The 70919-nt window shown below is 44.6% G+C and overlaps 7 protein-coding genes across 8 annotated transcripts in view; 6 read left to right on the plus strand and 1 right to left on the minus strand.

The window, feature by feature from the left end:
- Nucleotides 1-9071: 9071 nt before the first annotated feature.
- LOC130114112 (protein Wnt-8a-like) lies at nucleotides 9072-16584 on the plus strand. 2 transcript variants are annotated; one of them, XM_056281888.1, is made up of 6 exons: nucleotides 9072-9094; nucleotides 14624-14657; nucleotides 14836-14974; nucleotides 15175-15300; nucleotides 15732-15874; nucleotides 16018-16584. In XM_056281888.1, the coding sequence occupies exons 2-6, from the start codon at nucleotides 14643-14645 to the stop codon at nucleotides 16582-16584; spliced, it is 990 nt and encodes a 329-aa protein (XP_056137863.1). In that variant the 5' UTR covers nucleotides 9072-9094; nucleotides 14624-14642. The 2 variants fall into 2 exon arrangements, with proteins under 2 accessions (XP_056137863.1, XP_056137854.1); XM_056281879.1 differs by lacking the exon at nucleotides 9072-9094 and adding an exon at nucleotides 14448-14518.
- Nucleotides 9660-11776, plus strand: tmsb2 (thymosin beta 2). The gene is made up of 3 exons (XM_056281901.1): nucleotides 9660-9788; nucleotides 10877-10980; nucleotides 11331-11776. The coding sequence occupies exons 2-3, from the start codon at nucleotides 10881-10883 to the stop codon at nucleotides 11366-11368; spliced, it is 138 nt and encodes a 45-aa protein (XP_056137876.1). The 5' UTR covers nucleotides 9660-9788; nucleotides 10877-10880; the 3' UTR covers nucleotides 11369-11776.
- A 683-nt stretch (nucleotides 16585-17267) lies between the features above and the next one.
- LOC130120984 (protein Wnt-8a-like) lies at nucleotides 17268-19075 on the plus strand. Its single transcript, XM_056289814.1, has 6 exons — nucleotides 17268-17332; nucleotides 17454-17487; nucleotides 17648-17777; nucleotides 17972-18097; nucleotides 18189-18331; nucleotides 18518-19075. Exons 1-6 carry the CDS (start codon nucleotides 17268-17270, stop codon nucleotides 19073-19075), a joined length of 1056 nt encoding a protein of 351 aa, XP_056145789.1.
- An 8199-nt stretch (nucleotides 19076-27274) lies between these two features.
- Nucleotides 27275-27893, minus strand: syce3 (synaptonemal complex central element protein 3). Its single transcript, XM_056276445.1, has 2 exons — nucleotides 27800-27893; nucleotides 27275-27429 (listed from the first exon to the last, which is right to left on the minus strand). The coding sequence occupies exons 1-2, from the start codon at nucleotides 27891-27893 to the stop codon at nucleotides 27275-27277; spliced, it is 249 nt and encodes an 82-aa protein (XP_056132420.1).
- Nucleotides 27894-29560: 1667 nt separating this feature from the next.
- foxi3b (forkhead box I3b) lies at nucleotides 29561-31132 on the plus strand. The gene is made up of 2 exons (XM_056293583.1): nucleotides 29561-30333; nucleotides 30564-31132. The coding sequence occupies exons 1-2, from the start codon at nucleotides 29733-29735 to the stop codon at nucleotides 31130-31132; spliced, it is 1170 nt and encodes a 389-aa protein (XP_056149558.1). The 5' UTR covers nucleotides 29561-29732.
- Nucleotides 31133-47558: 16426 nt separating this feature from the next.
- On the plus strand, nucleotides 47559-48887 carry LOC130109523 (uncharacterized). The gene has a single exon (XM_056276456.1). It carries the CDS (start codon nucleotides 47559-47561, stop codon nucleotides 48885-48887), a length of 1329 nt encoding a protein of 442 aa, XP_056132431.1.
- Nucleotides 48888-68476: 19589 nt separating this feature from the next.
- Nucleotides 68477-70919, plus strand: part of gabrp (gamma-aminobutyric acid type A receptor subunit pi) — a 6447-nt gene continuing 4004 nt past the window's right edge. Inside the window, exons 1-4 of the mRNA XM_056276468.1 lie at nucleotides 68477-68529; nucleotides 68816-68928; nucleotides 69137-69204; nucleotides 69318-69535. Coding sequence (XP_056132443.1) covers nucleotides 68477-68529; nucleotides 68816-68928; nucleotides 69137-69204; nucleotides 69318-69535 — 452 coding nt within the window. The remainder of the gene's footprint in view (nucleotides 68530-68815; nucleotides 68929-69136; nucleotides 69205-69317; nucleotides 69536-70919) is intronic.

The raw sequence follows: 70919 nt of genomic DNA on the forward strand, positions 1-70919 counted from the left end.
AATACACATAACATCAACACATAAAGCTGTCATGGTGGCACAGCGGTTAGCATGGTCGCCTTACAGAAGGAAGGTCCTGGGTTCGAGGCTTGGGGTAGTCCAACCTTGGAGGTCATCCCGGGGCGTCCTCTGTGTGGAGTTTGCATGTTCTCCCCGTGTCTGCGTGGGTTTCCTCCGGGTGCTCTGGTTTCCTCCCACAGTCCAAAGACATTCAGGTCAGGTGAATCGGCCGTACTAAATTGTCCCTAGGTGTGAATATGTGTGTGTGTGTGTGTGTGTGTGTGTGTGTGTGGGCCCTGCGATGGCCTGGCGGCCTGTCCAGGGTGTCTCCCCGCCTGCTACCCAATGACTGCTGGGATAGGCTCCAGCATCCCGCGACCCCGATCGGGATAAGTGGCTTGGATAACGGATGGGTGGATGGATCAACACATAAAGCAACAGGTTTGTTGGAGGAATACCATGGCACCAAATCCCTCATGGCCACACATTAAAACTAAAAGCCAAGACAAATGCTGAGCACATTGCACACGTTACATTTATTTATTCATGACAGCACAAGTGGCCTCGCTCAAGCGCCACTGCTGAGATGACTGAAGTTTCCAGAACACCCCCGCCCCCTTTTCCACCTAAGTGACTCATGTCCTGTTGATTCAGGTTCCTAAATCACACCATAGTGAGCTAATCAACCTGTATTTTCTTTCACATTTAATAATGAGGGGGGGACCTATACACAGAAAAGTGCAAAGTTCATACCTTTCTTCTCATATGAGTAAGATTATGGTGGTGGTAAAGTAAACCTTCATGAGATTTGAGTACATTCTGGAGGTCTTTGTTCAAATAAGTTAGAACTCCTTTGCTTGAAAACTGAAAAGTGGTGCCTTGCTGTCATTCTCTATCCGCTTGTACACATATTCTTTTTACTAATTAATCCAGAGGTTGTCCAAAGTTTTAATGGTATGGACCCTTAAACAGACCACCCTTTCTCCTGAGTATATGAGGAGCATTTTGACGTTATTTAGTATGGATTTGTGTAAACATTTTCAATGTATGTCGAAAAGTAGTACTGATGAAAGTGAGACCTATGGTTCCATTGTTACACGTGGACAATTTCCAATTAGAATAATTTCCAACACATTGAATCATAGCTGAAATGAGGATCCTTGTTTGTGGAGGGGTTACGTGAATCTGACTTTTACATAATATTTATGAAACATGAATGTAATTTATTTTTACTTACATTTGTGGATATGGTATTTTCTCCTATGCGCTCATTGTCCTCTTTTTAAATGTGACGTAATGAGATTGAAACGTAAAGAATGGCGTAGTGCTGCCATCTGCTGGCCATTTATCGACATCACGATTTTCAAACTACATTATGTCAGAGTCATGTTACATATTGGTCTTCTGAGAAAGTTTAAAGCTGCTGTAGGCAACTTTCTTTTAACACCATTTTGTCATATTTGGTGAAATTCCCACTATATACCGACATGTATCCATCAAGTAAATGCATTGGAAAGAAATCCAGTCTGTCTGGCTGCTCCTGGATAGTGATTCACATAAAATCCATTCAGTTCTAACAAAACGACCAATCACCATTAAGGGGCGTCCCTCAATCAATGGCAATCATGTAATGTGCACACGCAGGGCAGCTTGGTACTTTGGAAATAGCTATCTTTACATTTTACTGTCTCCACAGCATAACAACAGATCTTGGACAATTTTTATGTGCATAGATTATCAACAACAATGTGAATTTCACCATTTACGATGGGCAACCTTATGCTCGTGCGTGAAACAGGTTTGGAGGGAGGGGTTACGGGAGGGAAGGAGGAAGCAGAGTGTGTCTGTGTTGGGGGGGTCGTATTGTGTTAAAATTGCTCACCTCTCCAAAGTTATCTACGGCAGCTTTAATGATGTGATATGATTCACCAGCCATAGTTTGTCAAACTAGTCAGACAGTTCAGACAGGTCATTCAGCTGCTCGATATAACCTTTGAGAATGAGTCGTTTCCAATCATCAGGTACTGTAACATTTCAAATCAAAAGGTTAACAAACTGAATGTAGAAACAGAAGGTCAACACAATGGAAGTGTTTGTTTTAGGGATTGAATCTTTTAGCAATACAAATAGTAGTAGTTCTAGCTTGTATGGCGCCCTGAGCGACCCCCCCCCCCCGCTAAAAAAAGCACCATTTTGCACTAACTGCAATTTTATTCAGAAAGTTGGAACAAAACAAAGAAATAATCACAAACTTTAAAATTTTATAAATATAAAAAATAAGACTAATAAATATTGAAAAGAAGTAAAGACCAATAGAAACAAGCTGTAGTACACAGAAATAAAAAAGAGAATTGTATTACACTATTACCCTATTCTTAACAAAAACACAATTTCAGCTAAATTGCAGAAATCCTATATCACACAAATACACAATATAATAACGCACATATAAAGAGATCCGGATTATTACACTATTGCACTTCACACAAGAAACACACAAACTAAATTGCACAACTGCCAAATAAACCCTGCATTTCTTATCTTTCTTGATGCAACGTCATTAAATGCATCACAAGAAATCCGCCCAGCAGTTGCATTGTTACTACTGACGACAGCAAGGGCACTAAGGTGTTCCTGTGGACCTCAGGCAGGACTTGGTGATCTTTCAAAAGCTACGGTCACTGGAAGAGTATGACAAACACTGAGGACAGTCCACAAATTTGCATAAATTTCTGCGAGCTCCCTTTTCATGTGTAAATATCAGCAGCTCCAACAGGGTCACGGTCACGAACAGGACCAGTGGATGCACTCCTGCTGCTCTAGACGAAAAACACTTACGCCGCCACTCTATTTGCAGTGTACCAGCAACAACACACAAAGGCCAATATGCCACACCACACAATGCAATTGATTGGCTGGTCATACAACGCGGATATGGTTGTTATTTTTAGGAAGAAATGGTCTCCTAAACGCAAACTATCGCTGTTTTGTGCTTTATTTTGCATTACAGCGTTATGTATTCCATTACCAAATTGTATGACTGCGATGTCTTGAGTTGATGCAGTTGGAGGACAGTAGGGGGAGCTAGAGGACAAGATAGGATGTAAGCGACTGTACGAGGGGAGAAGGAGTGTGACGTGGGTCGTTCAAGTAAAGAAGCGTATGCTAACAGACGTGTGTCTTCGAGTGGTCCCTTAGCAACACAACAATGACTTAATTTGACTTGTAGCTGGGTGGTTTCAGTGCAACATCGGCGCGCAGCAGCGGAGCCACGCCGCCGCCATTTTAGACTGAAGGGTTTTTTCCCCCAAACAAATCTTTATTAACACAACAGATTTAGTATAAGAGGACAGTATACAGAACGAACATAATTAACAAAGGAGCCAGGGGTACGTTACATTCCATTACACAAAGATATTAAAAGACATACATAAATTAAAAGTTTTGACAGCCTTTTTGTTTGTAGAAAAATAAACAAGTTTTATATATTTTTCAATTTCTTTCAAGAAAACAACAAAAAATAGGTTTTTTTGTGGATTTAACTTTTGTGAATAAAATATTTGCCAATATTATTAACAGATTTCTTCCATAATAAATCAAAGTCTTTGACACGATGATCTGCAAATGTCATGTCAGAATTTCTTGGTGTGAGAACAGCGCCAAAATAGGTGTAACACTGTTTCTGGATGTTCATCACAAAGAAAGAGCAGTTCGTGTTTACGACTCTATTACATTTCTGCATGTAGTGATTGGCGGGATAATATTTATGAATGATTTTAAAGGACACCTCTTTAATCTTATTTGTGATCAGGTACTTATGTGGAAGCATCCAGACCTTCTTCCAGTGTATGTCATTTCCAAACCGGTTCCAGTATGCCGTGACATGTGGGATAGAGACAACACCTCTTTGAATTAGGGCACGTATGGCTCTATTGTTATTTTGGGGGCGCAATTTTAGACTGAAGGTACCGTATTATCAAAGCACTCAAATGGCGCCGGTAAGACGTCCCGCCTATAAAGTGACGTACAAAAGTAAAACAAAATACTTTCTATTCTATTTTAATATATTTAATGCCTCTACCGAAATGGCATGTGTTGGACAATGAAAACAAACACGCTAACTAATTACTTATTTATTTAATTATGAACGTGTCAAATCAGAAAATTGTGACATTCATTCGGAATTTAATTTATTACACAACAAAAACTTTCAAATCGTGGGTTCAGATTTATAAATTCTGAGTGTAGTGGCGTCCGGGTGGCGTAGCGGTCTGTTCCGTTGCCTACCAACACGGAGATCGGTGGTTCGAATCCCCGTCCTACCGCCGGCTTGGTCAGGCGTCCTTACAGACACAATTGGCCGTGTCTGCGGGAGGGAAGCCGGATGTGGTCTGGTCGCTGCACTAGCGCCTCCTCTGGTCGGTAGGGTGCCTGTTCAGGTGGGAGGGGGAACTGGGGGTAATAGTGATCCGCCCATGCGTTACGTCCCCCTGGTGAAACTACTCACTGTCAGGTGAAAAGAAGCGGCTGTATCGGAGGAGGCGTGTGGTAGTCTGCAGCCTTGTCTGCAGCAGAGGGGGTGGAGCAGCGACCGGGACAGCTCGGAAGAGTGGGGTAATTGGCCAACTACAACTGGGGAGAAAAAGGGGGGGGGTCTGAGTGTGTAGCGGACTCTATGGACATAATTTGCCATAATAGGTTCTGGTCGCTTTAAGAAAAAGTGTTTCCGGGTTGATGGGCTGAGATATGGCGATGATTGGTTGGAGCAGTGCCATGTTGCTTGGGCTGTTGATTTTGCAAAGGGAAATAAAGACACACGCGTTCACGTAGTCAATGAGAGAAATTGTCCGTCTCTACTTTCCTGCAATTTCTACATTGGTGACCCCGACGTTTGTCTGCTGGACGTTTCCAGAGACAACTCTTTCTGAACATGACGACTAATGCAGGTTCTCTCAAGCTGCCGGCGTTCTGGGAGTCGTCAGCCTCGGCTTGGTTCGCCCAGACAGAAGCGCAGTTCGCATTGCGGGAAATCACCCCGGACGCCACAAAATAATCTTATGTGGTGTCGGCTCTCGGCAGTTCAACCGCAACCAGACTGGTGAGCCTCCTCAAAACTCCTCCACAGCAGGATAAATACGAGACACTCAAGGCTCTCCTGTTGAAATCATTCCCACTGGCTGGAGGCGGCGTGTCCCTCTCCCACCCTGGCAAAAAGCCGTCTCAAAGACTAGTGGTGGCCAAGTTCATCTGGCACGGGCTAAAAAAAGACGTGAGAGACTGGGCTCACACCTGCGTGGAGTGTCAGCTCTCTAAAGTGCACCGCCACACCAGAGCCCCCCTGGCACAGTTCCCGGTGACTGAAAGGAGGTTCGACCACGTAAACTTGGACCTAGTGGGCCCCCTGACCCCCTCCCACGGTTTTACTTACCTCCTGACCATGGTGGACAGGACCACTTGATGGCCAGAAGCTGTCTCACTGTCATTGGCGACGTCCACCGATGTGGCCCAGGCGTTCATCGGGGCCTGGGTCACCCAGTTTGGCACCCCATCTGACCTCTCCTTGGACCGGGAATCACAGTTTGTGCCTGAGCTCTGGAACACAGTCACCGAGAGTATAGGGGTGAAGCTCCACTGCACCATCACGTACCACCCGCAGGCCAACGGGTTGTGCGAGCGGTTTCATCGCTCTATGAAGGCCGCTGTTTGAGCCAGCCTCAAGGATAGCAGCTGGGTCAACAGGCTCCCATGGGTCATGCTGGGCATCAAGACCTCCCTTAAGGAGGACCTCCAGTCCTCGTCTGCTGAACTGGTTTACGGACAGCCGCTATGGGTCCCAGGGGATTTCCTCCCCTATGCCACGGTTCCCTGGTCTGCAGCCCATCAATGGACCACGCTCCTGGATAACGCCAGAGCTTTCGCGCCGGTCTTCACTTTGCAACACGGCCTCCCCTGCAGCCTCCCTACAATAGGCCATTCCACGTCCTGGAGACCGGGAACAAGCACTTTGTCATGGACGTTGGCAACAAGCCAGAGCGTATTTCAGTGGATCACCGCAAACCAGCTCACCTGGACTTGAACTGACCTGTTGGACTTGCCCAGCCCCCACAGCGGGGGCGCCCTCCTACTACCCTGCCCCCACCCCCTAACAAGGCCCCTATGGTCCCTCCACTCTACCCCCACACCACCACAGGGTCCCTAAGGCCTCTCCTTTGAGCCCCCCAGCCTCCGCACCTGTTCGGCGAAGCCTTTGCGGCTGGGCCATCCGCCCCCCTCCACACTGACTTTTTTTTATTGTGGTGAATTCTGGGGGAAACGTATGTAGGAGACTCTATGGACATAATTCGCCATAATAGGTTCTGGTTGACAGGGTGAGCTATGGCAATGATTGGTTGGAGCAGTGTCATGTTGCTTGGGCTGTTGGCTTTGCAAGGGAAAACAAAAGACACACACGTTCGTGTAGTCAATGAGAGAAATTGTACGTCTCTACTTTCCTGCATTTTCTACAAGTGTTACAAATGGAAAGACATGATATGATATGACATGACAAATCAACTTTATGACTCGCTTCCCAGAGGAGCAAAAAGTGAGCAAAATGGACATAAATGGAAGCAAGAAAAATCCAGCACTCTTGGGATTTTGAGAAACCAGGCAATCTCAAACTTCTTCATGTCAAGGACCTCTAAAATAGATGCACGCTAGACCACAGATCTGTGTTTGAGAGGACTTTTGTCTGAAAGAACCCCCTCTATGAAGATACATTCCCTGGAAGTTCATGTAATAAAAGTGAAATTAATCTATTTGTCCTTTTGCTGGGAACCCCCAGCAGACCTCTCAAGGACCCCGGTGGTCTGTCTGATTCCAGTTTGGAAACCATTCTTCTACACAACTCGATAGCCACATTACCAAGTGGATAAAATTAGGGATGTCACAAGAATCAGTACATAGATACCAAATGAATACCAGCCTTTTTAAAATGATCCTAATACCAGCGTTTTTAGTTGTCGGTACTATCAACATATCAGTCTTGATGCACGCCCAATAATCCAGATAAGAAAATCGAAGAAGGTAGAATCAGTTCATCTGGATGCAATGTTTATTGACAGATACGTTTCATCGCTCATCTAAGTGACCTCTTCAGTCTAAACTGACTGCAGGTATGCTCACCCTTATAAAAAAAAATACAGTTGCATAACGACCAAAACCAACGACCAGTTTCATGTGCAAATATGGGTGTGACCATTAGAGTTACAATGGCCATGTGTACTATTCACAGAGGATTTGAGAATGTTTGCAATCACAGCATTGTATGGTGGCGACAGATGTACTCTTAGCCCCCCCCCCCCAGGACCATCCCTGAACCGGGGGGGGTCTATTAAATTAGTTATTTAAATATATCTAAATTAGGCCCTCTAATTTGAAATGAGTATTTTTTGGCTTTCTACAGGCCAATATTTAATTTGTAACGTTAATACTAATGCAGCCTATATGCTTAAAACACACAAAGTTTCTGTTCAATTGTTAAGTTTATAGAAAATGTTTTTAAATAAACGTTTGTGTCCTGAATGGAATTTCTGGTTTTGCCATGGTATCAAATCAGGTATTGTGAGTAGTGGAACTTCCGTGGTAATTCTAGTATGGTGATGGTATGATGTCACTAGTATATATACTGTAAGTGTCATACAATTTAAAGATGACTTATTTTGAGAAACGTTCTGTTGCACTTCTGATTTGGCTGTGAGATGCGCCGATTTTGGGTGCGTAATATGTGGTGAATTCTGATCCGTATAAAGAGTCTAACCAACAAAATGAAAGAAGAACAAGAACAAGAAGATAACGAGTCTAACCATGAGTGACTTTTTGCACTTCTCCCTGTCACACGCCACTCCCTTGAACTGGAGCGCATTGGCGTTTTTAGTCCAAAATAGCGGCAGCCCTACCGCAGCGCCATCTAGCGGCGGTTATCAAAAACGCAACGCAGTTTCGTCTGCCTCTATACTCAGTCCGGAGGGTGGATATTTGGGATCGGTTGGTGCTAGAGTGGCTTGTCCGCAGGGACGCTTTCGCTGCGATTGGTTGTTTCGCTGTCAGGCAACTGATGACGCTCTGGGCACTCAGTTAAACTGAGTGGTTAAGGTTAGGCGTTAGGAAGAGGATTAGCCAATCAGAAGCATGCAAACGCTTTCGTCACACGGAGCAGCGCGTCCCTCTCCTCGTTCCGGCTGATGCGCTGAAGCACTAACCATTTGGATTCACCGCCAGTGTGTGCCGTTAAAGTCACATGTGTGACATCAAATGACTAGTCTTCCGCTCGTTTCATGAGCAACTTCAAACTCAGTGGGGCGGTTGTGCCTGCTCCAGAATTACGTTTGTCCTAAATTGACAGCAATAATGTCGCGCCAAATATTTCTCAGCTGTCTCCCCTGCGCAAACACTCCATAAGGAAAACGAATACAACAAGGTGAGTGGCTTACACACTCCCCCTTCCTAATAAAGTGAGGTCTCTAGCGTTATGTACAAAAAAGGTAAAGGAGCCGTTTTGCTATTTGACCACTCGGTGTCACTGCAAACTCGTCAGAAAGCTCTGCTGAGGAATTGACAATACAGATATGATCATGATCTCACGGTGACGTCCCTCTAATCTCCTAAATATGTGTTCCAGTAATAAGATACCGCACATGAATACACTTGCGCATATCAACCCACATCCTCTTTCTTGCTTCGCGACCATAACAGGTCGAGTCGATGTCAGGTTGACTCATCGTTCCTGTGCTTTCCTGAGATGGGTATTCTGAAATAGCTATGAGTGTGCTTACGCCCCCCGTGCCTGGCATTGACAGGCTGTAACAGTACCCTAGGGGAGATTAACAGCATTTGACCAAAGGGTTTCGTGATGTCAGCAAGGGACTGCGGACCTGCAGCAAGAACCTATTAGACAGCTTGATGTAATCAAACACCATTTGATCAGTTGCTAAATCAAGGATATACCAACCCCTAGCCTAAGAGTATACGAATAAAGAAAATATGTAAATAAGAGGCCTAGAGGCCATGAATCAAAGCAGAGCAAAAATCACGTAAAATATAGTTGTAACAGTTGGCAAAGAGTATGTGAGAGCTATTGTATACCACAATCACAATGAATGAGATATATTGTGTTGCAGTGCACGGTTTACCATGGAACTGTTAGTGTTAGATAAATGAATTCTCATGAGGCTGCTTTATTTACTTCATAAATTTTACATATAATTATGAGTCAGTTTATAGCGTTATTCGGGTAGCAAAGTGCAATTTCATAAAATTCATGTTTATATATCATGATTGCATCAAGAGCGAGAACACACAAAATTGTGTCACCACCGTTTTACACAATATGTCCTTGACCTACTCACTCAGCAAAAATACTCAACAGCACACATTTTACGGACTACATAATTTGTCACAACCCAGCTCTGATGAGGTAAGCAGCATGTCTGTTTGCTATTGGCAAGGCTGAGGTATCTCTCCTCCAATCTTTCCCCTTGGGAACATGAATAATGACAACGGGAAGGAAAGCTGACCAAGCTCTCTCTCCCACTCCCTCTCTTTCTTTAATCCCTCTACTGTCTTCTCCTCCCCCTCCCCTTCTCTCCTCCCTCTCTCTTATACCAACACCCTGGTGCAGACGCTGGCGTGCACACACCGGCAGACTCTGACAGCTTCCGTATCTCTCTTCCTTCTCCATCACTCCGTCTCTCAATTCCTCCCTAATCTCTTTGCAGGTGGATTTTGGCCCACTGCTGTGTGGAACGCTGGTAAGAAACGACAATCTCTTGTTATTATGTTATATTTTGTTGTGTCTTCTGTTTCTCCCTCTCCGAATCCATTTCTCTGGGAGTCAAACAAAGGATTGGGGTGTGGCTGGGTGGATGGAAGCTAACTACTGATGTCCACTGGAAAATGATGCGAATGAGGCATGATGATAAAGCTAAAAAGCAGTGTTAAGAGAACAATACTGTCATCTTTTGGGTGTGCTGCCGAATGGTAAAAGAGGGTGTACTCAGAATCGCTTTAGTCAATGACATGACCAAACAGGGCTGGATAAAGACATCTTTTCTAGCCCAGGGTTACAGGGAAAAGGCTCGCCATGCCACATTTCTGGCTAAGGCTTGAGCGTTAGGATTCTGTGCATTAGCCCAGCATATCTATTTCTGTGTCACACTATTTCCATTTGGCAGAGCTCAAATTCATTCTCCTGAGACTAATTTTACACTAGCTTGGTCTGAAAATGACTTGCTTCAGGCTAGTGTGCTATAGTCAGATTTCCATACCCTTCTCTGACACAGCACTGGTTGACAAAAGCAGGTCTGACAGGGCTGGACTGTACAAGATGGATTAGGCAGACCTGGGGCTCGGTCAGGAAGCAGACTGCAGTGAATTCTGTGGAGCATTGCTCAGACCCAGCACGCTGCAGGGGCTGATGCAGAGAAAGAGATTGCGGAGGGAGAGAACAAAGACCCCAGCCCCAGTAAGGAGAGCAGAGAGAAAGGAAAATCTGATAGCCGGGTGGTGCGGTACGAATTGCAGGCAGCATATATATTTGTTAGGGGTATGTGGATGGGGGCATTTCAGAATGCAGCTCGAGCGAGGTTGAACATGTGTGGATGCGATTGTGCATGCGCTGCACAACCCACAGCCACTCCCTTTATGAGCATGCAGTATGCATAGGTTATATAACACAGCCATCAACAGTGTTTGACAGCTCTGATTTCAAAATGCCATGCTTGCTTCTTTATATTTTATATCATCTCTAATATAGGCCTGCCTGTGGGGCTAAAATGGCTTGAGTGAGAAAGTGAAACCCATGTGTCAAGGTACCAATCCCTCTTTTTATCTCCCACAGCAAAATGTCTGACAAGCCCGACATGACTGAGATTGCCCGCTTTGACAAGACAAAGCTCAAGAAGACGGAGACAAAAGAAAAAAATCCTCTGCCCACTAAAGAGAGTGAGTGACCCTCACCATGTGTGCATGTGTACATGCATCTTTAAGCCTGTGCATTCATGCCATAGTGAGGAAAGAGTTCCTCCTTCCTCAGCAGTTGTGCACAACCTCTGCACCTCTCTCATTCTTGTACTCCAGCCAAACATTCCCCACATCAGCAGCTAGAGCTGTCAATAGGTCCCAGCAGTGCAAAATTAAATCTCTGCAACATATCACCACATGAGCAACACCCCTTTACCAAACCTCCATACGGCACATTCAAACGTAGCCTTACCATGAAACAACAACATATTTATTCACATGTACACCCTGGAACACATGACCCTGACATGCTTTCCTTTCTTCTTTTCCAGCCATTGAGCAGGAGAGGAAAGGCGACATCACACCTTGACTTCTGAGCACAAAGAGACGGGAGGCCAAGATGCCGCCACAAAAAGCACTTTGTTTTAATTATCACAGTATTCGAATCCCTCATTTTGTCTTCTGATAAGGGTGCTATAGGGCTCCTTCTGGTGCTGTTAAAGTATATGGCATCCTCACGGGAGCTCTCTATCATCGGGGTGGAAAACTTAAGCCTGGGTGCCTATCTGGAACTGCTAGCCTTTAGCCACCATGTCTCCTATATTGCCAAAGTGGGGAATGGGGGTAGTGATGAAGCATAGAGAGACAGGAAGGCTTTCAGGCTAGGAGAGGGTGGAGTTGCCCAGATACAAAGGGATCAGCAATCAGATGCTAATCATGGGGGATGTTTTCATATCAACTTTTTACTTTTATTTATCAAATAAATATGAATAAGTGGAACCAATCAATGTTGTATTGTGCTGTCTATGTTAAAGAGTGCAGTTAATGTCAATGTTCTGGTTCATACTGCCTGATGCTGAAGCACTGAATGGTCACGCACAGCCTTGAGACAAAGCATCCCGTAAATAAGTTTGTATGTAACAGTTGCACATTACATAAAAGTTCATAACATCCTGGAGCAGTCTTCAAAACAGAATTACACCGGTAAATGTGATTTAAGTAGACCCAAATCAAGCCAAAACGTCTATTTAGGATCTTGATATGGACCGCTCTGTTAGTTACCTGAATCAGAATATTCCAGTTAGTAAATTCATACCAGGATTTGACTTGATGTGGCGCTCACTGTGACACACACACCCCAAAATATAATGTGCAGATGCATTTAGTGTTCTCTGTATATTACATTTATATATGTGCAATAATAATAATAAAAGGAGTGCAGGTATGATATAATCTCATGTATGTCCATAAAAGGTTGCATGCATTTTGCAATAAAAAGACAATTGTGTGCAGGAGCTAGTATGTGACAAACACAACAATATGTATAAGAATACAACCCACACAGAGGTAATCTGTTTTACTAAAGGAAATAAATAGAATATGGGAGAAATATGAGAAATAGAAGATTTACTTCGATAATACGTGTATAAAAGTTTCAATTTGCATATGCTTGGCGTCAGATTTTTAAAGATCTTTATGGTTATGATTTTAAAGATAAGCACCGGAAATGTGACTCAAACCTGAGGAATGGGTCTGTGAGAGCGTGAGTCAAAACTTTTAAAAAGTTGTGCACGCGAGCCCCAACGACACAGCAAGCCTGGTTTGTTATGGCAACGTGTGCCTTGCTTATAGGCCGCTGCAGTGGGCGGCACACAGACTCGCTCCCCGGCGTCTGACGTCCTGCCAGCAGGCCTCAGCCTGTCAGACCCCCCCCCCCTCTTCAGCGTTCACAGCTCCACTGATCTCATCCTGCACACCCTCCTCCCCCAAAATCCCCATTCACGCGTTAATGTGTCCGAAATGTCTGCCGGAGCCCTTTAATTAACGCGAATTTCACTGTGCTGTTGTAAGCAAAGTGACGAATAGCCCGCTTGCGCTTCCTCGCGAAGCTCTGAGACACGATCGGAGGATGGTGTCGTTAAAAGTTGGCAGCAGCAGTGATCATCCTCATCATCGCAGTCTTCATCACCATAATCATCTACCAATCCTAGCGCAAAATAAAACATCTGCACTTACATGTGAGGCCATCTCTTTATTCATAATAGACGTGAGCTGATGGGATTTCTCCACGACGGTCTCGACGTTGATGGGACCCCTAACACCCATGTCAAATGACGCCCAGTGTAAGACACTATTGTTATTTACCCATGCAGTAGGTCAAGGAGGCTCTGAGTGTCTGAGATTGTCGTTAACTTGCTCGTTACAGGCTCTTTTTTTGGGAGGGGGGGGGGGGGTTTCAGGCACGCTGTAGTTGAATGTGCTCCATATCCAATTAGCCGGGATTATCCTCACCTGCTCCCCGCCTCTATTGTTAAGCGATGGTCGCCCGATGGCCCGTTTATTGTCTTTAGCACTGAGTGATTCATTGTTTTCAGGGATTTTGAGTACTTTACGGGATTTGACGTATGTAAACGATTTGTTTTTGCATGCACTTTTCACCTCAACCCTCACGTCGCATCAGAGCCTATGAATATGAAGTGACAGAAACTAGCATCGTTGATGAGACATGCAATGCAATCATAATTGTGCAAATTCAAAAACGTAATCCACTAAAGGCAAAGAGCCCAATCACTGGATGATATGAAAATCAAATACTCTATTTTTTTTTTCTTCAGATTTCGCACTGAACAGCCTTACCTATGAATCGACGAGAGGGAAGCTCGATTGCAAGAAAACCCTCCCAACTTGTCGGCAATAAAAGTTTTGGCATTTTATTTCTTATTTGTTTTGCATCACCCTCGTAAACCGCAGACTGTTTTCACACCAGGTCGTTCCCAGGGAAACATCTATTATCCTATTATCACGCCGATGCCAAAGTCGCCCATGTGTGAGGCTGTATTTACATAACACTCACTATCCGCACGCTGCTTGGCGACTTTATTGCTTTGTAGTCGCCATTTATCCCCTTTGGACACCGGTGTCATTTCCCAAAGGAGCAGGTTCCCATGATGCAACACATGCAGCTGCACGTTGACACAGCTCAGCATTATTTGCAAAGATGTGAGATGAAAATAAAATAAAAAAGTGTCTTAAGACTTCATAATAATAATCGCCATCATCCTCGTCATCCTCATGGACATAAGGCAGATAAATCAAACCAGTTGTTGTGGGTTTGTTTCGTTTCGTGGGAAACTCATACGGGGACCTGGGCCTGGGAACGCCAGGTGAATGGGGGGGGGGGCTGTTTAACCGTCTGCGTCATCTCTTTGAAGTGCAGCTATGCACCGACGTCTCCTATCCGTCTATAGGACACGGCAATCAATGGCCTTGTCGGGGCATTTTCACAGTGAAACGTGACTTACGAGACAAATCTGTCAATCAAAGGTGCATGGGGGGGTGGGGGGTATAAATATCACGAGTCGTGCCAGAGGGGTTCAGTTGCACGTTCTTCTCTTCCCCTGAAACATTACGGTATACCTTTGGTACTCCAGAGGTCAGCTAGAGCTGCTATGGGACCCTGGCATCTCCTCACCATCCTGAAGCTGTCGGTGTGCTGTCAGTCTCTGTTTGCATCGGCTTGGTACGTCGTTCGGCCCTTGTCAGCGTCGTTTTGGGAACGACGTGTGCTTTTTTTGTGATTTAGAAAACTTTCCCTCAATGCGTGTCTGTTGTCTCTTTTCTGTAGGTCAGTGAACAATTTCCTCATGACTGGGCCCAAGGTAACTTATTCATTTATTTATTCTGGGTAGCCGTTGCACTTCGGGCATGAGAATATGAAAAAAAAGTTATTATCATAGTAACTAAAAAAGATAATATTGAGATATTTAGATGGATGCTTTTTTTACTTGTTTGTTGCCCTGGTTGTTAATAACAGCGTCCTTTACTTTCTCTTCGAAGGCCTTCCTGACCTATGCCAGCAGCGTGCAAGCGGGCGCGCAGAGTGGCATGAAAGAATGTAAACACCAGTTTGCATGGGACAGATGGAACTGCCCCGAGAGCGCCCTGCAACTATCAACACACAAAGGCCTTCGCAGTGGTAACAACATGACTCTCACTTACTTGTTCGGTCCCGATGCATGACTTACTTGTTTTAGGACGTATACCACTGTGTCCATTACACAGTCATTACGCACTCATTACGCAAGGCAATTGCGCGCGGCCTTTACGCGACTACGGTGCCAAGTCTGTCGAGAAAGTTTGACGAACTCTTTTTGTTTCTTTTGTGTCCCGATTCAGCCACAAAGGAGACGTCCTTTGTCCACGCCATCAGCGCTGCGGGAGTGATGTACACCTTGACCAAGAACTGTAGTATGGGGGACTTCGACAACTGTGGCTGTGACGACTCCAGAATAGGACAGATGGGTAGAGTTGGTTCTGAGTAGCCAAGAATACCAAAACACAGATACAAAGAGAGATAATCAATAAAAACGCTTTGGCCAGAGAGTTGAGTCAGTTTGTCTGGACACAACGTTTAGTGGGAGGCGTCCCCAACCTATAAACAGCGCAGTTGCTGCTTGTAAGGTTGGGGATGCCTGCAGTCAGCTGAGACTGACGAAGTCACTCAGATGAGCGATGACACATTTATCCCAATAAACGTTGTGTCCAGATGAACTGACTCAACTTCCTGGGATTTCCCTACCTGGATTATTGAGCATGCATGACGATAAAATGGTTTGGGTTTGTGTGAAAAGACTTCACGCACCAGCATTACGCACGTATCACTCAATCAATGCAAATAATCGAGAAAAAAGATGTATAGGGCTCACGTTAACTCTGACGTTTTGAATCACCAGGTGGCAGGGGCTGGGTGTGGGGCGGCTGCAGTGATAACGTGGCATTTGGGGAGAAGATATCCAAACAGTTTGTGGACGCGCTGGAGAATGGCCACGACTCTCGCGCAGCTGTCAACCTGCACAATAACGAGGCGGGCAGATTGGTAAAATAACCCATTTACTACTCGTTGATACTTTAATAGTGCACGATAAACAAATTCAAATGCAAGAGGGATAGCGAGGTAATCCATGGAGGTTGATTTCAATTACATTTCCAAACCCCAAAAATCTCACCCCCCTTTGGCAGGCTATCAAAGCTACGATGAGGAAGGCGTGCAAGTGCCACGGGGTGTCCGGAAGCTGCAGCATCCAAACGTGCTGGATGCAACTGTCCGACTTCAGGGAGGTTGGGAATTACCTGAAAATAAAACACAAGCAGGCCAAGAAACTGGAGATGGACAAGAAACGAATGAGGGCCGGCAACAGCGCGGACAACCGAGGTGCCATCGCGTACGCCTTCGGCAGCATCGCCCGGACGGAGCTCATCTACCTGGAGGACTCTCCAGACTACTGCACCAAGAACCAGAGCCTCGGACTTCACGGTACCGAAGGACGCGAGTGTCTCCAGGGGGACAAGACTGTCCCCCCGTGGGAGAGGCGGAGTTGCCGCAGGCTTTGCCACGAATGCGGCTTGAGGGTGGAGGAGAAACGCACCGTGGTCGTCAGCAGCTGCAACTGCAAATTTCACTGGTGCTGCACGGTGAAATGCGAGAGATGCGCACAGGTCGTCACAAAGCATTACTGCGCTGGCAGCGGAAGAGGGCGGAAGCAGCAGAGCAAAACCAAGCGGAGGCACCGCGTGCGCCAGCAATGACTGCGGTTGGCGACCGCCAACACGAGACATTAGGCCTGGCCATTAGTTATCATTTCAGCATCCCGGATGTTTTGTTTTTGTCGCCAAATCCGGAACAGTGTTCGGCTGGCATCGGCTAATGCCCTTTAAATGCACTTTATTCCATCTGATTTGATAAATATTCTGTTGTTGCTTTCCTTCCCCAGAGCTCGCTCCCTCCTCCTTATCGCTCGTCTGTGGCCTGCCTGCCTGGAAAGTACCCCCTTTTATCCCCTGTTAAATGTATTACTGCCTTGGAAATGTCAAAATAAATATTTTTTTTATGATATGCGCGTGTCTCGGTTTGATTTGGATGGGAACTCCGGAAGTCTGATGGCGCTGCTTGTATATTGGCTGCGCCGGTGTCACGACCCCCCCTGCCTCCGCAGGAGACCGGGATCAAGTCGTTATCCGTATCAATGGTGCCGTGTAGCCTAAGGTTAGAAAATAAACCGCGGCATAATGACACTCTTTTGAAGTGCGCATAGGCGTTTCCTAAAAGCATCAACCAATCAGCTTCGCGGGCCCCGCGGACAAAAAAGACTTTTCATTTGTTCCGTCGTTCAAACAAGAGAAAGTTGCAAAGCACTGGGGGCAACAACCTCCTCTTGCCGGGGCAACAACCTCCTCTTGCCGGGTAGCACAGCACACTGCATATTGTAAGGATGGACCACCCCTTGTTTTGGCTGCTGATGCTTTTTCACCACAGAAGCTGCCTGGGAGATGCCTGGTAAGAATTTATCTGCCTACGTGGTATTAAACACGTGTCAGATTTTGCATATGATTTATCTTAGTCTTTGTGTGTGCGTGTGCGTGTGTGTGTGTGCGTGCGCGCGCTCTCTCCTTCCCAGGGTCTTGAATAACTTTCTCATGACAGGACCCAAGGTAAGGACAATTTCCTGACTTTCTCAGTGGCTGTTGAATGGTCCCTCGATAGGGCGGACGTGTTTAATGATGTCTATTAATTGAAAGGGAGGGAGGAGAGCAGTTTTCTTCGGTGTCATTCGTGGCAACAACAGACTTTCCCTCCCTCTCCCTCTCTCAGGCCTATCTGACCTATGCAAGCAGCGTCCAGGTGGGCGCACAAAGCGGGATAGACGAGTGTAAGCGTCAGTTCGCGTGGGACAGGTGGAACTGTCCCGACAGCGCCATCCAGCTGAAAGGACTGCGAAGCGGTACTTCATGTTGCTAATCATTGTATACTTTCCACGAAACTTTGCTACATTCCTTTTCGGTTGTTCACTTGCCTTCTGTTTAAGTTTTGGTAAGTTGTTGACCTCGGGGATTCTGCACCTATGTGCAGCAGCTGGTTCATGGTTATTACTGCATTACATCAGTTTTGTTCTTTATTTCATTTATGTCCCCTCAGCCACTAGAGAGACGTCTTTTGTCCACGCCATCAGTGCAGCAGGTGTCATGTACGCCCTGACGAGGAACTGCAGTCTCGGGGAACTTGCGAGCTGCGGCTGCGATGTCTCCAAGAAGGGCAAAACCGGTGAGGCCCCGTCCACATTACATTTGGCAAAGACCACACTGGTGAACGTGATCCGCCTCGCACGCTGACTTCGGTGCTGATTTGTGCTCAGGGGGAGCCGGCTGGTTATGGGGTGGCTGCAGCGACAACGTGGAGTTCGGAGAGATGATCTCCAAACAGTATGTGGATGCGCTGGAGACTGGCCAGGACTCTCGGGCTGCTGTCAACCTGCACAACAACGAGGCTGGGCGGCTGGTGGGTAACACAGCGAGACTGTGCACTCACTACACACACAACCGCGCTCACGATGCATGCTTCGTGCGTGGTGTGCAAGTTGCATGACTTAAGCGTTCGTTTAAAACGTGTTTGTTTCTTTGCAATTCAACCTGTTCACGCCCCCCAAAGACAACTAACTACACGTTTTGCTCCGGTCGTCAACAGGCTGTGAAGGCGACGATGAAACGCATCTGCAGATGCCACGGCATGTCCGAGAGCTGCAGCGTCCAAACCTGCTGGACACAGATCTCCGACTTCAGGGACATTGGCGCGTACTTAAAAACCAAGCACGGCCAGGCGCGCAAGCTGGAGATGGACAAAAAGCGCGTGAGAGCTGGCAACAGCGCGGACAACCGCGGCGCCATAGTGGACGCTTTCAGCAACATCGACCAGGCGGAGCTCCTCTATCTGGATGACTCGCCAGACTACTGCAAAAAGAATGCCAGCCTGGGGCTTCATGGCACCGAGGGGCGGGAGTGCCTGCAGCATGGGGACGGCTTAACCCAGTGGGAGAGACGCAGCTGCCGCAGGCTGTGCCAGGAGTGCGGGCTGAGAGTGGAGGAGAGGCGCACGGAGGTGGTCAGTAGCTGCAACTGCAAATTCCACTGGTGCTGCAAGGTGCAGTGCGAGGACTGCTCTCGCGTCATAGCCAGTCAGGTGTGCGCACGGAGAGAGGGTGCCCACGGATTTGGCTACCGGAGGCGATTTCGAGGACCCAAATAGACCCAAGACGCGATCGAGAGGCAAATGGCATGGAAGAAAAAGAGTTCAATCAGTAGACTACATCAGATCCTGGATTTGCACTTTTTAAATATCTTTGTAAAAAATGTAAAGTAACGTGCTTGTTTTATAAGATAATGACTTGCTGGCACACACCTTCAAGAGTCTCTTGAATCCACTTCTCTGTTTCATCCAAAATTGCGATGGCCTGCTATCTGGATAGGCCATAACACCAGCGCGTTTTTTCCATCGGAGTAAGAGTGGAGGGGTGAATACACTAAAGAGAGAGGGGGGGGCATGGGTAACATGTTGGGGTTCGCACCTCGCCGACGTGTTGATCCGAACATGATTTAGTCACACTTTGATGTCAACGCGCGAGGCTTTGAAAGACACATTAAGGAAGCGTCCCTGCCGCTAAATGAGGTACTTGGCATGGTAATCCATGGCGGTGGTCGTGTAGCCCACTCACCCGACCACACCAAAATGCATCACAATAAATCAAAGCAGCCTGCAACAGAATAGCAGCAGTCTGCAGGGCTCTCTCTCTCTCTCTCTCTCTCTCTCTCTCTCTCTCTCTCTCTCTCTCTCTCTGAGGTCATCTGACAATCGGAACGCACGCAAAGTTTGCGTTTTTTTTAATTTTACGTTTTTGCAAATTATCCCTCTTGCGCCTTGCGCGGAAATCTATTTCTATGATCTTCTAATTTGCATGTAGTAGGTGTAGAGGAGAGGGGCTTTTAGAAGAACGCCCACCTACCCAGTCTCACTGTCTACATTTGAGAAATTCATTCACTCTCCTCCTCCCTCTCCTTACCCCCCGCATCTCCCCCCAAAAAAATCCCCCTCCCAGCTGGACATCTTATAAATCTGCCACTGCCTCAGATAAATGAGCAATGGCTTGGATGTTGCTTTCACGGGGGGGGGGGGGGGGGGTCAGTGTGCCCGGGGGGGTCTGGCTGTCTGAAAGCGGGTCGTTTGGTTCTCCCTTGTCTTGGCATAGACCCCTTATACAGCGAGTCAAGGGAGACGTTACAATGTAAATAGTCCCCCCCGGACTCGTTACAACGGCAGTACGTCAACATCCGTTACCTTTGTTACGTCATAGAGAACCGCCGCCACATTACTTTTGATGATGTGCGGAGGCATTTTAGCCCCTTCAAAGTGGGCAGTCCAAGAAAATGGGGGAACATCTGCTTTGAGATAAATGTCGATTTTTCCGGACAAATTGACATGCTTGAAGATCAGACTGGCAAATAACCTTTTGTAAAGCTGTTCAATTATGACCACAAACGCCAATAAAATTGATACTTTAGCCAAAATGGATCATGACATTTTCACAGTGCAAACATAAGGGCTCTCCTCTCCATTTGTCTGGCTGCCTTTGTGTGTGTGTGTGCTGCCCTGCTGTGTGTTAATGCAGGTTGGCCTCAGTGGTCGCCCTGACTGGCCAGCCCTCCTCCACTGGGTCTATTTACCAGTGCCATACTGGTCCTACATGATGTTGAGTTGCTGTGAGACGGATGAAACACATATGCTCCCTTCAAATAACACAACTCAGTTATTTTAACATCCCACTCTCAAGACATCTCCAGTAAGGAGGAGTCTTTTCAGAATTAAATTATTTTAACTTTTTTTTCCAGATGCACTAAGGTGAAACTGGAATCTTCAAATGGGCTAAGCTGAAACCTTCTTGACAAATGCCCAACACCGGTTTAAATCACAGCACAGACTTGCTGTCTCATCCACAGTTGCATTGCATGGGGTTTTGTTCTGAAACAGCAGGAAGGCCAGGGGCAGGGATCCCCGTCAGGGACCCCCGGGGTTCAGCCAGACAGAAGGCCTCAGTATGGCAGTGAAGGGGGTGACTGTGTGATGGATCAGCCCTTTCTCCCTCACTGGGGTGTGAGACTACCAGCAGAGGCTGGGTTACCCCCACGGGCTCTTTAACACATGTATGCGGGCTTGTCACAGCACAAACATGGAGGAGCAACTTACAATTTTGAATATGAAAACAATACAAAACTTAACCTGTTCAAAATAACACACAAAAAACACGTTATTTCCTTCATCAACCTTCTCAAAAAAAAACTCTGGTAAGGCATGGCCACACAAAATGTTTTGCATGTGCAAACACAATTGGCTGACAACACAGGCTTCGATAACGTGTGGTTCATTTGGGTCATAACTGTTTACTTCCTTTAGTGGGAGGGGAGAACACTGCATATGAGGCGAATATAATCTCTCTACACAATCTCGATACACAGTTCCAGGACTGGGATTTCTCAGAGATATGTTACGGGAAGCTATTTGGGGAAAGAACTAATCTCCATGTTAGCAGATAGGCCTAATCTGCAAATTACAAGCACTTATACAGCATGTCTCACATCCTCTGTTAGCCAAGAGGACCCCCACTGCTTCACCGAGACCACCCTTATCTAAGGAGCAGAGGCAATTCTAACCCGTGTTTTTTATGACGGGACCAAATATGGTGTGGGGCCATGTTGTTTTTTAGTTTTCTACACACAAAAAGTTAGAGACGTCAAGAAGACTAATCATTAATTTTTGGGTGATATGGAGAATGAACAACCGTACTTTTGGACACGTTCGTCTCGAGACGGAGGGGATGTGGAACAGAATGGCTGTCGATACGGACACCGTGGAAGAACAAGGCACAGAAGAAAATTGTTATGTGTGTAGAATAACATCAACTAGGTTGAAAAATACAATTTATTTGCACTAAGCAGGGAATATTTTGATTTTAATACACCAAGAAGTGACACTTGATAATGATTCTGCTTTCTCCCAATAGAAAAGTATACATGCTCTTTAACTGCAAAGTACCAGTCTGTTAGCATATGAACTAATACACTTTACAGACACCTAAAATGTAAAAAAAAAAAGTTACAGGAAAGGATATTAATCTCGTTTCCGTTGCAGTTACTTCTTTTAATTTATTTACTCGAACATGTTGTTCAATCATCATTCTGAGCCAAGTAAACCTTTTTATGTGGATCCATCCATCCATTATCCAACCCGCTTACCCTGCTCTCAGGGTCACGGGGATGCTGCAGCCTATCCCAGCGGTCACTGGGTGGCAGGCAGGGAGGCACCCTGGACAGGCCGCCAGGCCATCACAGGCCTTACTTTCTTAGGCAGCTTAAAAAATACCGGATCAAACATCAACTGCTTTTGTTTTACTCAGCCATTATCGAGTCCATCATAACATCTTCTATTACAGTACGGTACGGTGGCACCGACACTCAAACACAGACAAAACTGCAGCGGCTTGTCAGCAAGCCATCCAAAATCATAGGCAACCCACTCCCCTCAGCTGAATCTCTGCATACTAACCGGACTGTAAAGCGAGCAAAGATCATCTCCGACCCCTCACATCCTGCTCATCACCTCTTCCAGCTCCTTCCCTCAGGGAGGCGCTAAAGGGCACTGTCAACTAAGACCAAACGCTTCGCAAACAGTTTTTTTCCCCCCTAGCCATCAGGACTCTGAATTCCTCCCTATAGTCCCTCCTCACACACCATTGGCATAAACACCACCATTCATCTGTTACGCCTGATATGCTTATTTCTGTTATTGTGTAACTGTATTGTTCGTGATAATATGTGGAGTTGTTGTTGAATGTTGTTGATGTATGTATTGTGCTGCAGAGTGTAAAGTGTTCCACCAAAAACAAATTCCACCAACCTTGGTTGTGTAGCTACTAAAATTATCTATCTAAACACACACACACACCTAGGGACAATTTAGTACAGCCAACTCATCTGACCTACATGTCTTTGGACCATGGGAGGAGACCAGAGCACCCACAGGAATCCCATACAGACACAGGAGAACATGCAAACTCCACACAGAGGACAACCCCCAAGGTTGGACTACCCCGGGGCTCAAACCCAGGACCTTGTTGCCTTGAGGCGACCGCGCTAACCACTGCGCCACCGTGCCGCCTCTTTTTATGTGGATTTGAAATTAAAATATATGATGCCCCTTAACTGTTGTTGTAAGCAATTTGATTAATATCACTACAGTTCTCTCATTCATTAAAATGTAATTTGATGACCTATTGTAAAATACCTCAAACACACTGGGTGAATTTTATGATCTGGGTGAGTGTGTATGACATATCCTGCTCTCCCCAGCTACAGTGGTCGGCAATTGGGTGGCAATTAAGGGCAGCATCAATGGAGTACAGTTATTGGTGTGTGTGTGTGTGTGTGTGTGTGTGTGTGTGTGTGTGTGTGCAAACAAGTGTGAGCCTCTCAGTTTTACCAGAATGTAAGAGCCCATCTACCCTGTCTGACATCATGAAATTTCTATCAAGCAGATGTTCATCTATACAGAATATCTTTGTACATATTATACACTGAACTCTCAAGCAAACGACCGAGCATGCGCTTCTCAAGTTCCCAGTGTAAAACCAGAAGTATTAGCATCACATTCACGGAGAGTGACACAGCACAGTTAAGAATGGACCACTCTCTGTTGTACAGGCATGGGTAGCATCTGGTCACTGTACGTTTGACATCACTATCATGTGTGTAGCGGTGATCAGGATAAATGCTTCTTTTCTTTTTTTTTTTTGCCCTGATAAGACTATAAGCTTGGACAACGCCTTTTACATAACCCTAACCCTGTCTGCTGCAGCCTACAAGAGCAATAAACAACACCCAAAAGAGCTTCCAAAAAATAAGAAGACGCTGTGAACTTCCCCCCGCAGTTATGTAGTGCTTGTTGTAAATAGTACAGTTCTAAATTGCCAGAAACAAAACGTTTTGTTGCGATCTTGTGTGCTACCCGCCATGTCCAGCAGAGGGCGCCCATTAACCACCATCCAGCGTCCAACGGCAAACTCCCTTTACTGCAAACCTAGACACACTGATGTACATTGTCCATTTTTACTAAGGAAAACAGTCATGTGCAGTTAAGAGCATGGCTCTAATGACGTGTATGGGGACATTTGCCTTCACAGGACCAGTAAAACTGTCACATTAACAACCCTCACATCTCCCTAAAATCATAGTTAACAATTAAGAGAACATTAAATTGAACGTTATTATAATCTTCGTTTTTATATACCAAGCAATTTGAGCAAAAAGGCAGTAACTCTGATCAAGGCTTTAATTTTCCCTGGCAACTACGCAAATTGTTTAATTTGGGAAGGTGAACAGCAGGCGGCAATCTTGTAGAAATAATGACAGTCGCCAACGAACCACAGCGTTGACAACTCCTGCATTGAGCGTTGTACTTTCTTGGGTTGTTTATTAACATGTGTTAGTTGCTTTAATTTCATTTGCATTAACACCAGACAGTCTCATCATTGTGACAGAAAAAAGACTCTGACCCTTATTATACATGTATTTCTTGTTATGGTGAGCCAGAGTGCATGTTCTCGGGAAGGTGAACAAGGTCAAAATCTGTCATTATGCAGCTCAATAATCCAGGTAAGACAATCACAGAAAGCTGAATCAGCTCATCTGGACACAACGTTCATTGAGAGAAACGTTTCATCCCTCGTCACAGTGACCTCTTCAGTCTAAACCGACTGCAGGTGTCCCCACCCTTATGTGATTTACGTACAACTGCATTGTTTATAAGGGTGGGGATACCTGCAGACAGTTTAGACAGACGAAGTCACTGTGACGAGGGATGAAACATTTCTGTCAATAAACGTTGTGTCCAGATGAACCGATTCAACTTTCTTCGAAGGTCAAAATCTGCAACAATCTCTCCCAATGTCACTTTTCATGCTTTTCTTGAGAAAAACAACTCACATATATTTCACAGAATTGTGTGAGATCATTTGACATGACACATAACTGCATGTGGTTTTGCATGTGTAAGAGTGGAGAATTAGTGGTGAGGGACTGTTCAAAAGGCACATCTGAGCAGCATAACGCCCTGATCATGCTGAATTGAGGGCTTGGTCAACAATATTCACAACAAAGGCAAATCCTTCTCTGCGGGCACTGGCCATGAGAAAGTTAAGTAAAATGAATATGATGATCCCATTATCAACAATATGAACATATATATTTTGTTTTGTTTTTTTTGCTTTCTTTTTGGTTGCTTGCTGCTGATCTGTGCCATGCTGCATTGTGAGGGTGATGTCCAGCCATCATACACGTGCTGCTGCTCACTGATGCCACGGACTCTGGAGTACTCAATGCTGTCTCGTGCACACTTCAGTATTCTGACTTGTGCCGATGCCAAGCGTAGGATGGTGTGTACATGCGTGCGTGCGTGTGTGTGTGTGTGTGTGTGTGTGTGTGTGTGTGTGTGTGTGTGTGTGTGTGTGTGTGCTTATGAGTGTATGTGTGAAAGTTAATGTATGTTTGCATTCGAGTCTGTGTGGTTTGTTTTGTTCTGTGAAAGCCTAAGCAGCATACACAAATGCCACAATCCCGCTTCCCAATTCCAATTCAGTTATCACCTTATTTTGCATTTTGCTTAAAAGATTGGGCATTGAGAAAAAGACTGTTTTCCTACATAAAACTTAACAAGTTATACATCCAAATACACACCATCACCCCATGCTCTCACTCATTCATCAGATTTGGCACAAGGTTCCTTTGGTTCCTCCTCGGTTCTTTCCAGAAACACCAGCTTGCCAGGGCGGCCGCCACACAAAATCAGATCGCACTGCTTCAGCTAAGTTTACACTGCAGGCAGAAAAAGATATCTTTAAAAAAAAAATAGGAAAACAGAAATATGGTCCAAGTTCTCTTTTTCCAACATCTAAAATTAATTTAGTGGAGTTTATTTCCCAGCTAAGATGAAATATTACTTGAGCGAAGTGCAGGCATCTGAGCATATTACTGCCACACATTGTGCTTTACATTACCATCTAACAGTTTATCTGATTGATAATTGCTTGGCGAACGTTTCATTCTCCTACTTGAGTAAAATCCTGATTTACTCATGGCTGTCCATGTGTCATTGTCACAGCGACAGTGCAGTAACAGGCCTTTATCTCTCCAGTTTCAATGCGATCTGGCTAATCCCTGTTTTGTTTTTGTTTTTCTGGCCTCCGGGCTTTAAAGTAGGAGGTCGCTGATACTTTCCATCAGGTCTGACAACACAGTAGGAAGGGTACTGTTTTTGCCGGTTTTTAAATCAGCTGTCGCCCTTGGCAGCGACGTAACATTATATCTTACATCAAATAGTCGAGTGGGTGACGCTGAAAGAAAGATCTTTCAGTTACACCTATCTGCTCATCAGCAAGGAGGCACCACTGGAGTCTACATGCATCGTTAAACTGCGCAGCAGTTGGCGATTAGTACGCTTCCGAATATCAGATTTCAAATCTAGTTGCGGTTATAATATGTGCTTTGCATATTTGCAAATCACTGAAGTTCATTTTACCACCATAATTTACCTCGAAAGATATCCTGGAGCAGGGTTATGGGAAGAAAACAGGATACACCCACACATAGTGCATGCCAGTTGGTTCATGCTGGCAGACAGGGAGTCCAGCCCTCTCAATATCTATTTCATATCAATAGTGGTGGTGAAATCACATTGTTGGGTGTTCTTTTCAACCTTTTCCATCTAATAAAGAAAGAAATAAATAAGAAAGTAATACATCAAACTAGGTAGGGCTGTTCAAATTCAAATATATGAGCCCAAAAAAACAACACAAAATGTCATTACGGGCAAAGCTGATTTGAACTGCTAAAGAAAAATCAAATTTTGCTTGTTCGTGTCATGTTTGCACATGTTCACGTCTTTAGTCTGAGGAGTTATACCTCTTGGGATAAAAAATAATGTGAATTCATAATAGATTGATTATATAACTTGTAGATATAAGACAGCAAAAAACAAAAAGCATTCTCAGTTTTCAGAATGTTTCATTCATTTCACTCAGCGAGTTAAACACAATGAACAACTTTTTAGACAACACAAGGGTTACATGCTGGCTATACTATACCATCAACTAACTAGGGGCTGTGGTGTACAGACAACAATGTGAAAGAGTCTTGTGAAGCTAAAACTGGTATGTCATAAACATCAGTCCAGCATGCAGTTGTTCATAGTAGTTGCAGTGGTATGGTAAAGAAGCACATGTTTTAAATGGAACCCAAAACTTACAAGTTAATTCTCCCAGTAATTTGGAATCTCTTAACATCTCATAAACACATCTCCAATCACATCTCATGTCGGTCAGTGGGGCGGAAGTGAGGTAACGTTTTAATTCTGTGCTTCCTGCTGCATTTCCTGGTCATTACCCCCACAGATAACAGCCCTGCAGCTGAGGTAAGCTTCCTCCAGGCTCTGCATGGACTTCTGGTGCTCTGGACTGGTTCGCAGCACAACCATGTCATGGACCATCCAGGTCAGCTGCACTACATGTGTGGAGGAAACAAGCAATGCTCTATAACATGTTACAGGTCCAAAGAACATAACTGAAAACTGCTTTTCTAACAACACCTTACAACCATCCATTAGCTATACCAAATTATGACACAATAACAACAACAACAAAAAAGGCAAACGATTTCTGGATTTTAAAATACATATTTGATCAACAAGAAACGTACTTTTAACAATGGCACAGTGATACAATGGTGTGAACTCCTATACTCAGATAGGCAAGATGGAACTTAACCCAAGACCCACCCACCCTTACTGTCGGGGACAGAGCTAATCAGAGCCATACGTGTTACACGCGTTTTTCCACACGTTAAAATGGGATATAAAAAGTAAACTCCAAACCTGACATATTTTCCATGTCTTCTATCATTCCCTCTAAATCCTGGGTCATCTGCATGTCCTCGTCGCTGCTCCGCTTAAGCTCTGAGTCGGCCATCTGCAAACGGGCAATAACTGTCGACGAGCGGCGCTGACCGGCGCCAGCGCAGCTAACGCAGCTAACGCTGACTCCGATAGCACGGCTAGCTAAACGGAACCTCGCCGGTTGGAAAGGTTCTTCCAAATTGTGGGGTAAATTACCCTTTTAGCAACATGAGCCAGGATACGTGTGATAACTGAATATCAATAGGCAGTTACTAGGGGTATTATTTTGGACAATTATCAGTTTAACGTTTGGAACATACGGTAAAACGACGATGTTTTCCGTACGGTGGTTTGGTCAACGACGAGCTTTTCCATCGCAACGTTAGAATCAGGTCAACGTGCCAACGAACTTCATGCGGAACCACAAAAAAAAGAAAAGAAGAAAACTATCCATTATGAATAACCTAGCTATCCTACTTATGGAATAATTTTGTCTCGTCGGTTATTATTATTATCATTATTATTATTATTATGCCCTGTGATGGACTCGTGGCCTGTCCAGGGTGTCTCCCCGCCTGCCGCCCAGTGACTGCTGGGATAGGCTTCAGCATCCCCGCGACCCTGAGCAGCATGAGCGGTTTGGATAATGGATGGATATTATTAATTATTATTGTTGTTGCTGTTGTTGTTACTACTACTACCACGTTCGGCTGCTCCAGCAGTTGTAACACACAGTAGTAGTAGTAGTAGTAGTAGTAGTAGTAGTAGTAGTAGTAGTAGTAGTAGTGGTAGTAGTAGTAGTAACCTAATATGTAGGGATGCATCGATACATCCATCTATCCATTAATTTTCCAGGCCACTTATCCTAATCAGGGTCGCGGGGTGTTGGAGCCTATCCTAGCAGCTAAACTGGACTATTGGTATTGGAGATTTTACCCAACACTATAATTGGATACTGTTAATAACATGTCACGGATAAAAACAAAATGGCTTAACTGATTTACTGTTTTGCTTTAATGTATGAGAAAAAAAACAGACTCTATTGCAATTATTTTGCCTATTGACCCCAAATTAATGATCCTCTTTCATGAAAAGAAAGGGTTCAGATCAGTTGGTGACCATTTTTTTTCAATTTTCATAAAAGATTGTAGTTGGTATCTGCAGTGAGAAGGTGATATTGGTGCATCCCTACTAAAAATCAAATCCACTTTATCCGTGGATGGTAACGCATTATTGGTTCTCATTTCTACCTTTGTGAACATGAACAATTTTAGGAGAAACTTGTTTACAAATCAATACAAAACAGTCTATAATCACTCAAATGATGTGTAGAAAAATAATGAAGTAAATACCTTATAAATAATTGGCTAATCCAAATTGGCTAGTCAAAAAAAACTAGCAACTTTTGAAGTCAGCCTATCAGCATGACTTTAATTTCATAATTACATTTTATAATGGACTAGATAGTGTAACAGCAAAAGTGGAAAATTCCTTAATTGAGCATGAGTAAAACCCCTCAAGGGACAAGCTGACAAAAGAAAAAAAAGTGAAAACAGAAAGAAACGCTCACCTGAGAAAACAGCCAATCAAAAGAGACTGTGGGTGTTTCCAGGGAAACATATAACAGGTGTGACAAGTGGCATCTCTGACATAAACCAAGGACAAAGGCAACAGGTATACAGCATAGAAAAATAGAAGAGAGTAGAGACCAATAAAACCTAGGAACCTGTTGACGGACTTTTGTATCAACTCACACACTGAAATAAAGACTTGCTTCGGACTGAGAACGAGAAAAGGAAGATATTGGGAGTATCTGCAATCAAGCCAAAATATTTTGACACGCAAGGAGAGGACACCCAAGGGCAAAGGCTTGAGAGAAAACTGGTAGGTGAGAACAAACTTTGTCTTTGTCATGTCTTCGTTTGAGGCCCAAGGCCAGTCTCCTCCTCGGTGTGGCCCACAATTTCCCAGCTTAGGCCAGGAGCCCCCTGAACTCAGCATGTACAGTGACTGTTACTACCCTCCTCCCTCATTGCCGAGCCCCCAGCGCACCACCCCATCATCTTATGACCTGAGTGACTACACCACCTCCTCACCCAACCCCTACCTCTGGTTCAATGGTTCTGGGATCAACACACCTTCTTACCTGGCCACCAACGGACCGCCTGGGAACCCTGGCCCCCCTTTTGTGCCTCAGCACTATGGCATGCAGAGGCCTTACCTGGGCCCCACTGGGGCTGGGGGCCCAGGAGGGGAATTGGGATGGTTCTCTCTTCCCTCTCAGGAGGACCTGATGAAGCTGGTCAGACCACCTTACTCTTACTCTGCTCTCATTGCCATGGCTATTCATGGAGCTCCAGAAAGAAGGCTGACATTAAGTCAAATTTACCAGTATGTGGCTGACAACTTCCCCTTCTACAACAAGAGCAAGGCTGGCTGGCAGAATTCCATCAGACACAATCTGTCACTCAATGACTGCTTCAAGAAAGTACCAAGAGATGAGGACGATCCAGGTATGTGCATTTAATATTGTTTGACAAACCTGTGTCTTTATTTTCTAACTGTACTAGATGCCTTTCTATGAAGTGGCAATGGCTCATACTGTTTAAATGTATTTCATTATATTTTATTATGTTTCATTTTATATAGCCCTATATAACTTCTGTTTTTCATGTCTGCAACTTATTTGCCCCTGTTCTAAATTTCTCAGCTTCTCACCTGTTCTGCACTCTCACCTTTGTAGGGAAAGGCAACTATTGGACACTAGACCCAAACTGCGAGAAGATGTTTGACAATGGAAACTTCCGTCGCAAAAGGAAGAGGAAGTCTGACTCCCTACCTGGTGGGGAGGGGGGCTCGGGGGCTCCAGAGACAGGGGACAGTGAGAGGGGCAGCCCTAAAAACCCCAGCAACCCTGCCCTTGATATCTCCCCTCCACCAGACAGGATTCCCTCTCCTTCATCGTCAGGCCCAGCACCCTGTCTGAGCAGCTTCTTGTCTGAAATGTCTGGCGTGACAACTGGGGCAGTGAATGAGGTGGGGGGAGATGGGTTAAGTAGGCCACTGCAGATCAACCTTCCCATGGATGGGCCTCAGAGGCTCACGCAGCCTGGGGGTTTTGGTAGTTACTCACCCAGCGCAGGTGGCCCAGAGTGGGCATCATCGCTGCAGCAACCCCCTGCGCTCTCTTCTTCACCCACCCACTCTTCCCTGGGGTACAGTAGTCCCATCCTTAGCCAGTTCAATGGGCATTTCTACCCTGGACTGGGATCAACAGGGATCCTCTATCCACGTGAAGGCACAGAGGTCTGATGTGACTTTCTGATGAGATTACAGGAGACCTTTAACATGAACATTGACCTGTCTGGTTATTTAATTTCTGGAGAGGCTATGCTGCAATCAAACAGATTATACAAATGTAGTTAGATATACTCAAATACTTGCATGCATGCATGCACGCACATGCGCGCACACACACACACACACACACACACACACACACACACACATACAAATAGCTGTGTGTGCACTGAACGAGACAGTTGAGACTAAAGCGTGTGATGGTCGAGTTGAAAGCATCTGATTCCCACAGGAACAGCTGAGTCAGGCGCAAAGCTCTACAAGGGACACTCCCAAAAACCCCAGTCTGCCTCACTATCAGATCTTAAATCAGCGTTTATTCTGTCCAAAGCCTGACTCAGTCAGATCTGACTCATTATTAACAGATCCTTGATCAGATCTCCTGCTGACATCAGACCATTCCACTCGGCTATCTACTCTTCTTTGATGGTATCAGCCACACAAAGCTCAGACAGCATATTTTGAGTACTCTATGGGTGCTGCCTATATATGATCAGCAACAGATAAAGGGAAGGTCTATGTTCAGGACTCAGCAGTGATGGCTTGATATATGCAATGTGGTGAACTTGTAATAGATTCTTAATACACAAGTGGTGGATTTTGTAAATATGTCTGTATGTATAATGTTTCTAGTATATATAATGTTTCTGTATACATTTATATTGTTGGTTCATTGGTTTAACTGACAGTGTACACAATATCCTCAAAAGGCATGGTACACATGGTCAATTTTATGCTTTTTATATGAATAAATGTTTTTGGGGCTGTGAAGTTGGGTTTTTCTTTATATTTTTTGTAATTTACAAGGCTGGATGGGTCCTCGGGAGAGTACTGAAAGGCATTAAATGTTGTTGTCATTATCATTCATGTAACTCTGCTCCAGATGATGATGACATTTTATTAGAGGGATAAACCCCTTGAGATGAACCACCTCGTTTTCAAGGGGGTCCTTAACACAAATATACAGAAACTACAGTACATACAACAAACAACACAACTACATTCACACATACACAGACAAAAGCTCTCCCAGGGCTAGCCACTCCCCCACAAACATGATTCCCCTAAAATGCCAAAAATACATACAGTTAATGTGCACATACCCATACAAAGCTAGAGACATACATTAATATGCACCTGCACATTACAGACAAATTATTTCCATACCTGGAGTATAATTACAAGCAAGAGTGAGTTCGAAGAAAGATCAAAAGAGATGCAGTGATGAGAGGAAGTAATGGCTCTAATTGAACTGGGAAGGCTGGTCCAATCAGACGGAGCTTTAGATTTAAAGGCGCATCACCCAATTTCATTAGAAATTCTAGGAACAAAGAAAAAAAGGATGCTCGCTATGCCTTAGACGATACGATGATCTATATGGAATTAAAAATAGTTTTAAGTAAGAAGGATAAGTTAAGAAAATACCTTTAAAAAGAAATAGCAACCAATGGAAATGTCTTCTAGATTTAGGTGTTAACCAGTTCAGTGACTTTAGTGATGGCTTGATATATGCAATGTGGTGAACTTGTAATATGAGATTCTCCGTACACAAATGGCGGATTTTGTAGACATGTCTGTATGTATAAGTTTTCTAGTATATATTTTAAGTTTTCTAGTATATATAATATTTCTGTACACATTTATGTTGTTGGTTCACTGGTTTAACTGACTGTACACAATATCCTCATAAGGGGTTCATTTTGTGTTTTGATAGGAATCAAAGTTTTAGGGGCTGTTAAGTAGCCTTTTTCTTTATATTTTTCGTAATTTACAAGGTTGGTCCTCAGGTGGGTCCTCAGGTGGGTCCTCAGGGGAGTAGTGAAAGGCATTAAATGTTGTTGTCATTCATGCAACTCTGCTCCAAAATACGCCCCCCCCAAAGAAAAACAAAATATGTAACTAAGCCTATACTGACAGAAAACAGTTTGTCAGAGAAGCGACGACCACCTGAATGCCAGTATGAAACCTGATAGCTCTGTGATGGATGGTTAACTGATTCCCTTAAATGACGAATATCCCCATTCCCATTCTGCCTCTCATGAGTCATCCGCTCATTCCATCTATCCTGCTTACTGGAAAGACAGTTGACATCTCATTAGGGGAGAGGGACCACCTGTAAAGAGGGGGTAGGCAGCCACATGAATATTTATATCATAGTGTCACCACACAGTGTGGTCAATGCATAAGTAAAAAAAAAGTGCCAACATTATGAATGCCAACACACCTTGTATCACACAGCCATACCAGTCAATATCTTAAACCAGGTAATTTTGTGTAGAAATTTTGTTTTTGTATACCGTTCAAAAGTTTGGGATCACCCAAACAATTTTGTGTTTTCCATGAAAATCCACACTTATTCACCACCATATGTTGTGAAATGAATAGAAAATAGAGTCAAGACATTGACAAGGTTAGAAATAATGATTTGTATTTGAAATAAGATTTTTTTTACATCAAACTTTGCTTTCGTCAAAGAATCCTCCATTTGCAGCAATTACAGCATTGCAGACCTTTGGCATTCTAGCTGTTAATTTGTTGAGGTAATCTGGAGAAATTGCACCCCACGCTTCCAGAAGCAGCTCCCACAAGTTGGATTGGTTGGATGGGCACTTCTTGCGTACCATACGGTCAAGCTGCTCCCACAACAGCTCAATGGGGTTCAGATCTGGTGACTGCGCTGGCCACTCCATTACCGATAGAATACCAGCTGCCTGCTTCTGCTCTAAATAGTTCTTGCACAATTTGGAGGTGTGTTTAGGGTCATTGTCCTGTTGTAGGATGAAATTGGCTCCAATCAAGCGCTGTCCACTGGGTATGGCATGGCGTTGCAAAATGGAGTGATAGCCTTCCTTATTCAGAATCCCTTTTACCCTGTACAAATCTCCCACCTTACCAGCACCAAAGCAACCCCAGACCATCACATTACCTCCACCATGCTTAACAGATGGCGTCAGGCATACTTCCAGCATCTTTTCATTTGTTCTGCGTCTCACAAACGTTCTTCTTTGTGATCCAAACACCTCAAACTTGGATTCATCCGTCCACAACACTTTTTTCCAGTCTTCCTCTGTCCAATGTCTGTGTTCTTTTGCCCATCTTAATCTTTTTCTTTTATTGGTCAGTCTCAGATATGGCTTTTTCTTTGCCACTCTGCCCTGAAGCCCAGAATCCCGCAGCCGCCTCTTCACTGTAGATGTTGACACTGGTGTTTTGCGGGTACTATTTAATGAAGATGCCAGTTGGGGACCTGTGAGGCGTCTGTTTCTCAAACTAGAGACTCTAATGTACTTATCTTCTTGCTCAGTTGTGCAACGCGGCCTCCCACTTCTTTTTCTACTCTGGTTAGAGCCTGTTTGTGCTGTCCTCTGAAGGGAGTAGTACACACCGGTGTAGGAAATCTTCAATTTCTTAGCAATTTCTCGCATGGAATAGCCTTCATTTCTAAGAACAAGAATAGACTGTCGAGTTTCAGATGAAAGTTCTCTTTTTCTGGCCATTTTGAGCGTTTAATTGACCCCACAAATGTGATGCTCCAGAAACTCAATCTGCTCAAAGAAGTGCCCATCCAACCAATCCAACTTGTGGGAGCTGCTTCTGGAAGCGTGGGGTGCAATTTCTCCAGATTACCTCAACAAATTAACAGCTAGAATGCCAAAGGTCTGCAATGCTGTAATTGCTGCAAATGGAGGATTCTTTGACGAAAGCAAAGTTTGATGTAAAAAAAATCTTATTTCAAATACAAATCATTATTTCTAACCTTGTCAATGTCTTGACTCTATTTTCTATTCATTTCACAACATATGGTGGTGAATAAGTGTGACTTTTCATGGAAAACACAAAATTGTTTGGGTGATCCCAAACTTTTGAACGGTAGTGTATATTGTTCAATGTTTACTCTATGAGCAATGCATAAATAATCATGCAAAAAGCAAAACGCCTTTTCTAAACAAGATGGCTTGGTTGTTACTCCCTGCTTCATATGACTTGAACACCCTGCTTGTGTGCACGTTCCTGCAGCAATTATACCTTGGGTCACTTTTCATACTATTTTTTTCTCGATTAATATTCATACAGTGAATTGCAACCTTGGTGCCCAACAATAAATATTGCACCAGGGGCAATACTGACTGATCATCTGGTCATCTCTATTCTTCTATTCTTCCCCCAACATGCTGGATGTTTAGGGCTCCGTGAGTCAGTCACCTGCGATGATTAATGCTTGCTCAATTCATTTATAAAATGACTTGAGTCAGTGTCCCATCTGAAAAATACAGTTTCACTGGGAAACACGGGCTCAAATAGAGGTAAAATAAATGTGTTTCGGTGCAACTGAAAACACATATTTATTTTAGCTCTAGTTTTTAACTCTGCATTTTAGAAATGTTCTTGCACATGCTATTTCGATAAAGATCACAAATTTGATAGTCGTCTGCTGCCCTAAGGCATTTATTTACCCTGAAACACAGGCAGCATGACTACCATTTACCCTAAACACAGAAAGAAAAATGAATCCCCCAACTTACGCTCAAACACTCATTCACACACACACACACGCACGCACGCACGCACGCACGCACGCACGCACGCACGCACACACGCACACACGCACACACGCACACACACACTTTTTCATACATAGAACAGAGATGATGTAGAATGTAACTTCCTGGCACAACTTACATACTGTCTTAGTAGTTGGAGGTAAGGAGAGTAACCTGTCCGAATTTGCATAACTGACTTCAAAGCCTGTGATGAAGTTGCAAATGGTGGGTCTTAAGGTCCCGCTGTATCTGTCTCATCTAGCTTACCAGCGCGTCTGATATAACTGTGCAAATTATCTCGCTGTCTTGCAAACCTCAGAACTCAGTCTGGAATTACGGCTGTGCCAAATTCACATGCAAATAACCTACTTTTTCCAGACATCAAGCCTACTACTCCAGTTATGAACACTAACATGAAGCCAAAGAAAGAAAGAAAGACAGAAAGAAAGAAAAAAGAGCGGGGGAATTTTACGAGGTAGGGAAGGAGGAGGTGAACGAGAACATTGCCATACATTTTAAAGATGTCTGTCTGAACATGCTACATGCCCATCTCAAATTGTCTTGGCATTTTCAAACGTTTTCATTGCCAGTTTTTTTTCTCCTATCTCTCTTATTCAACGCCCAAGTCGGCGGCTGAAGCGTGGTGTACAAGATGGGGGTTGCCCTTGTATTGTCCCTCATCTCGTCTCCCCCATGAGCTCTCTGTCTGAGTGGATCTGCCAACAGAAATATCATAGGGCTTTTGTCTTGGAGACTCCATTAACAGTACATGCCGACTTCTGTCATCTTATTCAGACAGTTTTAAAACTGATGCAAATTTGTGACCGTTAATCATTCCACGGATGTGGGTGACAAGGTCAGACAGAACGGAACGCTCCAGATGGAGCTTGCCAGATAAGAACTGGTAAACCTGAGGGATTTACCTTATGAACTTACTGAAGCCGAAGTCAGTGAACTCTTTTTTTCCAAGCTCACGGCTCTTACGCACATTTGATAATGCGGGACTCTTTTAAGTCCGTTTCTCGCATTTGACAGCTACCTCCTGGAATTGTTGTGTGTTCCTGGCAGTTAATATGACTTAATATTAACTGCCGGATCCATCTCTCAATGTTTTTGTTTTGTCCACACACTTTGACCCATCTGTTGACAGCATGTGCTCCCAGTGTGTCCAGAGGGGTTGTGTGCTCACTGCGTATGCCCGCAGCTAGGAGATGTTATGCTAACAGTGCCATGTGTAGCATTCACAATGCGTGTGCGACATAACATGGTGCAAGGTAATAGGCATGTATTGTGTGGAATGCATTAGTTTTTCGATGATAGAAGGAGCAAACAGCATCCATCAACCACGCCTCGGCTACGAGCCTGCCTTGCCTTAGGCTGTAGAATTATTGCTCAACAGAGTGATGCGATTAAAATCTATAAATCCTCAACTCCACCTGCTGCCTGGCTCGTGGCAGCCGTCCACACACCTGCCGAACTAACGGAATGCACACACACACACACACACACACAATGTAGATGTTGGGCGGGCTCGTATTATTAATTTAGAGAATAACGCCAAACCTATAACTGGCAATTTCTGTGTGTTAGAACAGTCCGAGATTAGCCCCGAATACAGAAGGGTGTTTTGGATGTATGTGAGGTCGGACAGGTGCAAGCTCTGTTGGTGTTTATTTCTCTAATGTGACGGTTGCTTATGAAAGGGGAGAAAGAATGACTGTCCAAGTTTGGACAATTGCTAGCTGCACGCAGAGCTTGAGTAAATGTCCTGGTACCGGATCAACCCAAAACATAGACAAGGGCATACGCACACAAGGACACAAGCGCACACACACACACACACACACACACACACACACACTCTGTATATACTTAAACAGTCACTGCCTATCGGGGGGTGTTTAGTAAACGATCATGGAACGTCAAGCCTGGAGACACGCCATCATGCCCAGTTAGGAGTGGGCTCATGTTATGTATAAACATCCCCACACACTCCTGACACACGCGCACAGGTGAGGAAAAGGATTAAATGCGTTGTCGTTTGACGTGCAGGTCATTGAAAATCCTTGCTGTTTTGTCCTTTGCAGAGGTCAGTCGGCAAAGAAGATAAAGGCTATAACTCAAAACAAGTTCTACAACCACAGTTTGCATTGGTTGTAGAACTTGCAAAAAGTACACACCTGCAGAGTTTTTGCACCGAAACTACTCAGCAGAGTTTTGAATCAACTAAGCATTTCTATCTCACATTTGCAAAATATCAATTCTAACGGACATGTTATCGAATTAAAAAAAAAAAATCACTGACAAGAACTGTTATTGTTGACAATGCCTAATTGATTAGACACTTGCCAGGTTGTGCATCAGCAGTGTCCAACAATCTTAGTCCTTTTGAAAAGCCCTTAGTTTTCCGTCAAATTCCATTATAGTTTCCCATAATCAATGAATAAAACCCAGAGGCTCCCTCTTTGGAAAACAACGCATCCCAGTCTGTCATACTCCAGAGAATAACGCTGTGAGTGATCTGCTCATCCTAGCCATGGCTTATATACACGATTTGGGGAAAAGTGAAGTTTAAAGACAAACACAGAGTTGGGTGAGTGTGTGTATATATGAATCACTGCTATTTCACCCTAAAATATTTGTCATGTCAACATGAAATAAACATGCTGATTTGAGCGGGGCCGGCAGAGAGGGAGGGAGAGAGGATGTGCAGAGAAGACAGTGTGTACATATCGCTGTGACTGTGCATCTGCTGATGGACAATGGTCATCTGGGAAATAAAGAGGCCTCATATAACAGATGCTCATCTAACACATCTGCCTCTCTTTCTTTGCACCATCCTGTTTGTAAAATCATACAAAAGTTGGGAAACAATCTTTTTAGGATGGTCGTTCACTTCAACTGTACTTATTCCCAGCATGACTGCTAGAATGAAGTATTAAAATTAGTAATCAATAATATTTATTATTATTAGCAGAATCAGAATCAGCTTTATTGGCCAAGTGTGTCTATGCACATGAAGAATTTGACTCCGGTACACAGCAGCTTCTAGCACTTGCAGACTCACACAAAAAAAAGCAAAAAGAAAACAAACAACAAATGAAAAAGAGAAGAAAAAAAACAGAATAAATAAATGGAACAACAGGACATTGGAGGCACGCATGAATGCACAACAGGTATGTGGCTACTATAGAGTTTTGTTATGGTTGCATAATCAACAACCTATGCCCACATTTTATACTGTATTGTTTATATACTATATTACCCATACACTATACCATATACCAATACCACGACTCCACAACCCATCATGCCCATTAAACAATGCTATATACTCCCACTATATTACACTATATCATCTTATGTACCAGAAGTATACACTATAAATAGTCACCTACCATCCACCTCACAACTTCATACTATATTACAGTGTTTCTCAACCGGGGGTCCGCGGACCCCTAGTGGTCCGTGGTGTAATTGCAAGGGGTCCGTGAAAATAAAATATCTTTTAAAAAAAGATCCTATGACATTTATAGAAATAGGATTATTTTACTCAAATGTGACTGAGACCTTTATCTACCTAAACTATAAAGGGTAACAGGACTTTTTTCTCTAATTACATCTGTTTCACAAGTGTAATTTATTGTATTTTAATAAGCGATCTCACTCCCGTTTGCATTGTTAAAAGTTACTGCATAAAAATTCTGTTGTTACATATATCTGAAAGTTACTGAATACATATTCTGTTTAGTTACATATATCTGAAAGTTACTGCATAAGAATTCTGTTTTGTTAACTATATCTAAGTTACAACTGAAAGCTCTTATTTTTGCTCCAAAGAGTGAATAAATGCTATAATGCAATTTAAAATGCAGTTTCTACTGTTTCTATCAAATTGCAACCCCCTCCCCCAAGATCAGGTGGAGGGGTCCTCAGCGTAGATCAAAAATACCCAGGGGGTCCAGGACCCCAAAAAGGTTGAGAACCACTGCTATATTATATACCTATGTTGCAACCACAACGATAACAGCCATGATTTGCAACACAGCAGTTGTATGTGCATTTACAATTGTACATTTGTATTGCACAAACATTGCATTGCACATCTGGTTTGATGAGGTATTGCACATCGTAACCCCTATTAATTTAATAGGTCAATCTCAGGCCTGCCATGATCAAAGCTTTTTTTGGTAGGCCTGCACTGCATCATTGTTCATTATGTTCTCTTCTAAAGGTTCATTTGTGATAGTGTTTATTGTGTTGCAAGTTTAAACTGCTTGTGTACCAAATTAAAATTTCCCTTTGATAAATATTTATGTGTATGTACAGATGGATGCATGCCTTTCTGTATGTATTTATTAATGTATACATGTATGCATATATTTATGACCACTAATTATTATCATTCATGGTTTCTATTAATTTTTTAATATCACATAGAAGATCAATTTGCACAACCTCCTTGGAGCCTCACTCTCAGCAATGGTTTTTCCTCTCTCTGGTCATATAGTTGGCAGCTTCCTGAACAATCTCACCGGTTAAGAACTTTCAATCAGTCAAGTGTAACTCTGCAATCAGTGACACGTATTCAAATTCGGACTGAACCGAGTCCAAATATGACTCCCTTATAAAATCGGCAAAAAAAAGCATGTGTACAGCAGTCATTTGCTATCCCCCTCTTAAAACTGTTTGTCAAACTTCCTTGAATTTAGACATTTTGAGTTAGTTCGCTAACCTGCTCGTTGGGGATAGTTTGTCTATGCCTAACAGACATTATTGTGTTTTGACCCAGGACAACAGAATAAGTCCCAAAGATTTTGACATCCAAAGGCATATCTCTAAATGGCTGTTTTTGTGGATGTCTACACAATTACCTAACACTGAACTGAATTGCTCTGATGCTGTAAACTCATCCACCTAGTACACCTAACCCTATGACCGAAAAGAATCAGTAATAATTATTTGCAAATGCCATTTGACCCACATTCTAGTCTGCAACAATTTAACAGGTGTAGGACATATCCACAAGGGAAAGAGCCCATCTAGTGGTGTTCATAAGAACTGTAGAAATGTACAGGAAATACTTTTAGTGAGCACTCGGTTTCCTCCCACAGTCAAAAGACACGTGTAGGTTAGGTGAATTGGCCGTACTAAATTGTCCCTAGGTGTGTGTGTGTGTCTGTGTGGGCCCTGTGATGGCCTAGTGGCCTGTCCAGGGTGTCTCCTCGCCTGCCGCCCAATGGCTGCTGGGATAGGTTCCAGCATCCCCATGACCCTGAGCAGGATAAGCAGTTTGGATAATGGATGGATGGACTTGTAGCGAGCAAGATTATCACAGAGATGTGTGATGCTGGATGTATTCTGTATGAGTGTGACTGACTGACTGACAGACAGAAAGAAGAGAGAGAGAGAGAGAGAGAGTACTTGTGTGTGATTCATCACTTGATAACCATAATGCTAAACCATATTCTTCTACCTAGGTTTCCCTGTGTTTCTTGGTGAAAAACCCAGATGGAGCATTTGGACCCTGCACAGACCTCTGTAAGGTCAATAAGGTGACAAAGCCTGACTCCCATGTATGGCTGTGTGGACCAGGTTGGTTCAAAGATAAGATGTGGGGAAATTCATCTTCTGCATTTAACCCATCCCAACACACACTGTAGCTAGGAGCAGTGGGTAGTCACCGTGCTGCGCCCGGGGACCAGCTCCAGTTCTTCTTGCCATGCCTTGGTCAGGGGCACTGACGTTATTATTAACCCTAACATACATGTCTTTTGATGGTGGAAGGAAACCGGAGCACCCGGAGGAAACCCATGCAGACATTAGGAGAACATGCAAACTCCACACAGAAAGGACCTGGGATGGCCTGGCGTTTGAACCCAGGACCGTTTTGCTGTGAGGCAACAGTGCTAACCACTGGGCCAAGGATATCACACATTAATCTACATCAGTGGCGGCTGCTGACCAAATTTTTTGGTGAAGCAACCACCCAACCAACCCCCATGTTATATTTTTAAAACATTCCTCATTGATTTCAAATGAGCAGCCAGAATATCATCATAGCAGGGAAACACTTCTACACTCTGTCTGTAGTTTCCTTTATTATCGGACTTTTCACGTGCCCCCTAAATGCCTGCTCCTGGCGATCCTCACATTTCCCAACAGACTTAATTGCACGGCTGCAACTGACATGCTCCTTTGATTTTTCATGAAGTTTAACAAATCTGCCAAAATTTCGTAGATCCTCAAATCCATCTCTTGCAAACTTTGAAGAACACCCATCTCCTGCAGCAGCACACTTAAACATCACGCAAGGCCAGCAATACAAGCACACTCCCCGACACAGCCACTCCATCTTGTCATACCTAGAAGACTTAAAACTCCGACTTACCGAGCCCACTCTCTGCACCGGCTTGATGGGGGCGCTTTGGTCTCCCATGTGCCTTCACCCCTAGTTCCTCATAGGCGAAAGTGTGAAAACGTTCCCGTAGGATCCGGTCCACGATGTTTGCATCCATCATAATTGTGAAAGACGGGACAGGAGCAGCTAGCTAGCCAAGCTAGTTAGAACAACTAATGTTAGCCTAAACTACTATAGTAATCACTAATTTATTTTACGCTCAATCTATTTTTCTTATCTTTCTTATCTTACCTTTCACTGCGCTTCGAATAGCAAAAGGTATTGTCATTACCCGATTTTAATTTTACTCGGTCTGTGCGATCAACATTGGAGGCAATTTCCCCTTTTAAGAGGTTTTCCGCAAATGACGGCAGAAGGCAAAAGAATCCGTATCAGGCGATGGGATGACCTTTTTCGACAATGCCGTAAAACGACAGCGGTGACAGGAAGTAGACGCATTTTCAACACATGCATAAAATAAATCAGGTTTCCGTAACGAATCGGGTAATGACAGGTGTGATGAAGATTGGAGAAAAAGTCGTTTGTAGTCACGTGATTCTGATGACTCGCGAGATTCAGAAGGAGGGCGGGAAGTGAAAAGCAGAATGGGCGAGATGGAGCTAGTTTAGCTTCTGACACCAATGTGGCGAATGCAGGCGGGGGTAGTCCGGGAGCCGCCGTAGCCGGGACGCGAAGCCATGGCTCCCGCACCGCAAGGGACAACGTTAACCAGTCAACTAAAAGGTCCGACTCTTTAGGAGTGGTCAGCGATGTCTCCCCGGCGGCGCGGGGGAAACGGGTTCGCGTCCCGGCTGCGGCGATACCCGTGATCACCGAATCCGCTTACAGTGTGCTATTTTTTTGTTTGTTTTTTGGTGAAGCACTGCTTCACCTGTTGTCTTATAGAAACCTCACCTCCTACAAATGTGCCATTTGACTGAGGGTCAATCCCGGCTCGACTGTAATTCGGTTACGAATCCAGCAATCACGCACTAATATTTTCATCTTTTTATTGCAAAACTATAACATTGTAAACTTGTAAAAGTATTAAAACAATATGTTTATATGGAGAATTATACATAAGTGTTACAGAATTATACAAAAGTGTAAATAATAACTATATATATATATATATATATGTGTGTGTGTGTATATATATATATATATATATATATTATATATATATATATATATTATAAATGTAAGATTTAAAAACCATGTTCTCAAACTTGTAAAAGCATTAAAATTACATGTTGATATCGATAATTATGCAGAAGTAACATAGAAGTGTAACTTATCTGGAACCCAAAATGTCACCCGCATGGAAGAAACCGGCATATTATTGAAATTAAGCTTGTTCTGGGTCCAGCAGTACCAGTCTCATGAAGTATAACTCATGTAGGTTTTCTGCAAGAAAATTATGATAATAGTAGCTCCATATTCATAAATGGGTGTCAGTTTGTATGCATTTTTACAGTTTCCCAAAAATAAATGACATCAAGGAGCACACAAAATAAGCAGGAAAACTAACCATGGATATCAATCCAAGAAAAAGCAAAGAAATACATGAACAATAATACAGGGAAATATTCTACTACATATTTGAATAAAGTCAAGTTGAATTCATTTAAATATTTGATTGTCACACATCCTGGAAATGAATGGACATGGAACTGGCAGCACAGTGGCCCAGTGGTTAGCGCTGTCGCCTCAAAGCAAGAAGGTCCTGGGTTTGAACCCCGGGGTTGTCCAACCTTGGGGGTCATCCCAGGTCATCCTCTGTGTGGAGTTTGCATGTTCTCCCCATGTCTGGGGTGGGTGTGTTCCACTTCCCTCACCATCCAAAAGACATGCGTGTTAGGGTTAATACTCCTGGCTGTGCCCCTGACCAAGGCAAGGCAAGATGAACTGGAGTTGGTCCTCGGGTGCTGCACGGTGGCTGCCCACTACTCCTAGCTACACAGCTAGGAGCCAAAAAATGATACGTGCTGTATAAATGTTTCGTTAAGACTTAGTGCTATGCTATATAACACTACATTTTTTAAACAGCGAGGGGAGTATCAAGGTCTTGAGGGAGCTGAAGTCAAGGCAGAGCTTAGATTTTTTTTTTAGGTATTGTGACTATCAAATTATGGCCTGGTGGCCTGTCCAGGGCGTCTCCCTGCCTGCCGCCGCCCAATGACTGCTGGGATAGGCTCCAACATCCCCACGACCCTGAAAGCAGGATAAGTGGTTTGAATAATGGATGGATGGATGGATGGATGGATGGACTATCAAATTCTTACTTATAAATTACATATAAACAGACTTATAAATTAATCTTGTATATAAATAGTTATTATCATTACTATTACATTATTATGAGTATTATTGTTATTTATATTATTACTAAAATATTATTACCATAACCGTTATTAATATTATTAAATATTTAAAATATTCAAGTTTAAATTAAATAACAGCCAATTGTGCAAATAACAATTAAATAGCCAATTTGAAATAACCTAAATTAAAGATATGACTTTACATATTGTATATCACACACACACACACACACACACACACACACACACACACACACACACACACACACAAAGGGAGGGGAGGGGAGTGGTCAGGGCCATTATTTGCGGCTGCTCTCTATCAGGAGGCTGCTTTTTATCCCCCCCATAACCTCTGGCCTGCAGCTCCATCTTCCATGCCTTGCAAGAGGTTGTGGCAGTCTCCTCACAGTACCAGTTGCCATAATAGACATGGTAGCTAAGCTTTTTTCTTTCCTTGTGGCACTTACTGTATGATACCACAACTGTTTTTCTAGTGCATTTTCACTCCATAACTCCAGCTTGCTCCATTTCCAGTCTCCTTCTCCTGTTGTAGTGGGTGGTGTATGGCACATCTTGGGGTGCTGATGCATTTGGACTTTGTGACACAGCAGGGCCAGGTGCAGGGAGGTTAGAATGTTGCTGGGTAGGAGGAGAGGGTCCCTGAATCACAAAGACAGGTGAAAGATGGGAGTTGAATGGGTGGCAGCTGTAGCAGAGGAGGCAATGGCATCTGGAGCAAGGCGGCTCGCAGCTGGAGCAAGGCGGATGGTAGCTGGAGCAAAGGAGGTGACGGCAGCTGGAGCAGAGGAGGCGATGGCAGCTATAGCAGGGCGGATGGCAGCTGGAGCAAGGCAGACGGCAGCTGGAGCAGAGGAGTTAATGGCAGCTGGAGCAGGGCGGATAGCAGCTGGAGCAGAGGAGGAGATGGCGGCTGGAACAAGGCGGGATGGCAGCTGGAGCAGAGGAGGCGATGGCAGGAAAAGTGGACATACCTGTCCCAAGTAAGACAGGTGTAGCACGTACGGTTGCGGCAGGTATGTCGAGTGGAAGAAAGTCTGCTGCCTTCACAGTGGCAGATAGCTGTGTCTTTCTTTTAATCTTTGCAGTTCCTGAGGTGCTTGACTGAAAAAAGTGTGGGTTGTGGAAACTACCAGTTTCTAAACTGTCTGGCTTTTGTAAAGCCTCTGGCACGAGCTGAGCTGCAGCAATGGAAGATATAGGAGGAGAAAGGCTCTGAACCAAAGGATTCCTGTTCTGAGTGTTGACCCGTCTGGTATAATAATAATAATAATAATAATAATAGATTACATTCATATAGCGCTTTATCTATATACTGTATACAGTGAGACAAGTCTTTTGGTTGATCTAAACCTGCCCTTGTTCAAGCTTGATTGGCGATGAGCAGGGAAAACAGTGCACTGTTTGTCATAGTCAGACAAGGCCTCCCACAGGGCGATGATTTGGTTGCACTCTTCCCATGGTAAATGCTTGAACCTGTGACCTGAGCTCCACCAAATACTTCAATATTATCCGGTCCAACACAGCCCTCCTTGTCCTGAAAATGCACATACAAATCTAAAAAAAATGCATCATTATATAACCCTGTATAAGTTGATAAAATGTAAACACCGAGGTATGATCGAAGGTAGTAATTAAAACTTTGAAAAACAAGTAAAAAATTGTGGTACAATGAAGTGCAACTTAGCTTAATTTAGCTTTAAATATTTGAACAAGGCAATAGAAAAATTCTTATCATGGGAAGAGCAGAGTCACTGGAAATGGGAGCCTCACTGAAGGATGTAACCTGACCATTGCCTGTGATACCCAAATCTTTTCCCCCCAAGGATAAGGCTGTGGGGGTGAAAAAAAAGCAATGAAAAAACAATGCAAGTTGGAACAAGACGTTGGAACAAGAGTGACATAACAGTTACAGACAGATATACATCAAAACAAATAGCAATAAATGGATTCATGCACAAAAAAAATGCCAAGGAAACCTTACTGCTGTGAATGGAGCAGAGCTCAGGAGACTCTCAGCTGGGCCGGCTTGGGACCTGTGTTAGAGGTTACCTCTGCAGGGCGGTCTAGAATGCTGTGTGCTGGAGTGGCGAGGACTTGCTGTCAGTCTGCAGCAGGGGCGTGTGCATCCAGCTGTGAAATGGTGAAGTCTTCATAGTCCCCATGCTCAAAGAAGCCTTCATCCTCCCTGCCACTTGGACTTCATCAGACTCCATATTCAGAAATCGAAATCAGAAACACTTTATTTGTCATTTCATTTCATGCACTTGCGCACATGAAATGAAACAAAACATTGATTCCCCCAGCCCACAGCAGTGCAGCACAAAGACAAAAACACATTCAAAAACTACAAGAACTACAAGAACACATATATCCAAACTAACACATAGATCTAAACAAAAACAAAAAATCACTGTCCAGGAGAACGAAAGCCAGCCAGGATGACTGTCAGTCAACTTCCAACTAAATAAACTGCCAATTAAATATTGACAATGGTGTCTTTGTAGGCCTGTATTGTCTCTCCAGTTTGCTAGAAGAGATACTCTACACCAATCAGCTCACTTTAAGAAACTGGAAAAAAAAACAGAAGACATTAACTGACAAAATACCAAGGAATTGTTAGAAATGCACAAGTCACCCAGTCTAAGATATTATCTGTGCATTTGCAGGACACGGTGTATTTCATGACTGGTTTCTCAAAGAGGGCCCTCCCCAGGGTGTTGGAAGCATGCATCAGATTGCCCTTGTGACACAGTTGGTACATCTGCCACAGGTGGGGAGACTTGCTCTTCTGCCTCAAGTGGATCAAAGCAGCTTGGCTGCCTCTATGAACTCGCGGTCGCTGGGCTCACAAGGTGCTACTGGAAATATCGAAAATTTTGAATATAACAACCTAATAGATACAAATGAGTCATTACATCATAGGATGTGCGCAAATGAGTTATGGTTTATGGAAGCAGATTTTAGAACTTACTAGGCTGGACTTTCTGCTGACACAAAAGATTGTGCATACTCCTCTTCAGGCCGTGATCGGAGGGCAACTTCTTATTAACCAAGGACCTAAGTACTAACATTGATACTGGCCATGGGCTTTGATGGTGAGTAAAGGTCTGACTGCTGGTGGTGGTACAGGGCTGACTGCTGGTGGTGGTGGCACAGGGCTACCTGCTGGTGGTGACACAGGGCTGACTGCTGGTGGTGGTGGCACAGGGCTACCTGCTGGTGGTGGTGGCACAGAGCTGACTGCTGGTAGTGGCATAGGGCTGACTGCTGGTGGTGGCACAGGGCTGACTGCTGGTGGTGGCACAGGGCTGACTGCTGGTGGTGACACAGGGCTGACTGCTGGTGGTGGTGGCACAGGACTGACTGCTGGTGGTGGCACAGGGCTGACTGCTGGTGGTGGTGGCAGCACAGGGCTGACTACTGGTGATGGTGGCACAGGGCTGACTGCTGGTGGTGGTGGGTCAGGGCTACCTGCTGGTGGTCGCACAGGGCTGACTGCTGGTGGTGGCGGCACAGGGCTGACTGCTGGTGGTGGCATAGGGCTGACTGCTGGTGGTGGTGGCGGCACAGGGCTGACTACTGGTGGTGGTGGCACAGGGCTACCTGCTGGTGGTGGTGGGTCAGGGCTACCTGCTGGTGGTGGCACAGGGCTGACTGCTGGTGGTGGCGGCACAGGGCTGACTGCTGGTGGTGGCATAGGGCTGACTGCTGGTGGCGGTGGCACAGGGCTGACTACTGGTGGTGGTGGCGGCACAGGGCTGACTGCTGGTGGTGGTGGCGGCACAGGGCTGACTAGTGGTGGTGGTGGCACAGGGCTACCTGCTGGTGGTGGTGGGTCAGGGCTACCTGCTGGTGGTGGCACAGGGCTGACTGCTGGTGGTGGCGGCACAGGGCTGACTGCTGGTGGTGGCATAGGGCTGACTGCTGGTGGCGGTGGCACAGGGCTGACTACTGGTGGTGGCACAGGGCTACCTGCTGGTGGTGGCATAGGGCTGACTGCTGGTGGTGGCACAGGGCTGACTGCTGGTGGTGGTGGCACAGGGCTGACTACTGGTGGTGGCACAGGGCTACCTGCTGGTGGTGGCATAGGGCTGACTGCTGGTGGTGGCACAGGGCTGACTGCTGGTGGTGGTGGCACAGGACTGACTACTGGTGGTGGCACAGGGCTACCTGCTGGTGGTGGCATAGGGCTGACTGCTGGTGGTGGCACAGGGCTGACTGCTGATGGTGGTGGCACAGGGCTGACTACTGGTGATGGTGGCACAGGGCTGACTGCTGTTGGTGGTGGCACAGGGTTGACTGCTTGTGGTAGCATAGGGCTGACTGCTGGTGGTGGCACAGGGCTGACTGCTGGTGGTGGCACAGGGCTACCTGCTGGTGGTGGCACAGGGCTGACTGCGGGTGCTCATAGACTGCTATGATTTAATTTTCACTGCCTCATGACCCTCAGGAAACATCAGCAGGTACTCCTTGAATGCTATCTTTTTCACAGCATGTTTCTTTTGATCAACCCTCTGGGATAACGCTGCTTACTGTTTTCGGGTAGATGACACCAAGTACCATGCGTACTCCCAAGCGTTTCCTAATACCCACTTAAATGTTTGCCCCCTGAATTGGCCAAACTGCATCTGGCACTGGCCAATCAAATGCGATCTGTTCTCTGGATGCTGCTTCACAGCCTGCTTTGCAGAGTCCAGAGCCTTGTCAGGGGACATAGGTCTGGACAACCCCCCGTTTTGAGTTCTCTCTCTTGACCCGGACAGCTGCATGTGAGTCACCCATGCAAAGGGAGCCATCAATTTTCCACTGAAAATGAGGCTCCATGTCTGAAAAAAATCGACATTAATCAATGTGACATATGGTAAAGCACACTACTAATTGGGCTTATTGGGCACTGGGTTATCCTTGTTAATCTGGGAAGTTAGTTAATTGCTTTAATTAAGTGACCTCTTCAGTCTGAAGAGGTCACTTAGATGAGTGATGAAACGTATCTGTCAATAAACGTGGTATCCAGAAGAACTGATTCAGCCTTCTCTGACCAACATGTACTTACTGTAGTTCGCAGTACTTATCAACTAACTACCTGGCCAAGGAATGAAGAAGTCATGGATGGGAAATGATGTGCACTCTCTGAGACACTAGGGCTTCTTCTTCTTGTCATTGTTGTTGAAAGGACAGATTTAAAGGTTCATGTTCATTTTCCCCATATGCCGTTGTAAAGCTCTGTCTCACGGTGGTCTCATGTCCAAAATCTTCAAAATAAAGCTGGCGAGTAACATTATATAATCACCAATATGTGTAGCAGAAATGACAAAAATAAGGTACATGTTGTAGACATTTTGAAATTTTCCTTAACTTCTACTATTAGGGATATTGCCACCTTCATGTCACCATCAAGTTGCAAAACTAATTTTGCACAAAGTTCCGGCAACAGACCAACGCTTCATGAAAAAGTTGCATCGAGTTTTGACGGTTGTGCTGTGTATTTGGATAATGTGACACATAGGAAAAGAGCATCTACAGCATGTACGGGCTCTGTTCAATTGCTCGGCTTGGGTGGGTCTCACTATAGTGAAGTGTGAGTTTGTCAAGGCAGTTGTGATGAACCTGGGTAAGGTGGATGGACAAGGCCATTGCCACCTGTGAAAGCTACGTCTGGTGTTAAGAACAGACCAATTCGGGGGGGGGGGCAGGGCGGGCGTCCGGGTGGCATAACAGTCTATTCCGTTGCTTACCAACACAGGGATCCTCGTGTTGCCTCCGGCTTGGTCGGGTGTCCCTACAGACACAATTGACAATGTCTGTGGGTGGGGAGCCGGATGTGGGTATGTGTCTTGGTCGCTGCACTAGCGCCTCCTCTGGTCGGTTGAGGCGCCTGTTTTTGGGGGGACGGGGAGGGGGAATAGTGTGATCCACATGTATCGGAGGAGGCATGTGGTAGTCTGCAGCCCTCTTCGGTAGAGGGGGTGGAGCAGTGACCAGGACGGCTTGGAAGAATGGAGTAATTGGCCGGCTACAATTGGGGAGAAAAAGGAGAAAAAAATTGACCAATTCCCTGTCCCAACCCCCAAAACAGCCGTCTCACTTTTTAGGTATGGTGGATAACTATCGTAGCTATTGCGGGAGTTTCTCCATGGTGGTTGCACTCCTTACACCTAAAGGAAAAGTTTGGTTGGCCTCCTCAGTGCCAGCAAGATTTTGAAGGGGGCTCTGGCATGAGCTTGAGATGTGAAAAACATCAAGATTATATATATATATATATATATATATATATATATATATATATATATATATATATATATATATATATATATATATATATATATAAAGGATCTCTTTTAGTCCAACTGGGCTATACTTCCAAGAGTCTTCGACATAAAAACATCCCTTTAATGGATCCAAACATTATGTGTACAAGCAAAACACTGAAAACCACAATTAAAGCCTTTTAGTGGTATAAACCAATCACAACCCATTAACCTTTCTCACAACAGAACCATACTCACCAGCTGATGTGCTGGTGTCTCTTCAGCAATTTCATTTTATCATCCACCATGTAAAAGGATCAGAAAATGCCTTGTCCCTTTCATTTTCTGTTTTAAGTCTTGGACTGTGATTTTTTTATCCTGTGATGGTTCTTCTGATCTGTTTCCTTTATCTCTCCTCTCCCTTAATATGCTTCTTATGCATCAAGGTATCTGTGATGGATGCTGGAGGTCCAGGCTTGTTGGGGGGGAGCAGTCTGGACAGGAGACATACAGGTCAAATCTTGGTGCACATATGTACATAGGGTATCCTCCCTCGGCTACTAGATTTACTAGTGTTTGGTTGTCTGTGTATTCTGAGGTTTTTGGTGGGACCCCTGTCTTGGACTCAGCTACCCACTATGTGTGCCTGTCCTTGTGCTTTGCTGCCCCCCCCCCCACTCACACACACACACACACACACAGGTTGCAGGAAGGCAGAGCTGGATGGGTCGATCCTCTAAATCAGTAACACCTGGGCTGGGATTGCCAGAATGTGAAGGGCTGGTTTATTGGCAGAATTTTCTCTCTCTCTTTTTTTTCTTTTCCTTTTGCTCCTTTTGGTGTAAATGTGTATGTTCATGGATGCACATCCCCTGACATTATTAATAGCATGAAATGGTGCAATGCATCAAAAAAAAATATTTTTCACTTCTGCTTATTTTGACTAATGAAGTTATAATTGAATAAATTCTTTTACAAAGCCATCTCCTCTTCGATTACATTGCAGATGTCTAGATCCAGTGAAGTCAAACAAGGAATCGATGGTAGTTTAATTGCCTGCCTTGATCCTGGTGTAGTGGTGCTGGTGGTGGCGGTGAGTTGGGTCCATGCATGACCACGCTGGATAGCTAATAAATCTGCTCAGAGCACTGGACTTCTAAAATGGTGTCCACTTATTGCACTACGCCAGTATACACACACTATAACACCAATTATAACTAAGGGACCAGAGGTGTCAATCCCATGCATACAAGGTTGATATGGTCAAATATGACAGTGAGAAAACAAATTGTGGATCAGGATGATCACACTGACATATTGATAATTTTAAACTATATTGACCAGTTATCTCATGCATGTTGTGCATTTTCTTGATCATTTCAATGATCGATTGTGGCCGTGTGCCCTTGACATGGAGGACTCTACACTGGGGCTGATTTGTGACGATATGGTTGATGGTAGCCTCCTTCTTCAGCACGTGGTGCTGCAGCCGGCCTCAATAATAATATCCATTTGGGTTTACATGTCCAAACCACTTTACCTAGCAGTCCTGTCCATACCCTCACACTGCTCCACACATTTCCACTGAGCTCAGCAACAACATATTGGGCAGTTCACTTTTTTTTCTTTCATTTCCATATAGATAAGGTACACAAGAGCACGAAGAGACCAAGGCATGAACATAGGTGGGCACTGTTTGCTCTGGCGTTGGCGTCTTCAGCAAAGCGGGGGGGGGGGGTGAAAAGGGGTGATATGGCGAGATAGTGCAGCAGAAAGTGAAGGATGGAGAAATAACGAATAGAAGATGGAACAAGGGAAGGTAAAATCATATTGAACAAGGGCGCCTGATGAGCGAAGTTGAGCAGAAGAGAGGCAAGGGAGGAGAGGGAGAGATACAGGAAGAGAGAGAGAGAGAGAGAGAGAGAGAGAGAGAGAGAGAGAGAGAGAGAGAGAGAGAGAGAGCAGGGATAGAGTGAGGAAGGGGAAAAGAGATGAAAGGGAAGGGGGGATTTGTTGAGGAAAGCCACTGAAGTGTATCCACACACAGAAAACACCAGGGAGCTCTGAAGTAGCTGCTGCTGCAGGAATAAATTAGTTTACCTTCTACATGACAGTCATTAAAATAGCACGTATTCGCCCCAGAAATGACACCACCAGCGATACGGAAGCGGTAAACCTGCTTTCATTACCCAATAGTTATTTACCAAGCTCAACACCGAGCCCCAGCACCAATCAGAGAGTGTGTGTTGGGGGGGGGGGGGCTTGTTATATGAAGCATTTACATCGACTTGCATCATTTGAATGAAGTGGATCAAAACTTTGATAGTTCTTTACATGCTGCTGGGTGAATTTCCAATCAAATTTGAATAAACAGTGTTCCCCCCCCCTTAATCCTTAAAAGGCTGACGTTTGGTAGATACAAGTTTTGTCATCTGGCGGGAGCAGCAGAGAACCTCCCCGACAACAAGTGATCTACATATTCAGCATGGGAAGACTAAACCAGTCAACATGAGTCTATGCATATGTGTAGCCGCACATCCGCTCAGTAAAGGATCACAATAGCGAATAAACGCAGTGAGACGTGGTTTTAATACTCTTTACCAACTAATTGCCTATTTGGGCGCCATTCCCTTAGAAATCATTACAAATCCAAGAAACAGCCGTATGTTTAATTATTCCTACCGGAGTGTGGCGCTAGTGTTTACCCATTCCATGTGAGCAACCTTTGCCTTTTGAACCTTCATTTCCCCCACTGGACCTACTCCCAGTTCCTGAGTCAATCAACTGCTGCATAGTAATTGGTATGCCTTCTCCCCTATGGCAAAAGGAGTAATGTGTGTGTGTGTGTGTGTGTGTGTGTGTGTGTGGGCGGGTGGCTGTATGTGCAAATGTGTGTCCTAGGAGTCACCACTGGACCATGCTGGTTGGTTGGTCCCTGCTATTGCTGCAGGGAAAATTTTTCTTCAACAACTTACATTACTATTGTAGGCCTACATAAAGACTGTCTTCTCCTCATACACATAATGGCACACATGGCATTTTCTCTCTCTCTCTCTCTCTCTTGCTCTCTCTCTCTCACACACACACACATAAGGGCACACACACACATGCAACATACACATGATGGCTCTGTGTGTGTGTGTGTGTGTGTGGGCGGGTAGCTTTGTATGAATAAATGTGTGTTGTAAGAGTCACTGATGGACCATGCTGGTTGGTCTGTCCCTGCCATTTGGTCCCTGCCATTGCTGTAGGGAAAATCTTTCTTCAACAACTCACATTGTGGTAGGCCTATAGAGACTGTCTGCTCCTTACACTCATACACATAAGGGCACCAACAAAACATGCTCTCTCTCTCTCTCTCTCTCTCTCTCTCTCTCTCTCTCTCTCTCTCTCTCTCTCTCTCTCTCTCTCTCTCTCTCTCTCTCTCTTTCTCTCTCTCTCTCTCTCTCTCTCACACACACACACACACACAGGCTGTGTATGTTTGTGAGTATAAAAGGCATGGAGACTTTAAAAAGTGGGAATACATACCAAAACCACAATTTGTGGGACAACCATTGTTTAACGCATAGGGATAGCAACATGCATACATGTACGGGTTGGTGGTTTGTGAGCCCATAAGAAAACCTTCAGGCATTCTTGACCATTCATGAGAACGTTGTGAGCATTTTTGCTTTGCGCCTCTAATGCCCTATGGAGGCACCACGCAGTCTGCTGGAAGAGTGTTTTGTGTTGTCACATAGACTCAATGCTGAGAAACTCCACCATGGGGGGGGGGGTGTAATTCGACTTCCGCAGTCAAGATGGTGGAGAGTGCAGCAATAACAATCTAGACCCACAGCGTACTTTAGCACAGGAAAATGGTGTGAATAAACAACCGATTCGATGACTTGTGAACCCATAGCTTTACATTTTGGGGTGTGATCACACCGACCGGATGCGTTTTAACGGGAGGCGCACTATGCTGCTCCCCCCCCCCCCTCAACAGACTTGATCCCGATCAAATTTTGATTTTTGTTGTTGTTCGTTTTTTCAGCAGTAATGAGCTTCCGGTGTTGCTGCGCCGTCGCCACAGAGTCGCCTGTCAATCACTTGGGCGCCAGCGTTACTGGTTAGTGAACACAACTCTTCCCGTGTGATTTATCATGACACGTTACAGCATGGCTAAACAACTGCTAGTTATCTCTCCAGATTATGCCGAGGCGTAGTGAGCACACGGTTAAACTCTTTCTCCTCCATCTTAGTTGTAAACAGTTCAGCTAGGGCCGTTTTTTCCTGATTTGAGCCGAACATTTTTTCAACTTCGGCCGCTCAAGGCTTTCCTCCACAAATGCGAGGCGTGCTGGGCAGAGAAACCCGATTACATTATATCTTGAACCCATTGAAAACAACTGGGTGAAATGCCTCTCTCCTTGACGAGAACGTGGCCCACCTGATCGCAACTTTCTTTGTTTGTTTGTTTGTCCTCCCCAATTGTACATAGCTAATTATCCCACTCTTACCCACATCCGGCTTCCCACCCGCAGACACGGCCAATTGTGTCTGTAGGGACGCCCGACCAGGCTGGAGGTAACGCGGGGATTTGAACCGGAGATCCCCGTAACGGAAAAAGGCAACGGAACAGACCACTGCGCTACCCGGGCGCCCGTCATCGCAGCTTTACTCACCGTGCGCGGAGCTGGCGTGACGTCACAGCATTAGCCCCAGCAGGCCAGGGCATTTCTTCATGAGGTGAAAAATAGCTTTAATGGTGGCACTCGTGAATTGTCAGTTCCTCTTAAAAACTGGCTTCCAGAGAGGGATGTGTTAGCTGTATGATCTCTTCATCTTCAGTCATTTGCATGAAGTGTTAGTTTTTATCATAATTATCTTCCTAACTGTATGTTTACCATGAGTTTACTCTTCCTTTAAATATCGCTGAAGCATCTCCAATCAGGGCATTGACCGTTAAGATGATGGATATGAGGAGTCCAGGAGTAATAACCGGCCCAAGTCAACTGTAGTTTCTCATATTTATGAACCGGTCTTAACTGACTGCCAATAAAAACATAAAGCAAGAACTGCCAGCATGTCATAGGGGAATAATAACGGAGTTAACAAAATGTCATCATTTACTTTTCAACTTAAAACTTCAACACTGATTGACTAAAATTTTAAAGCTTAAAATTAAAACTAAAAGCTGACTCAGAAATAATGAAAATATTAGTCATTTCCTTCAGAAAATGATAGAATTACATTAAAATAGAAAAGTAAGTAGAAATAATGAATCGTGGAAATCATGCAACACACACACACACACTCACACACACACACACACACACACACACACACACACACACACACATACACTACAGGCATGCACACATGTACACAGCAATATTGTACGGTATCCTGGTCTAAATAATCATTTCAGTTGATGCTCACATAGTCTCAAAGTAAAGGATGCATACATTTATGCAAATTAATGCTCCACAGCCCTTTGCCTTTAACAGTCAAAGCGTACCAACACTTGCTACAAGTCTTACTTTCCTCACAATCTTTCTGAGCCATATATCACTGGTGTGTGAATGTATGGCTTTATGCAAATATGAACACTATGTAATCATTAATAGCTGTTACATACTGAGTTTGCAATATCTAGGATAGACCTACCCTAATTGTCCATTATGGGCTCTTTTTTTGTTGTTGTTCTGTGCATGCTGCATGCCTCGGCCTCATTTCTGCCATAATGCGTAATAAGCGATCACTCGCTCACCTGCTCTAGAATGATGTATTTTAACATGTCTGACAGTTCTGGGCCATAAAATAAGGTAGTTGACAATTGAAACTTGTTGAGCATGAACAACCTCCCTCATCCTCACCCATCATCACTGATATTATATGCTTAACAAGCCAAGTGAATACAGCTTTGCATAATTACCCACTGTGCAAAAAAAGTTGTGAGCTAACGTTACCTACCTAGCTGGATCTTACAAGATGATCTTTTCTAGACTGACTTAACCAATGTCTTGTTCTGTTTTGTTGGGTTTTTTTATATAGTAGATGGACATCAATAGCTCTGATAAAGACTCCAAAGAGGATAAATATCTGAGTTTCATCACCAGCCAGTCAGACTAGCTTGGTCTAGTCAGAAAGGCAGGAACTGATGAAGCCTCTTGGATGAGAGGCGAAACGTCTTCACGGATATATAACCAAGTCCAATTGCACTCGATTCAATTCCTTTGGATAACCATGACCTGGATGAATGAGAACATTCACAGACATCTTTTTATATAGTATTTTTCTTCTCTTTCGTTCCTTCGGTGCACATTTTATTGACATTTATGAATGTAGAATTGAATCAATTGCCTATTGGCTCACTTCGCCTCTGATTAGAAAAAAACTACAACGCTCGGCTCACCAACACCCAGAGATCATATTTACCCATAGAAACCTACTTATATCTTGGATGGCAGGTGTGTGCAAGATGGTTTGGAAGGTGACAGCTGCCAATCTACACCACCCCTGTCACCACACCCCTGCTCGTGGGCTATTAGATGTGATGCCACCCAGACCGAGACAATAACCACTCCTGACAAACCAACCGCTCATCTGAATTTCAAGTAGGAACTCCGAGGAGACAAGACTAGCGCCGGGTGAGTTGGGGTAATTCTGAATGAAATAACTATGGGTCAACGGACTGATTTTTTTTTTACGGTAAGGCCTGCCATTATATAGAGAGGAACGCAATTAAGGAATTACCCAGAAGTAGGGTCAGAACCAAAGCTAGTGCTGTGAATTGGAACGGAAAAGAATAACGAATGGTGAGAAAACGAGTCGTGATCTGATAAACTTGAACCGAGCTTGTCAGGGCAGATGCATGGGAACAAGGAAGAAGAAGAAGAAGAAGAAAAAAAAGGCGATAAGATAAAACCAGCATGGTTATACACAGTGGGTATAAACTAATGGATCAAAAGAAGCTCAGTCCTAAGCCGTGTCTGAAACTGCACCCTATTTGCTCTATAGTGCACTATATACATCTTGCCTCATTTTGTTTGAGTGTCTGAATTCTGACTGTAAAACTTACCCGCTATAACATGCCCTCAGAAATTCCCACAGTGCAATTAAAAATGCAGTACCCAACACATGTACACTATGTTGAAAATACACAGCGATATTTTGCCTCTTCTCCTCTCTGCCCATGCACTCTTTTCCCTGTTAAATGCACTGCATGATGGGGGAAGAGGGTGCAGCAGAATGAGGATTCAGTAGTGTCTGATATCTCCATTTGAGGGCCCTGTTGAGTCTTTGATGTGTAGGGAACGGTGAATGGGGGAACGAGGGGACGATTCCGGACACAGCTCCGGAATGTTCATTCAGCCTTTCACCCCTTTTTTTTTTAAATTTATTTCTGATTTTTCCCTTTTTTCTCCCAATTTAGTGGCCAATTGATCCCTATTTTAATTCAAACACCCACCCTCGTATTGCATGCGTTCGCCAACTGCATCTCTCCGGCCGGCAGTCTCGAAGGAAAGCGCCTCCCCACTTTGGTGACAAGGCGAATCCAGGCCGAACCACTGTTTTTCCGACACACACAGAGATACATTCACATGACGAACACAAGCCGACTCCGCCCCCCTCCCGAAGACAGCGTTGCCAATGATTGCTGCTTCATCGAGTCCGGCCATAGTCGGATCTGACGAGACCGGGGCGCGAACCCCAGTCCCCAGTGGGCAACTGCATCGACACCAAGCCGATGCTTAGACCGCTACGCCACCGCGGACCTCAGCCTTTCACCCTTGACTTGTCTTAGCCGCCGGTGGTTGCTAGGGTTACAGCTGCTTTGCTGGATGACCTGGACACAGGATGAGGTCCCATGGGATCCAACAAGCCGGGTAATGGAGAGTGGTAAAACAAATTCACACTTTCAGCTGTCACGCGAAAGAAATGGAGCGCTCGCGCAGGGGAGCGGGGGGCAAAATAATCTGTTGCTTGCAGGAAGAGTGACACACAGAGGAAAGGCGGAGGGATGGGAGAGATGTAGAAAGGGAGAGAGAAGGGTGAGGACGGTGTAAAGGGTGTGGTAAGTGAGCGAGGGGGCTGGGAGAGGACCTTGTTTAGAGAGGTTTTTTTTTTATTGCATGGTATAGTCGCAAAGCTGGAACAACGAAGAAGAGTTGAAAAAGAAGGAAGCTCATTATGAAACCACAACAGTGACAACAAAAAAGACTAACACAAAGAAAGAGAGAGCATGTACACAGTGGCCATGCAAAGAAAGGCGACCACAATTCCTCAGCATACCCAATGAGGATGCTGACACCATGCTTGTTTCGCCATACTTTTTTTCAGGTAGCCGATTCCCCCTAGGCTCTCCCATTTCAGTTTTCTGTTCTCCTGAGTCCGTCTCCTTTCTCTCCACCGCACGTCTACCTGTCTCTTTGTCCGTTCCAGTGCTTTTGCTTGGAGACATTTACACAAAGGAAATGTCTGCTGTGAGAATCTACGCCAGTGCACAAAACATGAACACCGAGCCGCTCATACTTGTCCGTGCATCGTTCATGGAGTCTTATCGTGACAGATTGATTCAGATTGATTGAGAAAAAAAAGGGGGCATTCCGTTAAATTGACTCTGAAGTGCTTCTTGTCTCAAACTGTACTTGAAACACGATTCTTCCTCCGAGAGGATAAGAGGGAATTACCGATACCACAGGAAGACTTTTAGTTTTGATGAGCTCCCATACTGCTGGTCTACAGAGAGAAGCCCTCAGTCTTCTGTCGCTCCGACAGCTCCAATAAGAACTGCCAGCTACAGCAAACCTAAGGCCAAATTGAGCCAAAGCCATTTGGCCGGGAGAGTGATTGTTTTCATCAGGACACTGACTAACAGCCCCCTGTTTCCATTCCCATGAGCCTATGCTGCATGTCTTCTTCGTGTATTAGTGAAATGACATTTGGGGGCCGTATTATAATTATTAATGTATCAGCAAGTCATTTGGTGCACATCTAGAGCTTTTTCCTTGGAGGAATGAAGGTTCAGTGCTGGACTGATATAGACGGGATTGAAGGCAGGTGGCTAATTAGATGTTAATGCGTCTGAAGATTGCAATCAATAGTCTGCTTTTCCCTGCCCTATCAGCTATATTCCTGGTCAAAGAGGTCCTTGTTGCCAAGGAATAACTGTCAGTCAATGTAGGAGGGCTTTTTCTATGTCATACCATCAGCTTTTAGGGTACTCTGAAACAATGAAGTGTGTTTGTTATGTGCTTTTTCTTTTCTATTTGCCTCGGTAAAGCTTTCCAAATTTAAGGAAACAGTGGTATACAGCTTAAAAAAAAAACCTCACTGCCATTTCAAGTGGATGCTGGCCAAGGATAGAGAATAAGACATTCACAATGAGGGAGTAAGCAGCTTACTGCACACTGACTTATTCTGTTTTCACTCCCCAAAGGCTAAGCTGCAAATCCCGAAAGTCTTCAGGAGAAATCAGGGAGGTCCCTGGTCCTCGGCAAAAATCCCCAAATATCGGTTCTGTCCACTTCTGTTCAGCCCTGAACACTGACACACCCCTCCACCTATGCTGATGTAAGAGTTTTAATTGTCTTGTGGCAGAGCACGCCAGTGAAGACTGATTACCTCAGTCTGTTATGGGTAATATGAGACACGGCCTCCCTCCTCCATTTGGGATGCTGTTCTGTGTAATGCTGTTACTAGTTCTCTGAAGGTCTGCACAAATACCAAACTGCTCAACCGCAATGCTAAATGCATTAGGCAGTTGTTGGTTGTGGTCCTCATATACCTGGTTTCTGTTCCAACTCCCTCTCCAGAACAGATTGTTGTGCGATGCACCGTTAGCAATCTTTTCAACACACTCAGACAGTGTGAATTTACTATTCTGAAGGGATGGGGGCGCTAATAATACACATGTGACTATACGCAAGGAGAAAAGATACCTCGCCAAAACTGTTGGTAACATCAAGACCCATGGAATAAGAGAGGACCCATCCATAAAATAAAGTTAAATGAGCGAATGAGAGAGGTCTTATGTTTCACAGCAATATTTCTATGGAAGAGGGGAATTTTATGTTTGAGTCCCCTGGACTCACCGCTTCTTGGGTGTGGTGGCACAGTGGCACTGTTGCCTCACAGCAAGAAGGTCCCGGGGTTCGAACCCCAGGCTGCCCCAGGTCCTTTCTGTGTGGAATTTGCATGTTCTCCCCGTGTCTGTGTGGGTTTTCTCCGGATGCTCCAGTTTCCTCCCACAATCAAAAAGACTTGCATGTTCGGGTTAATACTCCTGCCTGTGCCCCTGAGCAAGGCAATGGAAAGAAGAACTGGAGTTGGTCCCGGGCCGCTGCAACTGCCTACTGCTCCTATACAATAGGATGGGTTAAATGCAGAGAACAAAGCTTCCAGGTGGCGTGGCGGTCTATTCCTTTGCCTACCAACATGGGGACCGCCGGTTCGAATCTCCATGTTACCTCCTGCCTGGTAGGGTGTCCCTACAGGCACAATTGGCCGTGTCTGCGGGTGGGAAGCAGGATGTGGGTATGTGTCCTGGTCGCTTTACTAGCGCCTCCACTGGTCGGTTGGGGTGCCTGTTCAGGGGGAAAGGGGGAATTGGGAGGAGGGAGGGGGATAGCGTGATAATAATAATAACAACTATTATTTATATAGCACTTTTCTAAAACAATGTTACAAAACACTTAACAAAGAAATAAAACCAGATGAGGCAAAAATAAGAATAACACCAAATAAGTAAGAGTACAAATAAAAACAGTATGTATGAATACAAACACATATCTGTCTCTGTACATGCTCAGTAATCCTCCCACGCGATACATCCCCCCTGGTGAAACTCCTCTCTGTCAGGTGAAAAGAAGCAGCTGGCGACTTCACATGTACCGGAGAAGGCATATGGTAGTCTGCAGTCCTCCCCGGATCAGCAGAGGTGGTGGAGCAGCAACCGGGATGGCTCGGAAGAGTGGGGTAATTGGTCGGATACGATACGGGAGGAAAAAACGGGGGGGGGGGGGGCAAATTCATTGTAAGAATACAATTCATTGTAGGAATGCAAAGTCAAATAGAGTGTCTTTCATTAAAGTAATACGGAGGTGAACCATCCTATCTTACATGTACATATATCCCCATGCACATGCAGGCTTAACTAAAGCAGACTGAGAGAGACAGAGAGAGGGAAAGAGAGAGAGAGAGAGTGATATAGAGGAGGGAACAGACAATGGCTGACTATTCAGCATTCAGCCGGTGGAAAGAAAACCGACAAATGAAAACGATGCTCTTCAAGAATTGAGAAACCACAGGTTAAAACACAGGCCGCCTCAAGCACCGCCACAGGTTAAGCCTTGAGTGCAGTCCCTGGTGAGTACCAAGCGTCACAGAGGAGCGAGGAATATTTCATTACTGTATCACGTACAATACAAAGAAAAGAAAACATTTCACACAATTCACCCCGCTCAATCACTATACATGCATGAACTATCATGAGAGGACTTGGCAGATGCCCCCAAGGGCTGGAATGGAGGACGGGAAGGGGGTAGTCAATTGACGGCACCTTATTTCATACGTGTTCCTCCAAGACATGTCAGCCATCAAGATCGTTTAGGAGAGATTTATCTCTTTTCCTCTCCTGGGCAGCCCAATGACATTTCCATTCATCACAACACAACACGTCGCAAGGCCGTGCTCAAGAGATGGCATATGCATTTTCTGGCCATGGCTTCCAGATTTCCAGATGAGGACAGCATTAGCGAAGAGACTGTGTTACTTATAGAAATGCTATATACTACATGTTCCCTGAAAAGTCAGAGAGAGAGAGAGAGAGAGAATCAGACTCATATACACTGCTCAAAAAAATAAAGGGAACACATAAGCAATGCAATGTAGCTCCAAGTCAATCACACTTTTGAGATATCAACCTGTCCAGTTAGGAAGCAACACTGATTTGTGAATCAATTTCACCTTTTGGTAAATTGTCTAATTTCCACCAGGTGGAAATTAGACAATTTGCAAGACAACCCCTATAAAAGGAATGGATTTGCAGGTGGTGGCCACAGACCATTTGCCTGTCCTCATCTTTTCTGGCCGATCTTTGGTTAGTTTTTCATTTTGCTAGTGCCCTCACCACTAGAGGTGGCATGAGGCGGTATCTGCAACCTACAGAAGTTGCTCAGGTAGTGCAGCTCATCCAGGATGGCACATCAATGCGTGCTGTGGCAAGAAGATTTGATGTGTCTCCCAGCACAGTGTCCAGAGCATGGAGGAGGTACCAGGAGACAGGCCAGTACACCAGGAGATGTGGAGGGGGCCGCAGGAGGACAACGACCTCGCAGCAGGACCGCTATCTGGTCCTTTGTACAAGGAGGAACAGGAGGAGCACTGCCGGAGCCCTACAAAACGACCTTCAACAGGCCACTAATGTGCAGGTTTCTGCTCAAACAGTGAGAAACAGAATGCATGAGGATGGTATGAGGGCCCGACGTCCACAATTGGGGCCTGTGCTCACAGCCCAACACCATGCAGCCCGATTGACCTTTGCCAGAGAACATCTTGGTTGGCAGATTCGCCATTGGCGCCCTGTGCTCTTCACAGATGAGAGCAGGTTCACACTGAACACATGTGACAGACGTGAGAGAGTCTGGAGACGCTGTGGAGAACGTTCTGCTGCCTGCAACATCCTCCAGCATGACCGGTTTGGCGGTGGGTCAGTGATGGTCTGGGGAGGCATATCCTTGGAGGGCCGCACAGACCTCTACGTGCTAGCCAGAGGTACCATGACTGCCATTAGGTACCGGGATGAGATCCTCAGACCCATTGTCAGACCATATGCTGGTGCAGTGGGCCCTGGGTTCCTGCTCATGCATGACAATGCTCGTCCTAATGTGGCCAGAGTGTGTCAGCAGTTCCTGTATGTCGAGGGCATTGATGCTATGGACTGGCCTGCACGTTCCCCAGACCTGAATCCAATCGAGCACCTCTGGGACATCATGTCTCGTACCATCCGCCAACGCGATGTCGCACCACAGACTGTCCAGGAGTTGACCGATGCCCTGATCCAGGTCTGGGAGGAGATCCCTCAGGAGACCATCCGTCGTCTCATCAGGAGCATGCCCAGACGTTGTAGGGAGTGCATACAGGCACGTGGAGGCCACACACACTACTGAGCCTCATTTTGAATCGTCTTGAAGAATTTCCACAGAAGTTGGATCAGCCTATGTTCTCATTTTCCACTTTGATTTTGAGTATGATTCTGAATCCAGACCTTAATGGGCTAATGATTTTGATTTCCATTGATCATTCTTAGGTTATTTTGCTCTAAACACATTCCTCTGTCTAATAAATAAAGATTTTCAGCTGAAATATTTCATTCATCGAGGTCTATATTGTGTTTTTAGGTGTTCCCTTTATTTTTTTGAGCAGTATAGATAGATGCGAGAGAGATGGGGAGAACCAAAGATTGAAAAAAGAGAGAAGGAGATAGAAAAAAGAAGAAGATTATTTTGGGATGAGATGGGCAACATGATCTCGAGATTTCAAAGGTTTAGTTGTCCCATTCTCCACGTACCAATACAATGAGCAGTGAAATGCACTTTTTTTTTTGCAAACCCCGAAACTGTGCAACAAGAAGAAGTAGAACAACAGGTAAATAGGAGCAGTGGGGGGGGGGGGGGGACAAGTCAACATGAGCAGAAGAAGAGTGAGGACCTGAAAAGCAACAATAACAACAATAAAAATATTTGGAAAAAAATAGAATAAGGTTCAAATGGTGTATCCATGTGCATATTGTATGGATGTGTGCATGGCTGGATGATGGATGGATGGATGGATGGGATGGATGGATGGATGGATGGATGGATGGATGGATGGATGGATGGGTGGATGGATGGATGGATGGATGGATGGATGGATGGATGGATGGATGGATGGGTGGATGGATGGATGGATGGATGGATGGATGGATGGGGAGAGGTAAAATGCTGAAAGCCATAAAAAGCATGGTGATTAGGTGCAATAGGAGATAGAATCGGGGTGACAGAAAGCATAGCGGAGGTAGGTTAGAGTCATAAAGTCAGAGGAAGGTAAATCTATGTGACAGTACAGTCCTTTGAGCATACAGGCTGATGCACTGAACAGCAAATGAGGGGAGGGACTTGTCTAATGAATGAGCTCTGGACAACCCTGGACCTATGAAAAACTACTCAGTGAGCCTGCCATCCTGAATGAAGGACCGCTCTCTGCCCCATCGGTGCAAACAACACCAGACATATATGTATATGCATGTGTATTTTCACACATACACATACACAAAAAGGACAGATGGACACAAATAATTCGTCACCTTACACTGTCCTAAGCCATGCTAAGACCTGTCAGTCACCCCACCTTCAGGTGCTCGACAAACACCGGCATTCATCTCCCTCAGTGTCGGCTGAGCATCCTGTGCTCTCAGACTTACTTGATATCTATGGTGTCTTTTAACTTCTAATTATCTAATGCTCGGGCAGCAGAGGTCCTCATCACAACTGTTAATGTTAGAGCAGATTGATTTCAGAAAATAACTTGAAGAGTAACGTGGAGAAAGTGTCATTTGCAAGCTGCTCCATTAGTTCGTAAACTCACTGGTACACCAATTAACTTGATGAGCGAACACATCATCTTGACCAATTAATGTCATGAGCTCGCGCAGCAGATCATGAATCAATAGAGGAAGAGGTCGAGGCAGGTAGGTTTGCCCGTTCTGAAACCTCTTAAGATGTTGTTAGGCCATTTGTGCCCGCGGCGTTTTCACTCGTGCTGTAGTTCTCGTCGGTGGATTCACAGGGGTCCATATAATTGGAGCAGAAAACTGAGTCAGTGTGCCAGAGGGAAATTATGACCTAATAGAGATTAATCACATAGTTCAGAGCATGAGTGTTGGTCTGCACAATTGTCTCTTAAGAGCAAATATTGCCTTGGTGTTTGGATATTGGTTGACTGCATCTAGAGCACGATCCTCACATCATCACCATCATCAGGAGCAGCAGCGGCCGCAGCCTCACAATCTTCACCAGCATTGTCATCACTGTCAGTGTCAAGAGCAGCGGCACCATTTTAATGATGAAAAGGAGAACACAAACTGCTATTGTGACAAACAGACAACAGAGTGTAAACCATAACCTGTTAGGGGCACCAGCCGAAGCGTGCGGATGACAGGCTGCGGGGCATAGGCAAACGAGGATGACAGGATATCACTAAAGATGTTTCCAGGAGAGAGACAGGAGGCCAGAAGGCTGGAAGTGGCACTTGGTCGTTGTGTAGGAGATGTGTGGGCTAGCTTGTGGGTTTGAAGACAAGAGGTTGCAGAAGGGAGAGCTGAGAGTGTACCGTCTGATATGATGACCCTGATGCAGAGGAACAGGGCAAGAGGGAAAGCTGTGAGTGTGCGCGTGAAGGTATGAGACACAGGAGAGAGCTCAGAAGCCCAGGAGGAGGTGCAGTGTCGGTGTGAATTGGAGTTGGGCGGGGGGTGGGGTAGACAGACATTAGGGGTCAGAAAGAGTGTGGGGGTGGGAAGGAATGAGCAAAGGATGAGGTCTGTGCATGCGTGCATCATTTTAAATGCAATTTGCATGTGCATGTAGGTGCACGAGTGTGTTTTGGACGTGCATGTCTGTGTACACTCAAGCATGCGTGAGTGTGTGTCCGCACGGGTAGGGGGCAGCAGGGGGGAAAGGGAGCAATGCAGGACAAATGAGATGGTGAGCAGGATCGAAAAAAAAATTAACAGAGACGAAAGACAGGGAGGGAGGTGCAGAGGAGCTGCATATGCTGGGGAGTGGAAGGGAGAGAGGCACACACTGATAGCACAGACACTATCCCATACACCATGTCAAAATAGCAACAGTGATTTATCGCCGGCCAGGGAAAAGACTGGAATTAAATCATATTAATAACCTGCGGGAGAAAGCGATCTCCGTCAGCAGATAGATTTGGGGCAGAAGGCAGCTTGAGAGCGGAGGAAACAAAAGAAGGAGAGAAGCGATGACCTGAGGGAGGGGAGAAAAAAAAGAAAACCAGAAGAGTGAAAAGGAGAAGGAAAAACTGACAGGTAAGATGAAAAAATATATATATATATGAGACAGAATCAGCGAGGGAGCCTGAGAAAATGTTGCGGTCAGCTTGCCAGGTGGAGTTATAAACCCCTGCGAGGGTGAAGCAATTAAGTCATGAGGTGTGATGATGGGAAGTGTTTATTTGGGCTGGAACTAGAAGAACAGACAACACCTAGTGAAAAGGAGGATGGAAACAGGAGGGAGACGGAGACAAACAAGAGAGGAGTAATACGGTAGACGGTAGCTCTGCTATCTGGCTCCTACAGGTCAGTGTCGCTGGCGGAGGGAGCAAAAGGGGGGGATGAAGTGAAAAGTGGACTGAGGCAGGATGAGAGGATGGAGGGACAGGAGCATGCATGGAAAACAACAGATGTGAATGAGTATTAAGTCTAAGCTACAGTCTGGTAAACAACAGAATGGACTACAAAAAACCCCCCAAAAACTGATGGGATAAATGAATAGCTAATCCAGTAGGCGATTAGACAAATATAGAAAAATGACATATGATATTATAAATATATATCCTTTGTATGTATGTATGTATGTATGTATGTATGTATGTATGTATGTATGTATGTATGTATGTATGTATGTATGTATGTATGTATGTATGTATGTATGTATGTATGTATGTATGTATGTGTGCGTGTATGTATGTACACATCTATCGAAACAGCGTTTAATTAAAGACTCAAGATTCTTTATTGACATTTATTTTGATATTCTTAATGGATATTTTGAGCTGTAGGAAAGGAAAAAACAGTGGTGTTAATATCAATCACTGCTCTACTGCCTATGGTATTTGAATAATACATTAAATATTCAATGAAATGGAAGCACATAAAAATGCTGCGGCGCTTAAGCATTTCAATGTCATTTTGTATGCACATGTTGCTCTGAGAATAGCTTGAAACTGTACATGCACCATTTATTTTGGTGACTTTGATGAAACTAGGAGGAGAGGGAGATTGAAGTTTATAGCCGACAGTAGACCAGAGAGACGGCGGTGAGGCTGGGAGGAGCTGGGTGAGGATGGGGGCCGGGGGACAGATACACTGGGTGGTTAGGACTGTGAAAGAACAATGGGGCGGTGAAACACATAAATCATCAGGTGACAGGCTTGCAGACTTACTCATGTGCATGTGTTAATAATGCATGCAAACCTGAGCAAACACACATAAATAGACGTCAATGGGATTGCTTTTTAGTCAGCTACACAACACGTGTCAAAGCTGGCTTTTTCTGTGTGTTAAAATATGCATATTTGCATAATAGTATATGCATATAATTTTATATGACATATACATTTCCTACATGTGCTAGAGAGCGAGAGAGCGAGAGAGAGAGACATCACAACAGTGCAGTTAATAAGACATCCATAGAAGTTAGCAGCAAGGCTGGGATCAATGCAAAATTCACCAGATCACACTGACTCTGAAACGGTGAGCTATCGCCCTGGTTTACAGCATCAGATGACAGGAGGCGCGTGAGTAAGACCTGGCTCGGTGCTGCCACCCTATGGTGAAAACGGTTCATAGCATGCTGCTCCATTCATCTGTGGCTGATTTAAGTGCGTGGCAATGATACGTGCACTGTGTTGCTCATGTGCTCTGATTTCCCACATATCAGTGAGCTGACCTCTGCTGACCTCTGCTGACCTCTGCCAGATGACCCATAATGCCCGCCCAGCCCCTCACGCTATTGATCTCGTGCCTGACCTTGACACAGAGGTGAGACCGAGCTCAAAATTTGATGCGTTAGTTCAAAGACCAAACAAAGCATTGATATCGATATTAATATTGCTATATTTGTATTGATATTGATATCTTTGTATTGATATATTTGTATTGATATTGATATCGACAAACAACCCGTTGGTGGTGAAGGTCTGCATGCATCTTCATTTACGCATCTTTCTTGATCGAGAGTCATCACTTATCCCCCCCCCCCATTCCTCTCCATCTCGCTTCGCTTTTTTTATGTCTGTCTTTCTCCTTTGTTCCCTCTTATGGTTAGTGGGTGTGTGTTTCCTGGCCACCACTGGGGAGAATGGAACGATTCCCAACTCCAGCCAACGATCCAGAAGCTGATGAAAGGATACAACCGCTACCTCAGACCCAACTTCAATCGTGAGGAAGAATTTTAAATAATAATAACAATAATAATGATGATAATAATGATAATGATGATAATGATAAAGGCCATTCTCAACAGGGCTTTAGATTCAGATGAGAAAAGAGGTTTTGTACACTTGCTATTCTGTCTGCTCCTTTCAGACGAGCCCTGATTTAAAATTGGTCTGTTTCCAAAGCTGCCTGTGTCTCTGTCTCTGGTTAGACGGTCCTGTGGAGATTGGAATGAGTCTTGATATTGCCAGCATAGACGCCATCTCAGAAATCAACATGGTATGTGGGTGAATGGGGGACTGAATGAATGAGTGAATGGATGGATGGATCGATGAATGAACGAATGAATAGATGGACATGTGAAAATGTATGGTCTTTGTCTTTCTGTTCAGGACTACACTGCTACTATCTTCCTGCGCCAGCGGTGGTGTGATTCGAGGCTGGTGTTCCCGGGGAACGAGAGCGTCAGTGTGGATGGACGCCTGGTGTCTCTCCTCTGGATCCCTGACACCTTCATACCGGACTCCAAACGCTCCTTCCTTCACGATGTCACTGTGGAAAACCGCCTCATACGCATCTTCAGCAATGGGACTGTTCTCTACGCCCTGCGGTAAGACGTTGCAACTCCCCAGGTTGAAGCGAGGAAAAAGGTCAAACGCCCAACTTGTGTTCGTTTGAGAAAACTGACCCGCATTGACAAACTGAGTTTGGGGGGGGGGGGTGCAGAGGGAAGGGGTAAACTTACAGATGCACGAACACACTCATTCATTCACTCACTCACTCACTCGCTCTCTCTCTCTCTCTCTCTCTCTCTCTCTCTCTCTCTCTCTCTCTCTCTCTCTCTCTCTCTCTCTCTCTCTCTCTCTCTCTCTCACACACACACACATACATATATGACTGTGTGTGTGTGAGAGAGAAAGAGAGAATTTGTGCAAATACACAACACGCTCTATCTCACTCTATCTATTGCTCTATCGCTCTATCTATCGCTCTATCTATCTATCTATCTATCTATCTATCTATCTATCTATCTATCTATCTATCTATCTATCTATCTATCTATCTATCTATCTATCTACCTATCTCTCTCTCTCACACTGTCATATATGCATGTGTACGTATGTTGTGTGTCTATCTATCTATCTATCTATCTATCTATCTATCTATCTATCTATCTATCTATCTATCTATCTATCTATCTATCTATCTATCTATCTATCTATCTCTCTCTCTCACACTGTCATATATGCATGTGTACGTATGTTGTGTGTCTATCTATCTATCTATCTATCTATCTATCTATCTATCTATCTATCTATCTATCTATCTATCTATCTATCTATCTATCTATCTATCTATCTATCTATCTATCTATCTAATCTCACACACACATGCAAAGTCATATATGCATGTGTAAATTGTGTGTGTATGTGTGTGTGTGTGTGTGTGTGTGTGTGAGTGTGAGAGAGAGAGAGAGAGAGAGAGAGAGAGAGAGAGAGAGAGAGAAAGAGAGAGAGAACACACACACACACACACGTGTGTACAAATCTTCTAAGTGAGTCACTCCAAGAAGTATTTTTTTTCTTTTTTCAGTTGTTTTTTCTTCTTCTTTCTGTTCAGCAAGACTATGCACTTCAAAGACCCATCTTTGGCAGTAGACCGTAAATTGGCCCCAGGACGGACTAAAAAAAAAAAAAATGTGGAGGGACATCTATGTCTCATCACTCAGTCATGTAGCCTGAGGGAATACCGCCGAATTTTCATATTCAAATATCTTTTTTTTGTTTTGTTACAATGCCTGAGAAACGGTTTAGTTTATTTATGACGTGAGACTTCACATCTGCCCCTACATTTAGAAAGAAAAGTGGAGAGTTTGTCCTATTGTTTATTCTTTTGTGTGACTCATATTTAACAGCTTTATTAAGACTGAATGAAAAAAGAAGCACAATCTGAACTGGATTTGTTTATGCCGGAGGATACGACTCTATTCTTTC

Source organism: Lampris incognitus, chromosome 1 (genome assembly GCF_029633865.1).
Source record: "Lampris incognitus isolate fLamInc1 chromosome 1, fLamInc1.hap2, whole genome shotgun sequence".
Lineage (NCBI taxonomy): Eukaryota > Metazoa > Chordata > Actinopteri > Lampriformes > Lampridae > Lampris > Lampris incognitus.

What these genes read in the sequence shown, in the direction of transcription:
- LOC130114112 (XM_056281879.1), top strand. Translation starts at nt 14,448, where the DNA reads ATGGGACCCTGGCATCTCCTCACCATCCTGAAGCTGTCGGTGTGCTGT. An exon ending in ACACAAAGGCCTTCGCAGTG is followed by an intron (nt 14,975 to 15,174) that starts GTAACAACATGA and finishes GTCCCGATTCAG; the next exon opens with CCACAAAGGAGACGTCCTTT. An exon ending in ATAACGAGGCGGGCAGATTG is followed by an intron (nt 15,875 to 16,017) that starts GTAAAATAACCC and finishes CCCCTTTGGCAG; the next exon opens with GCTATCAAAGCTACGATGAG.
- tmsb2 (XM_056281901.1), top strand. Translation starts at nt 10,881, where the DNA reads ATGTCTGACAAGCCCGACATGACTGAGATTGCCCGCTTTGACAAGACA. An exon ending in TCCTCTGCCCACTAAAGAGA is followed by an intron (nt 10,981 to 11,330) that starts GTGAGTGACCCT and finishes CTTCTTTTCCAG; the next exon opens with CCATTGAGCAGGAGAGGAAA.
- LOC130120984 (XM_056289814.1), top strand. Translation starts at nt 17,268, where the DNA reads ATGGACCACCCCTTGTTTTGGCTGCTGATGCTTTTTCACCACAGAAGC. An exon ending in AGCTGCCTGGGAGATGCCTG is followed by an intron (nt 17,333 to 17,453) that starts GTAAGAATTTAT and finishes TCTCCTTCCCAG; the next exon opens with GGTCTTGAATAACTTTCTCA. An exon ending in ACAACGAGGCTGGGCGGCTG is followed by an intron (nt 18,332 to 18,517) that starts GTGGGTAACACA and finishes GGTCGTCAACAG; the next exon opens with GCTGTGAAGGCGACGATGAA.
- foxi3b (XM_056293583.1), top strand. Translation starts at nt 29,733, where the DNA reads ATGTCTTCGTTTGAGGCCCAAGGCCAGTCTCCTCCTCGGTGTGGCCCA. An exon ending in AAGAGATGAGGACGATCCAG is followed by an intron (nt 30,334 to 30,563) that starts GTATGTGCATTT and finishes TCACCTTTGTAG; the next exon opens with GGAAAGGCAACTATTGGACA.
- LOC130109523 (XM_056276456.1), top strand. Translation starts at nt 47,559, where the DNA reads ATGGTGAGTAAAGGTCTGACTGCTGGTGGTGGTACAGGGCTGACTGCT.
- syce3 (XM_056276445.1), bottom strand. Translation starts at nt 27,893, where the DNA reads ATGGCCGACTCAGAGCTTAAGCGGAGCAGCGACGAGGACATGCAGATG. An exon ending in AGACATGGAAAATATGTCAG is followed by an intron (nt 27,430 to 27,799) that starts GTTTGGAGTTTA and finishes CCACACATGTAG; the next exon opens with TGCAGCTGACCTGGATGGTC.